The sequence below is a fragment of the Nomascus leucogenys genome, chromosome 11 (assembly GCF_006542625.1).
Source record: "Nomascus leucogenys isolate Asia chromosome 11, Asia_NLE_v1, whole genome shotgun sequence".
Taxonomy (NCBI): Eukaryota; Metazoa; Chordata; class Mammalia; order Primates; family Hylobatidae; genus Nomascus; species Nomascus leucogenys.
In genome coordinates this window covers 8,616,771-8,688,859 of record NC_044391.1, presented here as the reverse complement: position 1 = coordinate 8,688,859, position 72,089 = coordinate 8,616,771, and the positions used below count along the sequence as shown (strand labels likewise).

Here is a 72,089-nt window from a genome sequence, read left to right as displayed (position 1 = left end):
TGTATCATTAAATAAAATGTAGTGAAAAATAGAGGAACAAACTGCAGAATGTGATCTTCTAAAAGCAGGCATTCCTGAAATGCTTTTCTAAAAGAAAAGATGTCTGATTACAGCAATAACTAACAGTAATGAGGACTTTATAGCTTGCAACAGGATTTGATAACCATGATAATTCAGTTGCTCTCTCCAACAACCTAGCAATGCTGTCAGGGCAGCTGTTAATATCCTCAGGAGAGATGAAGTGACTCACTCAAGTTCTTTTTACAAACAGCAGTGCGGGTCAGACATCTCCCACATTCCAAACCCATTGGACTCAACTTCCAGATGCAAAGAAAGTTGAACAATGAACCTGAAATGTATCAATTTGCTGCCTACCTTCCCTTTCTGAGACATTTCTTGCCTTTAAAAAAAAATTACTTGTTTTTTAAATAAAAATTGTATATATTTATCATGTACAACATTATTCTTTAAAATATGTATACATTGTGGAATGGCTAAATTGAGCTAATTAACACATGTATTACCTCACACGCTGATTGTGTGGGTAGAATACGTAAAATCTATTCTCCTAGCGATTTTCAAGTATACGATAGATTGTTATTTAGCTATAGTCACCACACAGTACAATAGATCTCCTGAACTCATTCCTCATGCCTAACTGGAATTTTGTACCCCTTGAACCAACCTAGCCCCCAGCCCCACCCCCCACCGCCCTGTGCCCAGCAAGCCACCGGTAACCACAATTCTACTTTCTGCTTTTATGAATTCAACTTTTTAAGATTTCACATATAAGTAAGATCATGTGGTAGTCTTTTTGTATCTGGGTTGTTTCATTTAAGATAATGTTCTCCACGTTAATCCATGCTATTGCAAATGACAGTATGTTCATTTTTTTTTTCAAAGCTGAATAGTATTCTATTGTGTATATATTCCACATTTTCTTTACCCTATTTTTTTTTTTTTTTTTTTGAGACAGGGTCTCACTCTGTCACCCAGGCTAGAGTGCAATGGTGCAATCTCAGTTCACTGCAGCGTCAACCTCCCAGGCTCAAGTGATCCTCCCACCTCAGCACCCTGAGTAGCTGAGACTACAGGTGTGGGCCACCATGTCAGGCTAATGTTTGTAGAGATAGGTTTTACCATGTTGCCCAGGCTGGTCTCAAACTCCTGAACTCAAGCAATCCTGCCCCTTGACCTCCCAAAGTATTGGGATTACAAGTGTGAGCCACCATGCCCAGCCTTTGTTATCCATTTATCCATTGATGAATACTTAGGTTGATTCCATATCTTGGCTATTATGAACAATGACTATGCGAGTGCACATATCCCTTTGACACACTGATTTCATTTCCTTTGGATATATACCTAGTATTCGGATTGATGGATCATATGGTAGTTCTATTTTTAATATTTTGAGGAATCTCCATACTGTTTGTCATAATGGCTCTACTAATTTACATTCCCACCAAAAATGTGCATGAGTTCTCTTTGCTCCACATCCTCATCAACAATTGTTATCTTTTGTCTTTTTGGTAATAACCACCCTTAATTTTTGTATGTGAACTCTGAAAAAAATCCCCTACAGATAATTATTCATGATCTCGCAATCTAGGTGTTTTTTTGTTTGTTTGTTTGTTTGTTTGTTTCTGAGACAGAGTCTTGCTCTGTTGCCCAGGCTATAGTGCAGTGGTGTCATCTCAGCTCACTGCAACCTCTACCTTTTGGGCTCAAGTGATCCTCCCACCTCAATCTCCCAAGTAGCTGGGACTACAGGCATGCCCCACTATGCCTGGCTAACTTTTTTATTTTTTTGTAGAGATGAGGTCCCATTATGTTGCCCAAGCTGGTCTTGAACTCCTGGGCTCAAGTGATCCTCCTCCCGCCTCAGCTTCTTGAAGTGCTGAGATTACAGGCATAAGCCACCATGCCTGGCCTCACTGCAATTTTTAAAAAAACTTATCTGTGAAGCAATAAAGCACAATAAGTGAAAAGAGGTCAGCCAGGGTTTGAAACTTGAGTGCAACTCTGTGTGACCTTGGGCAAGTTTCTTAACCACTTTGTTCTGTAAAAGCAGGACAATGGTGGCCAAGCGCAGTGGCTCACGCCTGTAATCCCAGCACTTTGGGAGGTGGAGGCGGGTGGATCACGAGGTCAAGAGATCGAGACCATCCTGGCCAACATGGTGAAACCCTGTCTCTACCAAAAATACAAAAAATTAGCCAGGCGTGGTGGTGGGCACCTGTAGTCCCAGCTACTAGGGAAGCTGAGGCAGGAGAATCACTTGAACCAGGGAGGCAGAGGTTGCCGTGAGCTGAGATTGTGCCACTGCACTCCAGCCTGGTGACAGAGTGAGACTCCGTCTCAAAAAATAAAAAAATAAAAATAAAAAAGCAGGACAATGGTACTAACTACCTCCTAGGGGTGTTAAGAGAATTTCATGAGTTAATATAAGTGTTTAGGATAGAAACTGGAATATATATGTGTTCAATGAATAAAAATTATATTGAGCCCCAAATCTACCATTTTATAAACTGTCCCCAAGAATAAGTTAATCTACTTGAGAAGTTGCATTGACTCCTTTGGGTCACCAGAGTGACATTCAATCCACCATTTACTCCTGCATGCTTTATCCGATATATATGTAACAACAGTTGCCACTTAGAAGTAAACTAAATTGTTATAAAGTACTATTCCTTTTTGAAACTGACCCTTGACTTCCATATTTCATTCTCTTTTTGCCTCAAACCTTAAATGGTCTTTGCTTTTTAAAATGAACAATTTTCCCATTTGATGGGAAGACAGAGAAGAAATAAATTACAGTTGCAAAGACAAGTTGAATGTTTCAATGGACCAGGCCTTGGCATCTTTCAGAACAAGACATGCTTAATTCAAAGAGATGACTTTGTGTGAGATCAGTGGCAGCTCTAAAGTTTTTTGGGGAGGAGAGGCAAAACAGCTTCCTTGGCCATTTCTTGAAATCTTGAGAGCACTGCCTTATTTGCAAGTTTATTTGCATGAATTGTATCAATATCAAATGTAGTCAAAAATTTATTGTGTGCCTGTCCTTCTTGTCAGATGAATAGAAATTGCTCTCTGTTCAAGTTCACTAGCAGTAAAAGCCAGCAGCTGCTCATCAGTTGTTTGCAACCCAGAGTTCTAAGGAGAAGGCAGTGGGAATCACACTTCATAGTTTTATAGGCTGTATTTGGTGTCTAAGGTTTGCCCTGAGGAACTACTACATTTAAAATAGAAATATTTGTGAGTAGAATCTTTTTTTTCTTTCTTTTCTTTCATTCTAGAGGTCAGTGCTACTAGAAATATGACCAAACCAAGAAAGAAGGAGTGTAATAGATTTTTAAAATTCTACATAGAAATCTTACATTCATAGATTGTAGAATATCTAGATACAATGCAAAAAAAGTTGATCTTTTCATTTAAAACTTTTCATTATAGTAATGTTTTCAACATTGAAAAATATAGAAAATTTTCAAAAGAAATGAAAAGTCACTCATAATCTGCACGTAGTAAAAAGTCCTAAGATGGTTCTAATACATAGAATTGAGATTGCTGCTGTTAGTGGATAAGAAAGCAAAGCATATTATGTTATCTAAAAGGTCAGTAGACTGCTACAGCCAGCTATATTTCTCAAACATGGCTGAAACAATATTTTCCACTCATACTCTTTTTACGATGTGCCCAACACTCCTCACATAGACAGGGAAGTGTCTATTTTCCTGCCTCTTAAATCTGGATGGATTCATGACTATGATGGAAGTAGTACTCCATGAAGTAGTAGGATAAAGAAGTCACCCCTGCCTGTTTTGTTCAAGATGCTCACTTTCCAAATCCAGACATGCTGCCATAGGGAAACCTGGACAGTCCATGAAGAAGCCCACTTGGAGAAAATAGAGACCCCCATCACACAGCTCTGGCTGAGCTCCTAGCAGAAGCCAGTGCCAATTTGCCAGCCGTGTGTGAGGTCCCTTGAAAGTAGATCCTCCAGGCCAGGCATGGTGGCTCACGCCTGTAATCCCAGCACTTTGGGAGGCCAAGGTGGGCGGATCACCTGAAGTCAGGAGTTTGAGACCAGCCTGTCCAACATGGTGAAACCTCATCTCTACTAAAAATATAAAAACTAGCCAGGCATGGTAGCTCATGCTTGTAATCCCAGCCACTTGGGATTGAGGCAGGAGAAATGCTTGAACCCAGGAGGCAGAGGTTGCAGTGAGCCGAAATTGCACCACTGCACTCCATCCTGGGTGATAGAGCAAGACTCCATCTCAAAAAAAAAAAAAAAAAAGAAAGAAAGTAGATCCTCCAGTCCCCAGGTGAGCCATCTCAGTTGATGCCCTGTGGAGCAGAGATGAGCTATAACTATTGAGATTTATGGACTAAATAAGTTATTTCATGTAATTTTAGGGCACCAATTTTGGGGAGGTTTGTTATGAGGTAATAGATAGCTGATTAAACCACCGATAGTAAGACCTATTAAAACTTACTAAAAAAATAGTAAGAGGTTATTATGTGGGAACACTCTGCTGACAATTTTAAACATAATAATTCAGTTTATTCTCGTAAGAATCCCATGGCACAGAGAGTGTTATTATTCCCAATTCATATGTGGAAACACTGAAACACACACACAGAGACTAAGTAATTTACCCAAAACTTAATTCAGCTCACAAGTGGCAGAAGTAGGCTATCAACTAGAAACTCTGGCTACAAAACCAGCACCCTTAACCATGATACTAAGCAGTCTGGAGTGCATTCCACTAAATCAGGATCCAATGGTTGTTCTTGAAATCCAGCTGAGTTAGTATCTGCTGCCCCAGGCCCTGCTGGGTCACATTCCTCTCTTTCCATCGGGAAAGACACACTACCAAATGTACTACTCCCTCCCCAAAGAAATAAGAGACTTCATTTCATAAAAGGGCCCTCTCCACTCCCAATAATCTCAAGGCTGAAATGAAAAATAGCCAATCTTTACCAGACCTTTTTAATAACACTTGTATTAGTGAAAACAATATACATTTATCATAAAAAATTGGGAAGCTAATTTTTAAAATATGCATAACAATACTCAGAAATACCCACTATAAACATTTTGATAGTTTCTTTCCTTTTTTCCATTTCAAATTTGCTCTTAATATCATTAAAATCATAAGACATGTAGAGTTTTATATGCTGATTTTGTCAAAATTACATAGTATATTTCCGTGTCATCACAAAAAAACCTCTGAACACATAAATGGTTACAAAATAATTCTCTCCATAGATAAAACTTGATTCTGTATTTTATTGATGGATATCTGGTTGCTTCCACTTTTTTTATCTTTTAAATAATTCCACACTGAACATCTTTCTTTCAATTTCCTCAGGCTAGCTTCTAAAACAGAAATTACTGAGTTAAAAATACATGGATTAGTGGGGTCTTTGCAACATATTTCTAGAAAGTTACCTTCCTGGAACTTCTAGTCAGTGTCAGTGTCACAACTCACTCTGTCTTATATTAGTTATCATTTAAAACATTATTCTATAATTTGATAGGTTACAAGTGGTATCTCTTATGTTAATTTTGTTAATGACCTGTATATGCACTGTTGGGAATGTAAATTAGTTCAGCCACTGTGGAAAGCAGTTTGGAAGTTTCTCAAAGAACTTAGAACTACCCCGCAATCCCATTGCTGGGTATATATCTATAAGAAAACAAATCATTCACCAGTTTCTATTCTGCAACACTGTTCACAATAGAAAGACATGGAATCAACCTAGGTGCCTGTCACTAGTGGATTGGATAAAGAGAATGAGGTACATATACACCATAGAATACTACACAGCCATAAGAAAGAAATCGTATCTTTGCAGCAACGCAGTTGCAGCCAGAGGTCATTATCCTAAGTGAATTAATGCAGGAACAGAAAACCAAATACTGCATGTTCTCACCTAGATGTGGGAGCTAAACACTGGGTACTCACAGGCATAAAGCCAATAGCCATGAACAAAATAAAATACCTAGGAATACATAGAAACTGGGAACTACCAGAGAAGGAAGGGAAAAAGGGGAACAAGGGTTGAAAAACTAACTGTTGGGTACCGTGCTCAGTACCTATGTGATAAGATCATTTGTACCCCAAACCTCAGCATCATTCAATACATCCATGTAACAAACCTGCACATGTACCCATGAATCTAAAATAAAAGTTGAAAAAGATCCAATTCTATATATATGGGGGAAAGGGCAAATGACATCTTAATATCATTATAAAAATAGTGTTAGTCTTGCAGACACTTTGAAAGAGTCCATCCATCACTTTAAAAACTGCTAGGATACAGCAAGCAAAGACTGATATCCACCTAAAGTTCAATAAGAAATAGAATACTTTAAAAAAAAAACCTGTATGACTTTGGTATAAAAAATGGTTCTTGGAATAAGACACAAGAAACACAAATATTTAAGTTATAAACACATTTTTAATGCAAACAAATGTAAAAACACAAGCCATTCACTGATGGAAGAAACTTCCAACACAAGTATACATACAAATAATTATTATCCAGAATATGTAAAGAACTGCTACAAATCAATAAGAAAAATACAAATAACTTAGGAGAATATCAGGCAAAGAATATAGCTAAGGTACTTCAAAGAAAAGAAAATCCTAAGGGTCTATAAATATCTAAAAATGTGAACAACCCAATAGAAACAGAAAAATTCTAAGGAATACAACAACAAAGTGTTGATCATTAGATTGGTAAAACAAACAAGAATCCTAACAATTAATAACTCAAATACTAATGATGGGAATGCAGTAACCACTTTAGAGAGAGCAGACACTGCAGATTGCCGACTTGACACCCACCTTCCCCTTCTTCCTTCCTAAAGGTATACTTTGTTCAGGTATCTCCTTCCTCCTGATGATATTTTTTAAGCAAAACTAGCCTTGCCCCCCAGCCAATCATCATGGTCTTGTAGACCCTTATAAGTAATCAATTTAGGCATTGGCATGTGATTTAATTTTAGCCAATGAAACATGAAAGAATGTAGCTAACACAAATTTCTAAAGAAAGTTTCTTTGCCCTTCAAAAGAGACATAGAGTAATAAACGCCTCTGGCCATTGTTTTGTCTGCACCTGATTCCTCATGACCGCGAGGAAAGCTATTGAGTCAACGAATTACCCAAATCTACAGCAGTTCTACCTCTGGACTTCTTATTACATGAGGTGATAGGTTTCTTTATTTAAGCCACTTTAAATTCCATTGTCTGTTACCTGCAGTTAAAAATACTCTAACAGAGAAAGCTTAAAAATTTTGCAATATCTAGTATAGGTAAAAAATAGTCATCCCTTAAAACCCTGAAATTCCACTTCTAGGTATATTCGTCAAGAGAAACTCATACATGTGGAGTAGGAGATATGGAAAAGAATGTTCCTTGCAGTCTTATTTGTACAGGACACAACTAAATACAGTTTTGCAGTTAATGAATAAATTATCATTAAAATAATTATTGCTATTAATTATAACAGATGAGTAATTATTAATTCTAGTATATTTATAATCCCTTTTCTGTTCTTCCTGGAATAAGGCTGCTACTATTATGAGACCAAGACAACCCACTATAAAGCAACAAGTTGGAAGAAACATCGGTCGCTGACTGTGTGGAGGACCATACACACCCTAGACCCCCTATTTGGACTTTTACACAAGTGACAAATCAACATCCATATTGTTGAAGCCATTCGTAATTTGAATTTTTGAACAGTCACAGCTAACGCTAATTTTAATTAAACAAATATGAAAACATAAACTGGAAAATACCATCAAATTGATGATAGTAGATGCCTATGGATAAGGAAAGAGGTAAGTGGATGAGAGTGGAAACTAATAATATTTCAACTTTATTATCATATTATATCCCATTTTTAATGAAGAAGCTAAAGCAAAAATATTCAAATGTTAACCTTTGTTAATTCTGCGTGGTGCATTGTTGTTATATTAGTCTCTGTACTTCCATGCTTATCTTCTAAAAAAAAAAATGGATCACATAGAAAAAGTTTAGCCAAAAAGGGGAAATTAAGGAATGAGAAAAAGAAGAAAAAGAAAACGCCCTTTCCCAAAACAAGAAAATGTGCTCCTTCTATAAATACAAATTAAATCAATATTAACATACAATGTATCTCCTATTAAGTTAAAGATGAACACTACTCAATGTTACTGAAGGGGCAGAGGTTAGAAGGATGCATATATCCTTTCTGGAGGACAATCTTGTAATTACAGCAAATTCACTAAAAGAGTGTCATCCCTATAAACTGTAAGTTTTACCTCAAAGAAGTTATCCTAATAAATATACATAATAAGCATAAAGATTTAGTTAGGAGTATTTTTATCTTTGTTAAATATGGAATGCTTCACAAATTTGCATGTCATCCTTGTGCAGGGGCCATGCTAATCTTCTCTATATCCTTCCAATTTTAGTCTATGTGCTGCCGAAGCGAGACGAGTATTTTTATCATAATTTGCTCACAATCTTGAAAAACTGGAAAGCACACAAACGCCCAGCTAGAGAGGCTAGTTATGTAGGTCACTGTGCAAAGTCATAAAACAAATAAGTTAGACACACCAAAAACAAAACAAAAACTACAGGCCAATATCTCTGAAGAATATTGATGCAAAACCTCACCAAAATACCAGCAAATTGCATTAAACAACATATTGAAAAGATCATTCATTATGACAAACTGGGGTTTATCCCTGGGATGTAAGGATAGTTCAACATATGCAAATCAATTAGTGTGATACATCATATCTACAGAACAACAGACAAAAACTATCTGATCATTTCAATTGCTGCTGAAAAAGCATTCGATAAAGTTATACATCCTTTCATAATAAAAACCCTCAAATAACTGGATATAGAACAAATGAACCTCAACATAACAGCCATATATGACAGACCCACAGCTAGCATCATACTGAATGAAGAAAGCCTTTCCTTTTAGATCTGTAACATGACAAGGATGCCCACTCTCACCACTGTTATTCAACATAGAACTGAAAGTCCTAGCTAGAGCAATAAGACAAAAGAAAGAAATAAAGGACATCCAAATTGGAAAGGAAGAAGACAAAGTTTCCTTATTTGCAGATGATATGATCTTATGTTTGGAAAAACATAAACACTCCACCAAAAACTACTAGAACTGATAAATTCAGTAAAGTTGCAGGATACAAAATCAACATGCAAAAATCAGTAGCATTTCTATATGCCAACAGTGAACAACCTGAAAAGAAAATTAAAAAAGAAATCCCATTTACAATAGCCACAAATAAAATTAAATACCTAGGAATTAACCAAATAAGTGAAAGCTCTGTACAATTAAAAATATAAAACACTGATACAAGAAATTGAAGATGACACACAAAAATGGAATGATATTCCATGTTCATGGAGTGAAATAATCAATATTATTAAAATATCCATACCACCCACAGCAATCTATAGATTCAATGCAATCTCTATCAAAACACCAATGACAATCTTCACAGAAATTTAAAAAAAATTATGTGGAACCAAAAAAAAAAAAAAAAAAAAAAAAGCCAGAATAGCCAAAGCCACCCTGAGCAAAAAGAAAAGTAGTTGAAGGAACCACATTACCTGATGTCAGATTATACTACAGAGCTATAACAACCAAAACAGCATGGTACTGGCACAAAAACAGACACATAGCTCAATGGAACAGAATAGAGAACCCAGAAACAAATCCACACACCTACAGTGAACTCATTTTTGACAAAGGTGCCAAGAACACACCTTGGGGAAAAGACAGTCTCTTCAATAATTTATCCTGGGAAAACTGAATATCCATATGCAAAAGAATTAAACTTGATCCCTACCTCTCACCTTACACAAAAATCAAATCAAAATGGATTGAAGGTTGAAATCTAACACCTCAAGCTATGAGGAAACTCATAAGGGAAACTCTTCAGGACATAGGTCTGGGCAAAGATTTCTTGAGTAATACCCCACAAGCACAGGCAACCCAAGCCAAAATGAGCAAATGGGATCACATCAAGTTAAAAAGTTTCTGCACGGCAAAGGAAACAATCAACAAAGTGAAGAGACAACCCACAGAAAAGGAGAAAATATCTGTAAACTACCCATCTGACAAGGGATTAATAACCAGAATATACAAGGAGCTCAAGAACTCTATAGGAAAAAAATATTAATCCAATCAAAAAATGGGCAAAATAGTTGAATAGATATTTCTCAAAAGAAGACACACAAATAGCAAACAGGCATAGGAAAAAGTGATCAACACCACTAATCATCAGGGAAATGCAAAGCAAAACCACAAAGAGATATCATCTCACCCCAGTTAAAATATCAACTCACCCCATTTGTTATTGCCTGTCTTTTATCCAAAAGACAGGCAATAACAAATGCTGGTGAGGGTGTGGAGAAAAAGGGAACCATCGTACACTGTTGGTGGGAACATAAATTAGTACAACCACTACAGAGAACACTTTTGAGATTCCTCAAAAAACTAAAAATAGAGCTCTCATATGACCCAGCAATCCCACTGCTGGGTATATACCCAAAAGAAAAGAAATCAGCATATTGAATAAATATTTGCACTCTCATGTTTGTTCCAGAACTGCTCACAACAACCAAGATTTGGAAGCAACCTAAGAGTTCATCAGCAGATAAATGGATAAAGAAAATATGGTACTTATACACAATGGAGTACTATTCAGCCAAACAAAATAAAAAAGAATAAGATGACCAGGCACAGTGGCTCACGCCTGTAATCCTAGCACTTTGGGAGGCTGAGGTGGGTGGATCACCTGAGGTCAGGAGTTTGAGACCAGCCTGACCAACATGGTGAAACCCTGTCTCTACTAAAATACAAAAAATTAGCCAGGCATGGTGGTGCATGCCTGTAGTTCCAGCTACTTGGGAGGCTGAGGCAGACAATCGCATTGCACTCCAGCCTGGGCAACAACAACAAAAAAAAAAAAAAAAAAAAAAAGAATAAGATTCTGTCATTTGCAAAATAACATGGATGGAACTGGAGGTCATTATATTACATGAAACAAGCCAGGCACAGAAAGACAAACATCACATGTGCTCACTTATTTGTGGGATTTCAAAATAAAAACGATGGAATTCATGTAGACAGAGAATAAAAGATGGTTACCAGGGTCTGGGAAAAGTACTCAGGAGGCAGTGGGGAGGTGGGTGGGGATGGTTAATAGGTACAATATATATATATATAAAATGTTAATATATAATATATAATTAATTAACCATATATATACTATATATATGGTTAATAGATACTATATATATATATAAAAGAAGAATGAATAATACCTCATATTTGATAACATAACAGGGTGGCTATAGTCATTTTAAAATAACTAAGAGTATTAACTGAAGTATAACACAAAGGACAAATGCTTGAAGGGATGGGTACCCCATTTTCCATGAGGCGATTATTACACATTGCATTCTTGTATTAAAGTATCTCATGTACCTCATAAATATATATACCTAGTATGTACCCACAAAAATTAAAAATAAAAAACAAGTTATAAAACAAGTACACTATTTTCCTAATTTGTAAAAAAAAAAAAAAAGCTTGCATATAGGTACAAGTTGTAAACGTTTGAAACGCTTTATACCACCCAATGTTAATACTGGATAGTGGGAATTCAGATTATTTTTATTTTCCATTTATTTGTTTGTTTGTTTATTTATTTAGAGACAGGGCCTCATTCTGTCACCCAGGCTGGAATACAGTGGGGTGATCATGGCCCACCATAACCTCCACCTCCTAGGCTCAAGCAATCCTCCCACCTCAGCCTCCCAAGTAGCTGGGACCATAGGCATGTACCACCACGCCCAGCTAATTCTCGTATTTTTTGTAGAGACGGGACTTCGTCATGTTGCCCAAGCTAGTCCCGAACTCCTAGGCTCAAGTGATCTGCCTGCCTCAGCCTCCCAAAGTGCTGTTAATTGAAACAAGTCTGATGGAAATAGACAGTAGTGGTCAGTTCATTTCTTGTAGTTAAAAAATGCACACATGGTTCCTGATAGCATAATATTCCAAGTCATAAATATTCATTTATTTTTTAATGAATCTGTAAAGATACTGAGGAGAAAAAATAGAATTAGGGTACATTCCACCAAAAATCATTCCTTGAGATAACAGGACAATTGGTGGTTTTCCTAAATTGATAAGAAATTCTTTTTTTTTTTTTTTTGTCTACTAATAAAAGATGTTGTTCATAAAGGACAAGTTGAAGGAAGTAATAAGGTTCAGAAGAGCCAAATGTAAATAGAAATGCCTATTAGGATTCTGGCACATTATTTAGTAGATAACACATCCTGAACTGGTATACCTTCCTTGTTAATATTTTCTTTCATGTACATTCTAATACAAATTACCATGAACCCTTAATGTCACAGAATTTTTATTCCATGTTCTAATACCGATACACTTTTTTTCTTTTCTTTCTTTCTTTATTTTTATTTTATTTTTATTTTTTGAGACGGAATCTTGCTCTGACGCCTAGGCTGGAGTGCAATGGTACAATCTCAGCTCACTGCAACCTCCACCTCCTGGGCTCAAGCAATTCTCCTGCCTCAGCCTCCCAAGTAGCAGGGACTACGGGTGCGTACCACCATACCAGCTAATTTTTTTGTATTTTTAGTAGAGACAGGGACAGGGTTTCAACATGCTGGCCAGGCTGGTCTCAAACTCCTGACCTCAGATGATCCACCTGCCTCAGCCTCCCAAAGTGCTGGGATTACAGGTGTGAGCCACCGTGCCTGGCTTATACCTATACATTTGTTCCAGTTTCATATCTTGGATGACTCTGTTGCCTCCACTGACATGGCAATATTAGGCTAGATGTTAACCTGGATACACACCAGAAACCCCTGAAAGCTGCCCTATATTCCTAATGGATGTGTGGGTGATCTGGCTGGGACATGTTGGCCCCATGTCCCATATCCTCATTTTAATAGCCAAGGCTTAGTTCTGGCTCTCTTGGCAAGGGTCAGTTTTCATTCTCCTAAAGCAAATGGTAGAGGATACCCTTTCTTAGCCAAGGAATTGTATTTCTGAATGCAGAATAGATAACAACTTGGGAATCCCATGGATTCTCCTGTAAACTTAAAACTGGCAGCCTTTGGAAAGCCTCATCTGTCTTCCCTGGAAGAGTGTAAGATGGAAATCAGCAGGATTAGGTCACATTCCAGAGTAGTAACACATCTCCATAATTGTGTACCCTTACCATCCTGTACAATCAGATTTTACTATATTTTAGTCTATATTTAGCTGTCCACTACTCTTTTCATGCTATTATCATTATTAGAATACTGGTCTCATTACATCGGTATTATTATTTAGCCCAAATCTATGTACTTTCTTTTTCATAATTGGCCTCTATAATTCAGCAATTTCCTCTATCCATCCCCAAAACTCACTACGTGGATGGGTGACCTCTCATATGTGCATTATGAATGTTCCTAGAGAATTTCCTCTGTCTTCCTTGCTTGCGCTTACCACCATAGTAACTGATAAAGAGTCCAAAATCTACCTACTAATTAGGACTCTTTTCACCTCAAATTAACATGCTGTTGCTATCTTAGCACCTCTGATTCTCTCCTTACTATCTCTACAAAAACTTTTCCTCTAGCTGCTTTCAGTCTCATTTCAAATACGTTTTGTGATCTATAGCACATTCGTTAAATTGTTGCTGACCTTCTCACCCATAGACCACAAAAAAAGTTTCTTTGTCATTTCTTTGAGATTGCTCAAGAACCTATATATCTATGTCATGAGATGGTTTTGTCCAACCTATAATCTATGTATAAGTGGATAGACCAACTTTGGAAAGTTAGTTATAAAGTCTTTGAAAAACAGAGAATATAGTAAAAGAGATCAGACTTATGAGGCACACTTTGCTATTCAATAAGCATTTGTTGAAAAACTGACCAAGGGAAGACACGTGGCAAACAAGGCATTAAACTAGGGGTCCTCTTAGAGTACCTGTTCTACCTTCTCCTTCTTACTGCTTTTGTTCCGTCTGAGTTTCTGCTAAACACTCTCAAAGCAACAGATTACTTAGACATCACCACCCATTCCTCCTAATTAGCAAATTCTGAGACTTAGATGATAGTAAAATCAATCTAAACAAAACAAACAGAATGCTAGTAAGTTGGATAAAGTGCTTTAAAAAATTGTAAACTGTCTGAGTCTGAATACCACGTTTTTGTTAGAATACACGTAAATAGGTGCTTGAACGAGCATCTGCTATACAATTACTAGAAATCAGCTATATTAGAATGGAGATGGTAATATCTGTTCTTTGTTCAGGGGCTCTTCCTTAAGCAGAATCAGATAATGTAGGAGCAAAGAAGCCAAGGGAAAAGAAAGTTTAAAAAAACAATTGATAGAATGTGAGCCACATAGGAAGTCTACAGAACATAAGGCAAACAAAACAAAAACACTACATTCATACATCTTGTAGTGTTTATGTTTTTGCTATTCATATGGATTAAAAATTTATCTTTTTTCCCAAATATATTTGGGATCATTATTATTTTTGTGATAAAGTTAGATTACCTTAAACTTCAAACTTCAAGAAAATGCAAGCCTGATTTTCACAAGGGAATTGCTCTCTCTTTTTTTTTTTTTTTTTTTTTGAGACAGAATCTCATTCTGTGGCCCAAGCTAGAGTGCAGTGGTGCAATCTCGGCTCACTGCACGCTCCGCCTTCCAGGTTCACGCCATTCTCCTGCCTCAGCCTCCCAAGTAGCTGGGACTACAGGCGCCCACCACCACACCCAGCTAATTTTTTTGTATTTTTAGTAGTATTTTTTATATTTTTATTTTCACCATATTAGCCAGGATGGTCTCGATCTCTTGACCTCGTGATCAAAGTGCTGGGATAACAGGTGTGAGCCACCGTGCCCAGCCTGCTTTCTTCCTTTCTAAAGTTATTTCCTTCCTACTATCACAACTCTAAATAATGAACAACTTGTTGTGCTTATAGAAAAATCATCTTCAGGCCAGGTGTGGTGGCTCTCATCTGTAATCCCAGCACTTTGGGAGGCCAATGCAGGCAGATCATCTGACGTCAGGAGTTCGAGACCAGCCTGGCCAATATGGCAAAACCCATCTCTACTAAAAATACAAAAATTAGCCGGGCATGGTGGTGCATGCCTGTAGTCCCAGCTACTCCAGCCTGGGCGATAGAGCAAGACTCTATCTAAAAAAAAGACCTTCAAATAAAAATAACCAAGAAAACAAGACATAAATATGATTTAAAAGTTCCTTATAATTACCTAAATAATGTATTGTACTTTCTATCAGAAAAACATTTCTCCCTTTATTAGAAGGCTATTTATACTTTCTGTTAAAACACTTTAAACTGAAAACACATAGGATAAAATATAATTGTCTCTAACTTCTCTCAGATATAAGCTAGAAAGATTTGCTTGTAAGGAACAAATAATAACAACAATGACAATAATAATAATAGTGATAATTGTATTTAATTCATATATAAAATATAGGTAAAGCCATTAACTAATGCACTTAAAATCCTAGACAAAGTATAATTCAGGCAAATGTTTTAAAAGTATGTAAATCCTACTTTCAAAAAAGTTTAGTTACTTAAAACCACTGTCAAACTAGGATTTTTGGCGGCAAATCTTTGACATTTATATTTTGCTAGTCCTTTCCTACTCTGTGGTCAGTCAAAATCCTTTGTTCTTTGTTAATAAGATATGATCTGATAAGCTTATTTCTGATTTGCCTTGGGGAAGAAAGGGAGGACAGGATTACACGTGAGCACTTCAGAGTGACAAGTCTGTTCCCTGGGCCACTGAAGAAAACAAAGAGGAGTTACATCCAAAGCTGCTCAAACAGTTGTGTGTTGCTTCTATGTAAATATGAGAATTAAACAACTACCAAAAAGCTCCTCGAATTTCTCCAAACAAAAATTAATAACTTTAAAAAGTGACACATTTTTTTTACTCTTTTTCAAGTCTACCTTCAATTTTTAAAACAACTTTGAACATAAGAATGAATGCTCATTAAACTATAAATACATTTTGGCAATATTTATGTACTTTAAATAAACTTGTTAAGTCTAGATCTTAATTTTTAAACCCACATAGGAAACCTAGCAAAGTTTTGTGAATTTCCAGCATCAATACATTTCAAATGTCAAACAAAACAAAAAACAAACTTAACTAGTGAAAAAATTATAAAATGTTTTTAAATTCCTCAAATTTGAGGTTAATCATTTACAGAATGAACTAAGTGAGTCTAGTTAATATATAACATATTTATCATAAATCATGCTTAGAAAATTTAAGTACCTTTATATTTTACAGAAAATTTCCCAATGGTAAATGTGACTTAATTTTTAACTTATTTTATTTGGAATAGATTGTAAAACATTTACATAATCTGAATCTAATCAACTGATACTTGATCCCCGAAAATCTTGCAAATAATCAGTTCATACCAGTTCCCAAGGGGCAATAAATGCTAATTGTAGTAAATCTGCTTCCTGCAGACAGTGCCAATGAAGGGCAATTTCCATAGTCATTAACAAACAGATAAAATAGAAAACAGTCTTTGACTCTACTTTAAACATGTTTCTTTCAACATTAAGCATGTTAATGTACCCAAGTAGTCTAGACTGCAGAGAAATAGCAAAGAGATAATCTCCAATACAAGGAGAACTACAGAGCCAGTTTCCAGAAAAAAAAAATCTGACAATTTCAGAAAATCTTCCTTTCAGAAAGGCTATTTGTGTATCTAAAATTAGCACCAATACTCCAGAAATAGTGAAACAATAAGATGGTTTCAAAATGATGACCACTTTGGTCCAAACTGACAGCAGTAGCTGGCTACACAGAGAAAATCACGTGCTTCAGGGCAATCCACTTGTATAATATCTTGTTGATCCACATCTCAATAGTCAGACATATATTGATCTGTTCCTATTAACTGTTAGTCATTCCTCCAAAGCTGTATTTTATACTAATCATTGCCAAAGACAAGGAATTTGTCCTTTGATTTGTAATTAAGTCTCAGAACCAGCGTTAGATACGGTTATCTCAAAGTCTAGCATCCAGGAGAGAAGGCAAAAGCATTTCTCAAATTGTTTCATTCCCAAAGAGAAATTGTTAAAGCACACAGTTCAGTTTAACATTAGTGAATTGTTTCTTTTGAACTGATCCTGGCCCCACTCATCACTATGAAGATTAAAAGCAACTATCCCCAGGTTTCAACTCAGTCTTGGTATGTGCTTTCTTGGATTTAGTACTGAACTATTACATCCACCACTTTATTTGAAGTCCACAATAGGAAATTAGGTGGGTTCCACATACCTGTCTTCATAAATAAAGGAACTAAGGCTCAAAGAGCTCCAGTTATTTTCTCAGGGCCACATAGAAAGTATCATATAGAAATGATTGACTCAATCTGCTTCCTCCAAGTCTCTAATTTTTTCAAGGATCATTTTAAGTCTTTTTTTTTTTTTTTTAACATTTTAAAACAAGTGAAGGGGACAGGGCACTGGGGAATGGCAAGGGGTCAAGGACACAGCTTTGACCTATATCAGCTGGAGCTGTATATGCTCTATCTGCATGGCCATATATGGAGGTGCTGAAGAGGGAAGAAAGTAGGGATCAGCAGGCTTCTAGTCTTGCACCAGCTACTGCCACACCCCGTGACTTTTACTAGCTTATTCTGAATCACAATTCCTCCTTTCTTTCCTGGGAGGCCGAGGAGGTGCTTTTTCTCAGTTGTGATTTTTAATTGCATTTCTCCCAGTCCCCAAAGTGTAACAGTCCAACTTGAGTGTTGGGGAAAAGAAGGGTGTACCAGAGGGTGGGCAAGCAGGCAGGCAGGCAGGGAAATAACCACTCTGATTTTGCTTTGATATCTGTTTCAAGTCCTGTAATGACAGATCTCATTCCAGTGCAGAATGTTTTGGAAATATAGTTAAAAGGGTTATGTGATTGTTTTTAGGTACATTTTAAGTGTTGACTAATAAAAGGCAAATATCAGAACAAAAGAACAGTTTAATATAACATTTTTAAAATCTTTTGGTATTCTAAGGCATCCGTGACCTGCTAAAATCTAATTATTTCTCCAATACCCTTTGGAATTGTTCAGAAAGATGTGGTATAGTTTCAAACTAGTGTGTTAAGCATCTGGCCAGACTTCACAGAATTACAGATAGTTGAATGTGCACTCTCTATATATTTTATTAACATCCTATAGGCTTATGCTAAGATGTAATGCTGATGTGCCCTGACATGCATCACTACCTGTTGACAGAAAAATCTGGGCTAGACTTGAGAGGGTCTACAAATAGAGTATCTTTTAAAGATGTTTTGGCAATTTTAACAGAAACTCTGGCTTAAGAAAAAAAAAGACAAAGACAAAAAGAGCAGTTTCAAGTTTATAAATGTATAAAATATGCCCAAGTTTCAGCATGCTAAAACCTCTGAAAATGAGCTGATCCTTAGCATCCACTCCTTCCTTCTCAACCTAAGGGTACCCCATTTTCCTTTGGATCATACCCTGTCCTCCATTCTCAGTTGTGTGTCTGAGTAAGGCTGGGCTTATCTGCAGCTCCTGCAGTGGGCCTAAGCTCACAGCATATCTCCCTGCCCATGTAATAGGTTCAGGAATGAACCTGTGATCAAGTTTAAGCAAATGAGAAACAGTGACCCCCAGGGCTCTGTGCAGGGGCTTTTGGAGGACGCTTCTCTCCCTTGAACATTGTGTTATGGGACTGTGATATGTGAAACTGTTATTGCCTAAGAGGAAATCCCAGAGCTGCCAAAGGTCCACTGTATATAGCCTGAGGAGGCTGCCAACAATGAGAAAGGCAGGACAGAGAGCCAGAGAGAAACTGTATTCTTACTGACATATTTTAAGCCACTGTATCAAGCTTTACCTGAAGTTGTACTATACATTTTAACTTCTCGGTTACATGAACCAATGGATTCCAATTGTTGATTTTGCAGGTAAGGCTTAGATCTTCAATGACTTGTAAGCAAAAGTATCTTAACTGATAACAGTCCAAGACATTTAATATATCAAAAGTATGAACTATTTTTTCTTTTCTTTTCTTTTTGAGATGGAGTTTCGCTCGTATTGCCCAAGCTGGAGTGCAATGATACAATCTCAGCTCACTGCAACCTCCACCTCCTGGGTTCAAGTGCTTCTCTTGCCTCAGCCTCCCAAGTAGCTGGGATTACAGGCACGTGCCACCACGCCTGGCTAACTTTTTGTATTTTTACTAGAAACGGGGTTTCACCACGTTAACCAGGCTGGTCTCAAACTCCGGACCTCAGACGATCCTCCCGCCTTGGCCTCCCAAAGTGCTGGGATTACAGGCATGAGCCACGGCGCCCATCCAAACTGTGTTTTCTTTACACAATTTTGAAGATTTTATTCTCATGAAGAATGCTGAGGGAAAGGAAAATCATGAAGAATGTTTCTTAGACTTAAAAGAACCTTAATATCTTCTAAGATTAAATCTCAGAACTTCATAGTTGGAGGTAGTTTGGGGATCATCTAGTCCTACTAGTTTCTTTTACACAGGGAGTCAATAAATATGTATATGATGAATGAATGAATGTGAAGACTGAATGAATGAATGTGTGAATGAGGTAGCTTAACTCTAGACAGACCTGAATTGTATTGTTCCATGAAATGACTGTGTGTTTTAATCAGTTTCAGCTGGTAGTTGGTAACTAAGACACAGATTTGAGGCTTCTGTGTGTATGCTGTTTTTTCATTTTTTTGTCTGGATATACAAGTAAATGGCAGAACCTGGGAAACCCAATTCCAAATCCAATCTCCTTTCATGTCCACTAGGGAACATCCCACATCTTCTCATAAAAACAAACAAAGAACACCACAAAGTCCTTTGAGATGACAAGTTTAGATAGTCCTAGAGTTTTAAAACTGGGATATGTTATTGAAGTTCATTTCCAAGCCAGTTGCTTTCAACCTGAAATGCATTTCCTCATGTACAATGTTAGATTCACAGGCTAGCCAACAAAACAGAACAAAATGCAAAACAGCAAACATCTTTTCAACCCAAAATATCTACTAGAACCCAACTAAGTGTTAAGTTCTGGGAACATGAGGTCATGAGATGTGTAAGTACAAGAGAAAAAAAAATCAATGAAATGCTCTCCTATTCCTCTCTTTTTCACTTCCATTTACTGACTATAAAATTACTTCAAACGGAAATTTGAAAAATTTCAAAAATCTGTTATTGGCCCTGTACTACCTCCCTTTGTGCATTCTTCTCCCATTCTTAGTGTCCTTTTTGTTCCAGGTGCTTGGAACAAATCTTAAATAATGACAGCTATCGTTTTACTGAGCACTTACTATGAGTCAGGCACTGAGCTAATAAACTCAAAGAGATTAAGTAATTTGTCTACAGTCATGTGGCAAAGCCAATATGGAGCCCAGCTGCACTAGTCTCTGAAGCCCATGTTCTTAAACTACCTAGGTCTACTACACTGGTTGTCCTCTACCCTGAGCAGAGTCTTTCCTGATGTGAGAATCCACCTCCACCCTTCCTATTACAGCCAAAAGGGCTTCATGCTAAAGATTGCCAGCATCCCGTCCCCTTCAATCAAAACAGTCATCCCCTTATTGTAGCCAATGTGCCTTAGAAAACAAAAGAGGAGAGCAATCTGAAGTAACTCATGATAACTTCATGTTTCCAGAGACTGTACATACTATTCCAAAGGGGGCACACATTATTATAAGTTCACCTTCAACTAGTAGCATTTCAGGTAGCTGATAAGAGCGGGAAGTGAAAAAATATGTAGGCAGAAAAAGAGTATATATTTTTGGACAGAATAGGAGGCCAGAGATTCTACTAAGAGTTTGCCTCCAAAGTCAGTACCCCAGTATGAATATATTTTCACAATTTCTTTTCTTTTCCTATATTTTAATCCATAGCTTAAAAAGGGAAAAAAAGCAACAATAAATAATTGGCATTTAATAAATCCTTGCTGCCTTTATTTGTCATGTGATGAAACCAAAGCCTAGGGCAACAAATATGAAGTCATATAACAAATGGCAGCCCTGGGAAGGGAACCCTCTGAACTGCTAACTCCCAGGCCAGTACAATTTATTTTTGATACCTATAACCCAATTTGCCAATTGATCTTTCTTTTCTGTTTAAGGCCTGCCTGAATGAAGACGAAACTGATTAAATATGGATATAAACCCACAGGAATTTGACCAGGCAAAAATTTCCTTTTTTAAATAGAACCAACTCCCATCTAGAAATGGCTTCTAGAAATAATTATTTAATAAAATAATTTAATCCATGTGTTTGTTTCATAGTAACAGAAAAATATCCACCTCCCTTTCCTCCCAAAATTCAGCTGCTGCCTATCAGTTTAATTGTACTACCTAGCAGTTCAAAGAAATTGACTTTTCAATGGACATTAGAATCTAAAACTCCTAGATTTAATGGGTCTGTCCTCTGAGGCCCACAAAAGTGCAATCATAGAACAATAGAGTCAATACATTTCTTATCAAGGGTTCACCTACTTTGACATCACCCATTCTTGGAAGGGAACTGAGGTCAAACTGTTATCAAACAAACATATAAATAGATAAACTAAACGAAGCTAATGAAGAGACCACAATCAAATAGTCCTGGGAAAGACTATTAGCTGGCCTTCCTCAGAAATAAACGTGCAGGGAAAAATTGAGAAAGGACAAAGGAGAAAGTCATGCACCTCTAAGAACAGAGCAAATAAAGATATTAGTTTAAGGCAACGGTCCTCCAGGTAAATATAAAAGCTAAGTTCTTACCACCAACATGAACAAGTGAAATACACTTATTTGATGGAAAACTTATGGGCACAAAGCAATTGTTGACCAAATAATAGAAACCAGTCTACAAAAATCATAATTAAAAATAAAAGTATAATTGTGTTAATTAGGCATAGAAATTTATAATCTCCACGTCTTACAATTGTCCAGTGTTTATTCATGTACCTAAATTAAAATAAAATAATTTCAATCCAGGCAAACCACCCTGGAAGATTTTTTTCTTAAGATGTTTATATCTAAACCCATGCTCAGATCAGCAAAAACATTTAGAAAGGAAAATATTCTATTAAATTTTTTTAAAACATTTTATTGGGGGATCGTTAAATATAAATAATCCATTTTAAATAATATAAACACGTAGTAGAAGTACATAAAACATACTTTCATTTTCTAAAACATAGAGAACAGTAACTTCTTCGCCTCCAAAAGAACAGACAATTTACTACCATTTAAAAAATCTTTTGGCATTCCTATTACCCTTCTCATAACTAAATCAATCAGTGACACGTGTATATATATATATATTGGAGACAGAGTTTCATTCTTGTTGCCCAGGCTGGAGTGCAATGGTGCAATCTTGGCTCACTGCAACCTCTGCCTCCCGGGTTCAAGTGATTCTCCTGCTTCAGCCTCCCAAGCAGCTGAGATTACAGGCGCCCAGCTAATTTTTACTACATGTTGGTCAAGCTGGTCTCGAACTCCTGACCTCAGGTGATCCTCCCACCTCAGCCTCCCAAAGTGCCAGAATTACAGACGTGAGCCACCACACCCAGCCCTGATGTATATATTTGAATCTGCTTTTTATTCATATGTTGAATAAATATTCACAGTTGGGATTATTGGCCTACATCTTCCACAATTATAACATTATTTTAGCTAGTGAATAATAAAACTAATTTGATTTTGGTTAACTTATTTTCAATACAGATGGTTTAAAAATAAGACAAAGCCTGTCTTTTTCTATTGTGATCTTAAAAATATCTTTCTAACATGCTTTAAAAAAAAAACACATAAGTATGCTACCACTGCCTTGTAGTAAACTTTAGAAAATGTTGAGATTCCAAAGGGCTGCCTACAAACCAAATGGCAACCTAGCTTTGGCAGGCTGATGCTTCATTTCGGCTGCTCTCGCCCCCTCTAGCGTTTGCAAAGCTCATCTGTCTGATTATACAGTTACCTCACTGAACAAGATCTTGGCTAAGTCCTGCCCATCTATGACATCACCCCCGTCTTCAGCCACTGCGAGGTGAAGCTTTAAACTTCAGACTTGGAGGTGGGCTGTGTGCAGTAAACTGGAATGCTCTCCCTCACTCACTCCTCAGTGTAGGAGTGATCTGAAGCAGGACAAGCTCAGCCTGCAGCTGCCGTGGGCTTTGTGTGGACTGGACGCAGAGCTTGGGAGACGGGGGAGGGCTATTACTCCAATTCACAGTCAATGGAATTACAGCTATAGCGGCAGTGTATATAGGATTGCTTTTTCTCGTCTTCCTGGTAAGTGTTTTCCATGTTTTTTCTTATGATTGTCCCAGAAAGTTTGCTTGGTTTTAGTCTCTAGAAAGAAAGAAACGACTTGATACTATGAAAAATCCAAACAGGAACGCTTGCTCTGTCACCAGAACAAGCAATATATGTGCGTGCAAGCCAGCAATGAAAAATTTCACTATAATGGCTAAATGTAAGAAGTTTCTTAGAAACTTCTTTCATTTATAAAAGATAGTAAGTGGCTATTTTCTGTCTTGAGTAATTGCTATGTGAAAAGAGCCTTATGGAAAACAGCAAGTTGGAAAGTTCAATGTTAAATATTAAAGAATACAAGGAGATTCTTCACAGATAGAAAAGCAACTTGGTGTGTACTGTATGTGTGGTATGATCACCAATTGCTGTTTTTACAACTGTGAAAGAAAATCAATAATCCCTCAGCCCATAAGTACGCAGTACATGAAAAGCATACATCTTGCTCACAGCTAGCCGAGCTACTCCTGGAGACTTATGTGCCTCTGTAAAGGATTAACAGCTACACCTAGATTTTAAAGCTTGCACTGCTATCATGCCTGAGCTGCTTCAAGCATTTCAGGCTTGCAAATCTCAACTAGTAAATTGAACTCAGAGGAGGGAGAGACACTCTTCCAAACCATATTCCCTCTTCAATAGAACGCCAAAATCCATTGCTTAGGCAAGTGAAGTATGTGACTAGCATGGTAAATGGCTAAGTCTACTCAGAAAAACTAACAAAGCTCACCCTGGAAGCTATGCCTGATGTATGCAGTGAGTTTGGGGTAGCAGGAAAGAAAAATAAATGAGTAGAGCCCTCATCAAGTGGGTTTTGCAGAGGATCCATTCTTTGCAACTTATAATAGGAAAATCTTATATTGGAAGAAATGCATTTATACGACAAAGCTTGAAAAAGTAGTTAAATGTATCTTCTCAAAATATTTTGTTCACTGAATTAGGTCTGAAACAAAATGGTTGCATATAGGTAAAGAGTGCAACAGGCCCATCCATGTCTTCTCAACATCTGGGGGGTTCATTTTTATTATTTTATTTAGAATTTAAAAGAAAAAAATTGATTTTTTTCTATTGCTAGTCCAAAATCTCTAATGGTTTTACTAATAAGGCTATTTTAAATATTCTTAATAAATCTATTAATAAATCTGCCTAAAATGCTCATCTATGTTATTTTATTATCTAGAAACAACATAAATAAAGCCACTAGAAAAGTCCTTCAGCTGTAGCAATGCCTTTCATTGATCTCTAACTGCATAAAAATATCCTGACCAGCCTAAACATAAAGAATAAATTTGTCTATATTCAGGGAGAATCACTTATACCTGACCCAAAGTGACAGATGACAAATATTCATCTCTTCCGAAATGAGTAAAGAAAAATTAATCCTTTAAAAGTACCACAATCAATAATATCAACACTACCAACTACTACAAATATTAATGATAATATGCCAGGTTTTTCCATGGGAAAATTAAATCAGAGATATGCCCCTTAGTTTGGACACATATATATACACAGACAAACGTACATCTATTTATTACCCTGAAATAAAAACAGGGTTATAAAAACGCATAGATTTACTAAGAAAACTAAAATTTGATTTTTTGAAGAGCACAGCCAAACCACATCAAGTCCAAGGTTCAGCAAAATATTAGTGAATGAATTCATTACTATTGTGGTTCTGTATAACTGTCTACCAGTTATTAATTGGGTTTTTCATTTCGCTGCACCCCACCCTTTAAAATCAATTATGACTGGGTTCAAAATGCACAATTAAACACTTCCCAAACATAACGTTTATGAAATATATAATTGGATAGCAAATAAAGTTTTTACAAAAAGAAGAAAAACAGTAAGAAAATTTGTCATAACTAAATGTGGCAGCAAAATAGAAGGTATGTTTCTTTTGCTTTCAAGTGTTAATTAAGGAGCCTACAATTCTATCAAAACTTTTTCAGAGCTAAATGAAGCAGTGTGAAATAAATTTGGTTGAAATCTTGTGGCTGTCAGACTTTGTTAGCAAGCTATTAATTATCTTTACCCCAGCTTCTTCTCTAGACTATATTGCCCAATCAAATAGAAACTCCAATTATGCTCAGCATCTCCTGCCTAGGGACACAAGACCCTAATGAACACTCAGTCTCTCTAGACAAAAAAATACAATAATCAGCTTTAAACATGCAAGTGCACTGCAGAGAGATTTTTCTGTGCTTTTCTTGGCCACACACCCTAAGGCTTCCTCCTTTTTCTGGATTATTTTGAACAGTTTTAAGCCCTACAAAAATCAGTGCAGGGAATTTGCCTTGTCTTAATAATATATTAATGTTTCTTCTCTCTTGCTTTTCACTTTTGATATGCCAATGTTCATATCAACATTAAATCTGGTCAATGAAAAACATATTTGGTTTATAGTTGCCATTTCAGTCATTTCTTAACTTTTATGCCTCTTTTTAAGGTGGGTGGGCTATATAACAAAGAATGTGATTAATTAATGGCAAAATCCAGAGCTAACTTAAAAATTCTGAATAGATCTTCTTACATATTCTTTTATTCAAACCCATTTATTTTAAAAAAAAGCATTAGAAATAACTGTTTAAATCAAATGAAGACTACCATAAATAAAGTCAACAATGGAAATAAGATTCAGTAAATTTTTCAAAGGCCATAATTTCTCCCCTCCATCTTTCCTCCTTCCCCCTTCCCTCCCACCCCCCACCTTTTGCCCCAGAGGCCTTCACTGTTCTTCTCAACGGGAGGCTTTGTTGTAATTAAACCAGAGAAAAACTGGCCAGCAGCAGCCAACATCTGACTTGCGGCTTCTGAAAGCAGTGTTCTAGTAGAGTGTACCACCCCCCAGTGGGCAAAAACTCTACAGTAAAAATCTCTCAGCAATATTAATCCTCAAAACTGCATTTTCTCTTCAGAGCATAAAAAGGGATGTTTCTCAGCTCCTAACATTCCACCATTTCAAAAATTTACTGAAAGTCAACAAATAAATTTCCAACAAAGAGTTGGTCTTCTGAAACAGTATTCTTCCTCTTAAGAAAATAGGTATACACATTTCAGAAAGTATTTTCTAGTTTCAAAATACAGATCGACATAACGAAATTTGGTTAAACATCACACTAAAAGACAGTTTTCAAAGCTATGTTTATGTTGTGTAAGAAAGAACTTTGAGTTATCTATTTACGAAAACCCCAGAGAAAACAGATTTTAAGTAGAAAGCAATAGAATATAATTTAAGCAAAAGCTAAAATTTCATTTGTTTTGCATACGCATAATCTCTTTCCTACCCTAAAATCAAGTGTCAGGGATGTATAAAAAGCTTTCTGCAGGTATTATTCTGTTTAAATCAAAGGAGGGAGAAATTGCTCTCACTTGATGAGACAATGACAGCTTTTGTTCTTTATTCTTTCACTTTACATGTGCACAAGTTACCGAGGCAACTTTGAAGAGAAAACCCACAGACCACATTTGGTTAAAAACCATTTTTAAAGTGTGCCACTGGACTGTGGATTGATCAGTTTATGTGTTGTTGATTTTCTTCCTCTTCATCTGGTTTAAGTAATACCCTGCTTGGACATGAAAAACAATGTATTTTATGATTTCAGGCGGTCTCACCGACCAGTATAGTGCTTGCCACACAGTAGACTAAAGTAAATCTATTTGCTGAACTACTGTATGGAAACTTAAATGTTGGAAATTTAAAGCACATCAACCAAGTTGTATCCACACAGTTAAAAAGGAATTTAAAGTCTGCAATGGTAAAATGTGGCTTAACACAAGTAGGCGTACTTTTAATTGCATTTGCTCAAAAGTCAGCACAAATTTAAAGCATGCCCCCACCCCAAACTCTATACCACTTACCTTCACCACTCTCTAAATTAATATCTTACTCGTTCTTACAACTCTTGTTCTCTAATTCATTTACTTTGGGTTTAATATTATAAAAGGAAGCAGCATTCACTATGCTGAAGGATAATATCCCAGTTTGCCTTTTTGTTTTAAGGATGCTTGATTTAACTTTACAAGTCAAAATAAATGAAGCAGAATTCGATTCATTTGTCACAAACATACCGGGGAAAATAACCAGTAACAGAAAAAGAAAAAGTAAAAATACTTAGCATTGGAAATTTTATCCCCTATTTTCCATAAATGAAACAAGGACTTTGTTCAGGCTAGAAAATAGTCTGGATAAAACCAAGTATGAAAAGGCACACTTGCTTTTCTGCCTCTCAGCAAACCCTTCAGACTTCATGACTCTCAAGAGGAGAGTGAGAGGTCCTTCTGCTTGCCTGGCATTAAACAAAAGAATTGGAACTTTCCTGAAATCTGATGATCATGGAAAATTTAACTACCAGACAGGCTGCTTAGAAAGCATTTTGCTGTCACTATCAACTAACCTGATGTACTCCAGTTTTTCAGTTTAATCATATATGTAGTTTATTTGAAATACCGTTTGTTGTTGCAAAGACTTAGCATTCACAGGTTGAGCTTTTTTGGCAGCAATTTAAGCCTTCATAAATAAATTACCTTCCTAATACTCTAAATTATGATTGTATAAATTCCAGTTTACCTAGAAATATTCACAAAGTTGGATACATTTGTTTAGGCATGTGTTTTCTTTAGTCTCAAGGTTTTACTTAAAACAATGCAACTAACTTGGATTAAAAGTTCTACATGCCATTAGATTTTAGATTGAATATTTTTAAAAGTCTCCAGCATGAAGAAATCATTCTGTGAGAGAAATCATTAAAAATAAACTAAAATCTCAAAACCTTATACTTGAATTAATATTTTTCAATAATGAGTAACGATCAAACAGGTCAAATCAAAATCAATTTAAATCTAAGGCATTAAATAAGAAGTTAGCACTACTATTATATAGCTTCATCTTAATCTAAGTAATATTCTCAAAACATAAGAAATACCTTTTCATAACACTCCCACCTCCAAAATATTGTAGTAGCAGGGAAGAAATCATATAAACATGTAGATTGCCGCAAGTTCTTGATTTTATTTAAATACCAGTTTTCTATTCAGATACAACTTCTTATATTAGTTTTCCTAAAATAGTATCCTTATCTATTTACATGTTTTATTGGGTGTATCATGGAAATAAATTGGAAGCTTTTCAGATTTGATGATTACCTTATAAATGCAAAAAAAAATCCTAATTTTTATTTGTAAAAATAAACTGAATATGAATATAAGGATCACTATTAAAAATTGGATTCATCAGTGAGGTGATTATGTTTTTCTTCTTTTTACTACAGTTTTAAGTGTTTTATAGTTAAATAATGATTCCATTAAAAAAGTTTTTTAAACATTCCATTAAGTTACCAGGGCTTCATTTATGTTTCCCCCCCAAGTTACCCCATTAACAGTATTTTTCTAAAAGATTGATTCATTTTGTTCAGAAGTAATGGCCTCTTTCAAGCCTAGGCAGACAGAAAGGCTCTGAAGTCAGTGTTGTGGAAACCTGGCCACAGTGTCCATGCCAGTGGGGATCATTTTTCTTTTCATCATCGACATTTGACTACAGTATTTCTAGGTGCGCAAATATGTAGATCCAGCTCAGAAAGGGGAAAGTCTAAGCATAGGAGAGGATCGTTCATTTTTGATGAAGAGATCCTTGCAGCCTTTAATATGCCAAAACCAAAACCCAAAAATCTGTTTAGCACTATAGTTTCAAACATAAATGGGAAAGAGAAGATATAAAACGTAGTCAAACATGAACTGTTTTGAGCCTAAGGGAGTAGGAGCATATGAGAGTAGCTCTGAACGTAATCTTCATTTCTGAAAGAGTATCCTTCTCTCCTAAGAAACCTGTTTTATGTTTTTGCCTTTTATTTTAATACAATGTGGGGAGAAGAGAATGACATTTTCCAAGAACTTAATGAGATTTAAGGCTTTCTGTTAATCCCACATTATTACCACTATTGTATGAATGGCAAATGTGAGTTTGCATATCAAACAGAATAGAGGAAGCAGCTTCACAAATGTAAAACAGGTAAAATAAACAAATTAATCTTCCGTCTTTTCACACCAATTTATAACTCTTTCATTCTCTGGGTTAAAAATGTGAAAATCAATACATATTGTTAGAGCCTTATTTGGTGAAATATATATATAATTCAGGTACAAGATAAAAGACATTTATTTTATGTCTAGTTAGCATTATGATCATCACCTTGGACACACTGTGGTCTGACCTGACTCAGGGAACAATCAGTTTTTAAATCCCAATCAGCAGATTCATCATCTCAAGTATATATTGCCTCACCATCATCCCTGGAATATCAGAAATGCTTGACTCTCGGCAACATTTTAAGAGGTTCTCACTTGTTATTTTTATAATGGTTTTTAATTAGTTTCTAATGCAATTTAACATAAGCAATTGTTTTCTAAACTTAACCACATTATTTTATATGTTGAATAATTTTGAAGTTTAAAAAACTTTTACAGAAGATACTTTAAAAAGTAACTTTGTAATTATAATTTCAACAGCTTGGTTTTCCATTTTCACACACTGAGAAAGCAACAGTTTTCAAGAAAAGATACTATTGGAGTTTGACAATAATGAGCAAAGCCCTAAAGGCATCACAGTAAAACCTCACATTAAACAATAAATCATTTAAACTTTCCTCTGTGGGCACTTTGCAATGTTCACTAGAGACTGTTTGATCCATCTGCTAACTGCTATTTTTGTTTCAAGTTGCCTAAATAATAAATTATATGTATCTGTAATTTTTTTCACTTTTCTTCTGTTAATATAGCCTATGACCATGTTGGTATGTAGTTAGCAAACTAAAAGAAACTGAATTTTTGCAGAGAACCAGAAACACAAATTGTGGCCTTATTTAACATACTCGTTCAGCAGAGTATTTGAATTATGGAACAGATGCTATCCTTGTTGGATGTTAGGTAGCAACTGTGGGAGAAGCAAATTGCTACTACTTTAGTCCTTACTTTCAGGGTCACATATTTACAGGATACTCAAATGTTCCCTACATATATACAAAGTATCAGAGTGGATGACCCTGCATAACCAATTCAAATATTACTCACCTCCTCTAAACTCTTAAAAATCTTCATGCATATTGATAATGGGCAAAGCAGTCAACATTAAATTCAATGATCTCTTTAGTCAAGCCAAAAGTCTTATTTTGGAAATGAAAAATACACTTATTAAAAACTGGCAATATTCATGTATGAACCTAGAAAGAAATGCCCCATCTGGTTTTGATGTGCTTTCCTAATGGTCACTACAAGGAGACTGAAATAATAGTGTCCCTTCTGTTTCAAATACAAATTTTTTTTTCATACTCGGTATGCTAAAAGAAAATTAGAACACTATTCTCCAGAAAAACTAAATACGACTTGAACTTCTATGTCACCTTTTGGGCAAGAATACCTGAGTGCTTAGAGTTTCAAGATCACTAAGTACTCCTCAGATACACCCCTAAAGAGAAAGGAGATGATGTCTACATTCTGCAGTTGGGAAAATTGAGACCTGCAGGAAGAATCAAACAGAACACTAAGCAAATCAAAAGAAAAGCTTTTAAAATAGTCTTTTCAACTCTAAATTGTGAATTGTGTGACTTTGTTAAATCATGTTCAGAAATGCCTAAAAAGTTACCTTGGCATTTCTGTCAAAAATATTTGTTAATGTATTTGCTCACCTCTTTGACATGTACTTGTTCTCTTCTTTTTAAACATTTTATCATTTTATGCATATGATTTAAAAGTAAATTTTTAAAGACTGGCTTGAATTTGAAAGCCATGGTGTTTAATTCAAAGTGACACAATCAGATAACAGAAATTATCTGTTTGATGACAATCTCAACTTTGGCTCCTACTTTATTTGTATAAGAAAATGACAAGTCTAAAAACAAAGAGGTCAACCTATCCCTTTTGACTAACCACTACGATGAAAGATGTGTTATTTTAAGACATTGAAATTAAATGTCTAGGAAATTTCTCTAGTATGTTAAAGTTCATTATTAATAGTTCATTAAAACCTTTTACTTTCACAGGAGATGCTCAGTCCCAGTATATTTTAAAGAAGAGAAATATAAAGGAAATTTAGTATGCCTCCTTTTCTTTCAATGAAGAATTTAGTTTCCTTTACTTCCTAAAAGAGAATACCTGTTCTTGTGTAATGTGACTGCACCAGACATTCCGAAAAATCAGCAAGAAGCAAAAGCTGGAAATAGCTATTTCACAGCAGGTAATCATACCTCAGGATGTAGCTACTGTACAAAGTTTATACTTGGATAATCCTGGATGGGAATAAAGGTAGGGGGTAACTGCCTGAAAAACCTATTACTATACAGGCCTTAGCATCATGAATGACTTTCTTCATGAGGATCTGAAGTTACTATCTCTGACCACATTGCACAGAAGAGCCAATAAGAATTTCAAAGAGGGCAATTTCCACTAAGGGAATTAAGCTACACAAAAGGAACCTTCACACAGAAACTCTATCAGAAAGAAAAAAAAAATACATAGGAAGCCATGTGTCCTACATAGTAACAGGAAGCAGAATTGTTTCTGCCCCCACTTTAATGAGCTTGCCCACCATGCTGAACTGCAGCTGGAATGTTCATTGACAACAGCAAGCCTGATCTGGAGGTGTGTGCGACATAGGATTACTTGAATAAACGGTGAAGAACATTTCCAAGGACTTAACAAAAGTTTATAAGTCCCAGTCCCTCACCAGGAAAATAATATATGTGCATTGGATATTCACCCCCGCAAAATTTACTCACATCGTTCAATAAGGTAGGAAAAACAAAGTATTTTATTTTCATGCCTAAAATTACAAAGGCTAATTAATACTTAAAAGGACAGAAGAGATTATATTACACAATACATCAGTATAAATCTATACTTTGCCAGCCATAGAAAAAGTTGATTTATGTTCTAAGGTTAGAATTTAAAGAAATATAAATGCACTGTGAAAACACGTTATGAGATAGAAAATAATGAAAAATGTGGACAAAGTCATTAAAACCTGCAGTATAACAAAATGCAAACAGAAGAAAGACAGAGTTTAATATGAAGTGAAATTTTCCACTTAGGTTAGCTGGATGTATTAGCTTTGTAATTCTTTCCCAAAAATAAATGAAGGAATCATTCTTATTTTCTTATAGAAATCCATCCGTTTAAAATAATGCTTAAAATGAATAACCAAAGAAAACGAAATGACATTAATAATCAAAACAAACTATGGGTTTAATTGAGATTGAGGATCTCAAGATGTGTGTAACTATTCCTAAGTATGAAGAGAATAGGTATTTTTATGACATTTTTCTACACCTGTATAGTTTTTGCCTAATAAAAAGTAAATATAAAAATGTGTGGTTTTTTGATAACAGTAAAATGATTACCTTTAAATATAACAAATAATATTCCAAGGTGTTACTTATTATGAATATTAAGTAAGAAATGGATATTCAATCAGCTTGATCAGTGACTGTCTAAAGGTTGATATAAAGTATAATTAAAAGGCTTTAGATTATTCAATAAAACTTCAGTTATATTTAACATTTCAAAATCAAATGGATTTAGGACAGATACTTTTTAATTTATAAAGAAATTAAGAAACCATTAAGGTAAAGAGATTATATGACAGTGTCTATTGTTAGCTAGCAATAAACCCTATTATGCCCCCTCCCAAAACAAATTAAAATATTAAAAGTGATTATGGATATTTTAGTTTCCACATTCGTTTTAAATATTATATTCAGTATGCTGGCCTTATTGTTTTCTGTCTTTTTTTACTCACTTCATTTTAGGGTTCTGAAGTAACGGAAGCTACCTTGTATAAAGACCTCAACACTGCTGACCATGATCAGCCCAGCTTGGAGCATCTTCCTCATTTGGACTAAAATTGGGCTGTTCCTTCAATTAGCACCTCTATCAGTTATGGCTAAATCCTGTCCATCTGTGTGTCGCTGCGATGCGGGTTTCATTTACTGTAATGATCGCTTTCTGACATCCATTCCAACAGGAATACCAGAGGATGCTACAACTCTCTACCTTCAAAACAACCAAATAAATAATGCCGGGATTCCTTCAGATTTGAAAAACTTGCTGAAGGTAGAAAGAATATACCTATACCACAACAGTTTAGATGAATTTCCTACCAACCTCCCCAAGTATGTAAAGGAGTTACATTTGCAAGAAAATAACATAAGGACTATCACTTACGATTCACTTTCAAAAATTCCCTATCTGGAAGAATTACATTTAGATGACAACTCTGTCTCTGCAGTTAGCATTGAAGAGGGAGCATTCCGAGACAGCAATTATCTCCGACTGCTTTTCCTGTCCCGTAACCACCTTAGCACAATTCCCTGGGGTTTGCCGAGGACTATAGAAGAACTACGCTTGGATGATAATCGCATATCCACTATTTCATCACCATCTCTTCAAGGTCTCACTAGTCTAAAACGCCTGGTTCTAGACGGAAACCTGTTGAACAATCACGGTTTAGGTGACAAAGTTTTCTTCAACTTAGTTAATTTAACAGAGCTGTCCCTGGTGCGGAATTCCCTGACTGCTGCACCAGTAAACCTTCCAGGCACAAACCTGAGGAAGCTTTATCTTCAAGATAACCACATCAATCGGGTGCCCCCAAATGCTTTTTCTTATCTAAGGCAGCTCTATCGACTGGATATGTCCAATAATAACCTAAGTAATTTACCTCAGGGTATCTTTGATGATTTGGACAATATAACACAACTGATTCTTCGCAACAATCCCTGGTACTGTGGGTGCAAGATGAAATGGGTACGTGACTGGTTACAATCACTACCTGTGAAGGTCAACGTGCGTGGGCTCATGTGCCAAGCCCCAGAAAAGGTTCGTGGGATGGCTATTAAGGATCTCAATGCAGAACTGTTTGATTGTAAGGACAGTGGGATTGTAAGCACCATTCAGATAACCACTGCAATACCCAACACAGTGTTTCCTGCCCAAGGACAGTGGCCAGCTCCAGTGACCAAACAGCCAGATATTAAGAACCCCAAGCTCACTAAGGATCACCAAACCACAGGGAGTCCCTCAAGAAAAACAATTACAATTACTGTGAAGTCTGTCACCTCTGATACAATTCATATCTCTTGGAAGCTTGCTCTACCTATGACTGCTTTGAGACTCAGCTGGCTTAAACTGGGCCATAGCCCGGCATTTGGATCTATAACAGAAACAATTGTAACAGGGGAACGCAGTGAGTACTTGGTCACAGCCCTGGAGCCTGATTCACCCTATAAAGTATGCATGGTTCCCATGGAAACCAGCAACCTCTACCTATTTGATGAAACTCCTGTTTGTATTGAGACTGAAACTGCACCCCTTCGAATGTACAACCCTACAACCACCCTCAATCGAGAGCAAGAGAAAGAACCTTACAAAAACCCCAATTTACCTTTGGCTGCCATCATTGGTGGGGCTGTGGCCCTGGTTACCATTGCCCTTCTCGCTTTAGTGTGTTGGTATGTTCATAGGAATGGATCGCTCTTCTCAAGGAACTGTGCATATAGCAAAGGGAGGAGGAGAAAGGATGACTATGCAGAAGCTGGCACTAAGAAGGACAACTCTATCCTGGAAATCAGGGAAACTTCTTTTCAGATGTTACCAATAAGCAATGAACCCATCTCGAAGGAGGAGTTTGTAATACACACCATATTTCCTCCTAATGGAATGAATCTGTACAAAAACAATCACAGTGAAAGCAGTAGTAACCGAAGCTACAGAGACAGTGGTATTCCAGACTCAGATCACTCACACTCATGATGCTGAAGGACTTGCAGCAGACTTGTGTTTTGGGTTTTTTTAAACCTAAGGGAGGTGATGGTAGGAACCCTGTTCTACTGCAAAACACTGGAAAAAGAGACTGAAAAAAAGCAATGTACTGTACATTTGCCATATAATTTATATTTAAGAACTTTTTATTAAAAGTTTCAAATTTCAGGTTACTGCTGCGATTGATGTAGTGGAGATGCCTGAACACAATTCTATATTTTAGTATTTTTTAGTAATTTGTACTGTATTCTCCTTGCAAATATTGGAGTTCTAAACCATTTACTTTGTGTTCTACTGAGTAAGATGACTTGTTGACTGTGAAAGTGAATTTTCTTGCTGTGTTGAACAATCAGGACTGCATTCACATGAGATCCTTGTAGTATAAGCACAGGCCATTTTTCACTTTGGTATTAATAAAATGTAAAAACAAAACTGGCTGAATGGCTGAATGAGATAAAATTTAATTTTAAAAAATGGTTATGAAATAATGTTCCAATTATTAAATTTGTATTATCCCAGTCATATTCAATAAATCAAAATGTGTGAAGTAATGGGCAATATCAAACTTCCTGCATATCTCCATTTTTGCTCTAGGCAAATTAATTATCCTTAAAAAAGTTAAGCATATCTTCTGAACTGAATACATCAGCTGGCATAAAAGGAGCGTGAAGTCTGTTAAAGCCATTGTCAGCAAAGCTTTGAAAATAAAGGACTTCACAAAAATAGTAATGTAAATGTGCTTCCAAGTTGGGGAGGAAATGTGTACTTAGGAAAACATGAAAACTTAGACTTGTCTGTAATGAACACAAATACCAAAACTGTATTTTGGTTTTGCCTATACCATCCTGATTTTTGAAAAGTGAATTATAAATACAAAATTGTTAGTGTTTATGATGTTTTTATTATAAAGGATGTCAGAGAAACTTTATGCATCTTAAAAATGTAATTATAAGCGATTCCCCTCAACAATCCAGAGAAAGTAGTTCTTTAAATAAGAGATAATTTAAAGAAAAATAAATACTAGACATCAAATTTAGATCTGGTTTATGTCAAAGGTTTAACACTGTACATAAATGTTCGATTTACTTTTACAAAGATCAAGATTACTGCCCATTACTGTCACAATTTTCCAGATATTACATAATGAACTTGTAATGTAACATTTCCTTCTAGCTTCCTACTGAATTGTGAGCTATTACTTGTTGAAAAACCATATCACTTTTCTTTTGCCATGATTTTTTTTTTTTTTCAACAAAAAACCAAAGTGCATTGTACGCCCTTTGGCCAGTCTTGTATGTGCCTTGATCCAACGCTACATGTATTCAGCTTTTAAAACTCGACAAATTTTTCATACTCCTTAAATATGAAAAATTATGGTCTTATTGCTGAATAAAACTTTTAAAAAGTACAGAATAATTGTGCTTGCTTTTTCAGGATTGTGTTACTATCACTAAGTAGCAAATTGCCCAGCACATTAGTCCTAAACGTCCCATGTATTTTTCTAGGCATAAAAATAAAAGTTGGCTAAAAATTTTAAAAAATCAACATCTTGAGGTTGTGTATCATTTTACTTCAAAGAGTTCAGTGTTTCATGTATAAATGTATTTCCTCTTACTTATTCACTGTATAGATGGAAAATTTAAGAAATGGTTTCAAAGCCTTTCTCTTAGGCGCACTGCTGCCACTGTCCTGATACTTTTTAAGGTGGTCTTTGAAAAACTGTTTTTTTAAAATAGCCTTTTAGTAGAGTGAGTTGGCATTTGTGATACTGTGAAATATACACTTTCTCTTTGTCCCTGTTTCTGGCATACAACTCCTAAAATCCTTGCAATCTTCAAAGTGATATATTTTCATATGCTAATGAGTTCACTGATAGCTGGCAGGTCCTAGGTAGCTTCAAGATAAAGTCTGGTCATTGAAAAGACCAAGACATGATTATAGGGTTGGAGATTTACAACCTCAAACCCTAACCTCCAGAGAGGGGGAAGGGGATGAAGATTAAGTTGATCACCAGTGACCAATGGTTTAATCAAGCATGCCTATGTAATCACGCCTTCATAAAAAAACAAAAGGCCAAGATTTGGAGAGCTTCCAGATTGCTGAACATGTGGCGGTTCCTACAGGATGGCATGCCTGGAGAGGGCATGGAAGCTCTGTGCCCACCTAGACCTCACCTTATGTTTCCTGCCATCTGGATCCTTTGTAACATCCTTTATAATACATCAGTAAATCTGTTTCCTTGCATTTTGTGAGCTGTTGTAGCAAATTAATAGAACACAAAAAGGGGATCCTGGGAAACCAAACTTTAAGCTGACTAGTCTTGCAACTGGTGTCTGAAGAGGGGGCAGTCTTGCGGGAATAAGCCCTCAACCGGCGGGATATGACACAATTTCCAAGTAGACAGTGTCACGATTAAACTGAATTGGAGGACACCCAGCTGGTATCTGCTGAAGAACTGATTGCTTGCTTGGTGTATGGGGCAAAACTTGGTAAGGCAAGTCTTCTACGTTGATTATTGTTGAATGAGAGAATTAAACACACACACACACACAAACTTTGAGTTTGTGTTTTCCACACAGAGTATCAGAAGACTTGAAATCTCAGATCTACCACTTAGGTATGCAATTAAAAACAAACCACTTACCCTTCCTAGCTATGTTTCCACATCTGTAAAAGGGTGTTATTAGTACCCTCATTTTTGTGAGGATTAAATGACATGATGTGCATGGAAACTGTACAATCTTCTACAAAATATAAGTTACTACTATTATTATGGTCAACAAATGTTTGCCATCTGTTCCCAAGTTTTACTAGATACTGCTCCTTTTACTCCTCTACTGACAAGGACATATCTCCAAGTGACTATGAAATCTTATTAATTATTTGTTTGCTGTCTTCAAAATGTTTCCCAACACTCTGTCTTTTGGCTTCCCATTATGGCTGTTTTTGAGGGACAACTTAAAGATGAATGTGATTAACATTAAACATAGGGAATGTTTCTGAAGGAAGTTTGACTTTTCTTCTAGAGGTTTTGAGTAGTTTAAGCTATAGCTCTGCTAGAAGTCAGGGAAAGGACTGGATGTCTCCATAAAGTCTCTATAAACCTGTAGTTTATAAAAAGCAAAAAAAAAAAAAAAAGAGAGAGAGATTATACTGATATTTTCCAATCAGTATACCTTTCATGAGCATAGAAAAGTTTGTGTATGTTCTAAAATATACCTTTTGATTATGTTGCCTGGAATAAATCAGAAACATGTTTTATACTAGCAAATACACAGAGCACCAAGAGGATACAAGTTTTTTCTTTACCTACACCTGCTATAAAATCCAGTTGCTTTGCAAAATACAAAATATATATATATATATATATATATATATATATATGTATTTCAATAGAATATCAAGATACAAGTCTCCACCTTAAAGGGCACTCAATAATTATACACACATTTCCATGCATCCCAAACTAAATGATTATTAATAAGACTAAATTCCAAATCAGGTACTAAACAATTTATAGAGAAAATAATCCAATTCTGAATATATAGCATATAGATTTAAAAAAAAAACTGGGAAAGCTACAAAAAACTAGAGGAAAAAAATTACTCCCTTGCTAAATGTTTGACAAAAAACAAAAATTGTTTTTAGATGCAGCCATTTGTAACTGCGTTTAATCACTGTACTTATTCTTGCTCCCTATTAAAAATGACACTGTGCTCTATCTTACAGCAAGGCCGATTTATTAAAAGTATTATTCCCCTATTCCAAACAAACTAGTGAAAAGAACTTGGCTTTAGTAACTACAGTTTCTGATTAATGCATATTTTATAGCTACATGCCAATATGACAATTTTCATGAGGAATCCAAAGAGAGCTACATGCCCTAAAGCACCTGAAGCATGGGTATTAACGGAATCAATCCACCAATGAATGTACTATTAGTTCATTGCTGCTGAAAATGGTAGCAGCATTTAAAATTCTAATTCCTTTTTCCTTCTTAGCATGATTAGCAAATCTTAATTTAGCACAGTCTTAGAATTACAAACACCGTACTTTTTGTTTTGGGACTTTTTGTTAAATTAGCAAAAAATAACTCATGCTTATCAATCACTTTTCAAGAACTTCAAAGTTCTCTACAAATATTCTTAACTAGTCAAGACTTTTACTGACTGGCTTTTTTTTTTTTTTTTTTTTTGAGATGGAGTATCGCTCTGTTATCCAGGCTGGAGTGCAGGGCGCAATCTCGGCTCACTGCAATCTCTGCCTCCCAGATTCAAGTGATTCTCCTGCCTCAGCCTCCCGAGTAGTGGGATTACAGACGTGCGTCACCATGCCCAGCTAATTTTTGTATTTTTAGTAGAGATGGGGTTTCACCATGTTGGCCAGGCCGCTGTTGAACTTCCAACCTCAAGTGATCCACCCGCCTCAGACTCCCAAAGTGCTGGGATTACAAGCGTGAGCCATCACACCCAGCTGGCTTCTTTTTTATAAGTAGCAGATGGCTTGCCTTCAAGAAGTGTGCTGTCTACCGATTATTAGGCATAAACAGCAGTGACAGTTCACTGCTCTGCAGTAAAGAGGAAGAAACAACTACAACTATTTGAATAGCTCAAGGAAGACCTCATGAAGGAGATAGGACAGGTGTTGAGGGGTAAGAAGGAGTTTAAAGAAAAGCAGATACTGGTTATGAAGAAAAAATAGTGACCAAAATTATCAAGAAATAAAAATGGGCAATGTTTCTCAACCCCAGCCTTGGTCAGAATCACTTGAGGGAGGTTTTTATTAAGAGGTTTTACTGGGGCCTGATTAGGCCCCAATAAAGACTTACTAAATTAAAAGCTCCCAGATGAAGGCTAGGCATGTACATTTCAAAAAACTTCCAAAGGTGATTCTGATGTGGTCAGGGACCACTGATTTAGGAGGTGTTTGGATAAAGGCCAATAGTCCAACTGAAATACAGGGTCCATGAAGGAGGTACGACTGGAAAGGTTTTTTCTATTAGGCTTTGTAGTGTGTTGAATTCCAAGCTGAGAAGTCTGCATTGATACTCTTTGGCAATGACTCTTAAGCAGGTATATAAATCATCAGTGCACTTCAGGCAACATTTTATAAAAATAAAAAATATTGCTTAAAGATGAATGGGAGAAACTGGGAACAAGAAGACAAGTTAGACGGCTATGCAGTATTTCAGGCAAGGGGAAATAAGGGCCTGAACAGCGCACTGCCAGTGGAATGGGGTCAAAAAAGAAATAAAGAAAAGAAAGCTTTAATTAAAAAGATACAGTAAAAAAAGTAGAATATTGAAGATGATGAAGATTTTCAGCACAGGTAAATAGAATGTTGGTAAGGCAATTAATAAAGATGGAAAACAACTGAGAAGAAACAGATTTCAGAGTATTTTGTAAATGTTGGCTTTGAACAGGTGACTATGTGCACAGTACGGGTTTACATCTGCTAATTATTAATAGTGCCCTCTTCAACCCTCCACAGTGACCCAGTTTAGATAATAAATTAACATAACCTTAAGTTTACATTATCCCTCTGGACATGTCTACAGAAGGTTACAAAGGAGGATGTGGGGACATATCCTCAGCATCAGGAAGGGAAACCACATCTAAGGGGTGAGTATTAAAATTGAGAGGGCGGATGAGATAGTCAACAGAAAATAAGCAGAGAGAAAAGAGGTGCCAAAGGAGTACCTACCCTTTGTAGCAGGGGAATAGGGAGAAGAATCCACATCAAAGAAACAACAAACAAAAGGGGGAGGGGGGTTGCAGAGAAGGAAAAATAATCACAGAAAGAAAATATTATGGAGTCAAGGAAGGAAAGTATTAAAAAAGGAGGATGTCAAAAATGTTATCAGGGTAAAGACATACAAGAGGTCACCACTGAATATGAAAAATGAGGCGACCCTTGGGGATTATGAAAGCAGTGTCTGCAGAGTAATGAGGGAAAAGCCTCTAGGATGCTGATAGGATAATGGCAGATAAAGAAAACAGAAACAATGATTAAGACTACTCTTTCAAGAAGTTAAGAGGGTGAAGGGGTCTTGTTGGGTCATGCGGAGGAACAAGATAGAAAAAAAGGAAGTGAACACCAGGAGGGAGATATATCAACCTGAGGAAGAAGATGGGAGTATAGTGAGAGGAATCTACAATGAAGACAGGAAGCATATTTAATAGGAGAAAAGAAAGTTGAGATGCCCAGGAGGTGCAGCCCAAGCCATGACTGTGGCTCTAGGATGCCTGAAATAAAGACTGAGAAGCTACAGTTTTACAACAATCACTAGCTAGGAGAACAAAGTCACTGAGAGAGATGGAATGAGTTGGTATGAAGGTAAGGTTTATAGTCCAGGCCCTAAGGAAGATGGGGAAATGTCCCAGAGATGAAGAGGATGGAGAAGATGATGGGATTAGGTGATACAGATATAAAATACAGACTTCAGAATAAAGGTTTTTGAATAATGATGACAGAAGCATAGTCACATCTTTCAGGTTTGGAGAAAACATTTTTGAGACTACCTACCTACATCCCACACCTCTCCCCTACCCTACTTTCATCAAATATTGGTAGTTTCTACAGACAGAGCAGATAACAGGAAAGGTCATCCTCAAGGAAAAACGTCAATTAATTCAATACTGTGGGAAGAATGCTAAGAAAAATGCCAATCACATGGGAAACTGGAACCCAAAAGAAGAAGACTGCAGTGGGCCTAGTAAAAGCAGTTAGAAAACGATCCAGAGAGGAGATAACATTCTCAGAAAGAAAGAGACATGAAACAGGAAAGTAGAGTGGGAAGGGCATTGCACCTAGGACTCTTAACAGATAATCAGTTACACAGGCTGCTGGTCATGAGAGGTGGGTGGAATCTCTTATTCTAAATAGTATAGACATTAAGAACAGATTAAAAGAAGAACAAGAACAACCAAATTAACCTTGCTCTATTCTTTACACTTCAAAACAGAATTAAACCCAACTTTATCTCAAAATACACACTGAAGAAGTATTTTTACTCATGTAAACTTTCACTGGGCTTACCTACTGGGCTTACCTGCAAGTATCATAAGATTCCAGGCAAAGAGGTAAGCAAATCACATTATGAACCCCTCCCACTCCCTACCCCTGTCTCATTTTTATGTTATATGGCTAGAATGAGATTAGAAATAAACTTCAAGGCTGCCTTCAAAGTTTTTCTTTTTTAAGAGGCTTCAAAAGGAAGCATGCAGCCATGGGGGTGTGGAAGTTGGGGATAATGGGATTTTACAGATTGATTATGTGCACACATAAAAGCAGTGCTTCTTTTTCAGTGCCAGCTGGCTGGAGTGGAGGGAGGATAGTCTATGCAATTACTACGCAAAGTAATTACCCTGTTGAATGTACGTTGGGGGCTCTGATAATTGTGACAACACAAAACTGAGGCTAGTTTATATCAATTTTCCATTAAAAAAGCACAGAATCACTGCTGGAATCTCGCATTTTAATTTCCTTAATATGGGGATCAATGTTAATGAATACACCCAGAAAAGGCTAGGTTAAACAAAAGTCTAAAAAAAGTTTCTCTTTCTAAAATATGTTCTATAAATATTAGCAACGTCTTACACATACAGTGGGCTTAATAAGTGCCTGCTGATTATGTTGTTGCTGCTACAGACCCTACCATTTGTTGAAGACTTTGTCAAGTCCAGCATTAAGTATTTTAGATCTTTTAATCTCATTTAATTCACACAATAACTTTAGAGATAGGAATTATGATCCTTATTTTTCAGAAAAGCAAATTAAGACTTTGAAAGGACATACAGATTTGTTATCCATTCAACCTTAACAATGACGTACTGAGTATCTGTTCAATAACTGTGGCTGGAGTTGGGTGTACAGCAGTAGACCAAAAAGACATGAAGATTATGGTTGGGGGAGGACAGGAATCCAGATTTTTTTTTTTTTTTTTTGAAACAGAGTATCGCTCTGTCATCAGACTGGAGTGCAGTGGCGCAATCTTGGCTCACTCACTGCAACCTCCACCTCCCAGGTTCAAGCGACTCTCCTGCCTCAGCCTCCCAAGTAGCTGGGACTACCGGTGCGTGCCACCACGCCCGGCTAATTTTTTGTGTTTTTAGTAGAGGGGTTTCACCATGTTGGCCAGGATGGTCTTGATCTCTTGACCTCATGATCCACCCGCCTTGGCCTCCCAAAGTGCTGGGATTACAAGCATGAGCCACCGTGCCTGGCCAGGAATCCAGATATTAAACAAAACTTAAAGGAATATAAAGTGAAAAACTATGATAGGTACCATGAAGGAGAAAAACATGGTGCTATGAATGAGCATAACAAGAGAACCTATTTAGATTGGGTGGTAAGAGAAAGCCTAAGACCTGAGAGATAAAGAGTCAGCCATGTAAAGAGTAAAATGAACTGTTCTGAGCACAGGAAACAGGCTGTGTTAAAGTTGCAAATAGGAAATCAGCTTAATGTGTTTAAGGATTAGAAGAATTCAGGTAACTCACACTCAGTGATCAAGACATAGGTGAGATCAGCAAGGTAGGCCTGAATAAGGAGTCTGAACTTCATTCTAGCATAAAAGAAAGACAATGGACAGTTTTTAAGAGGGCAGGGAGGAATAAGGGGAAGATAGGGGGTGGAGAGCAGGAGAAGTGAGTAAAAGAGGAGGAGAAGGTGTGGGGATCAGACTGTCAGATTTCAACTGTAATAAGGTCACTCTAGCTACTATATGGAGAAACACTGTGTGGAACAGAATAGTGGTGGTGAGTAGAGAGGTGGAAAGATGCTCAAAATATTTTGAAGCTATAATGGATTTCTTCTTAAAGTTAAATAGTAAGTAGTAGAACAAGAATTCTGTTACTGAAGCTTGGGCTCTTAACTTCTTCATCAGGGGTGTTCAATCTTTTGGCTTTCCTGGACCACATTGGAAGAAGGAGAATTGTCTGGACCCACATATAAAGTACACTAACACTAGTGATAGCTGAAGAGCTAAAAATAAAACATAAATCACAAAAAAAATCTCATGTTTTAAAAAAGTTTACAAATTTGTGTTGGGCCACATTCAAAGCCATCCTGGGCTGCCTGTGGCCCATGGGCTACGAGTTGGACAAGCTTGTCTTAAATACTGATCAGAAACACTTCGTCAGTAAATTTTTTAAAGTTTGAGTCAAGAAAAAAAGATTATTTCCTTTTACTGAGATAACTAGAAAGCATTTTCAGGATTAAATCTCAAAACATTTAATGGGGAGATGTGACTTTTTCTTCCAATACTTATAGACCTCTGCCCCATGATGCTGAATGATGACTTGGAGTCGTCAATAGTCAATGGCTGTCAACTACCCTAAAAGTAACACTTGTTTTTCTTGTAGATTTCAGTGAATTTAAACTCAGAGTTGACAGAAATAACCTTAATGTCTGGGTTCCCTACAAGATCTTTTCATGATCCCATCGCATCTTCTTAAGAGCCATAGTACAAAAGAATGGAAGTTTCAGATCACTGGAGCTTTTTCCTAGCTTTGTGCTGAAGTTGAGACATACAATTCAAGAGAATACTGACTAGCTTACAAAGTTAACAAATGCCAAGATTATTTAGTGTTTTTCAATAATCTTAAAAAAAATCTTTGAATTATTGTTATGTTATATTCAGACTACACTTGCCAGACCTACATAAAGACAGACAGGTATAAGAGGTCCATATTTACTCCATGCTTTTAGCCAATATATCACAGAATGTTAAAGCTAGAAGATATTTCATCAATTTTGGTGATGTGTACCAACATTTAATTGTTTTAAATCCCCTAATTGTTTTAAAACAATACAATTTTTTTAAGTTTGTAGTTGAACTGTAAGTACTTTACAGGTTTCGTTTGTCTGTAATGGAAAATCATGTAGCTAATCTATGAATCGCAATATGCTTCTAGCTACTAAGCTAACTACTAGCTCATAGTACTTACCATATAAGAGTTAAATGCTACCTTTGTTGTTATTATCTAATATATTTAATATTTTGCTTATGTGTTATTATCTATATGCCTCATTAAAATGCAAACTCCATGAAAACAAGAGTTTTTTTTTCCCCTGTTGTTTCACTGCTAAATCTTTCCAACTTGCAAAACAATGCTTGAAACCTAATGGACACTTATAAAATATTTGTTGGATGAATGAATAAAAGAATGAATGAGCTTCAAACACTTATATCACTAAGTATTACCTGAGACAATCTTGGTGAAAGCTCTTTGTAAACTGTAAGCCACTCTGCAAATGTAGAGTATTAGCATAGACCATTTATTAAGCATTTCACATCCATTATCTCCCTTACTTCCCAGTTCACAAAAGAAACTAAAGTTCAGACAGTTAAAGCAACTTGCCCAATATAACACAGTATAAGTGGTAGAATTAGAATTCCAACAAACAAGCTGATTCCAAATCCAAGTATCTTGACTCCAGATCTCCTGCCTTTTCTATCTTGCTCTTCATTGTGACATGCTGACTCCAAGTACATAAAACAAAATACACCAGAACACTATTAAATTACATATACAATTCATATTTGAGATAACGACTAAGAGCATTATCTTTGAATTAGACAGACCTAGGTTTGCATTCCAGTTTTTGCTGCTTATTTGTGATATGGCCTTGGTCAACTTTTCTAAGCCTCAGTTTCACCTTCTGTAAAATAAGGCAGTAATAATGCCTCTCTAAATGTGTGGAAAAAATTATGTATTTCAAGTAGAGGACTTAACTCACAGGTATGGGTTAATGGCTCAAAGTGCCTAAAAAATTTTATTTGTTTGTTTATTTATTTATTTATTTTGAGACGAAGTCTCGCTCTTGTTGCCCAGGCAGGAGTGCAATGGCATGATCTCAGCTCACCGCAACCTCCGCCTCCCAGGTTCAAGCAATTTTCCTGCCTCAGCCTCCCAAGTAGCTGGGATTACAGGCATGTACCACCTTGCCCAGCTTTTTTTGCATTTTTAGTGGAGATGGGGTTTCTCCATGTTGGTCAGGCTGGTCTTTCACTCCCAACCTCAGGTGATCCACCTACCTCGGCCTCCCAAAGTGTTGGGATTACAGGCATGAGCCACCGCGCCTGGCCAAAAAATTTTGTTTTTCTCTTTGATGATAAAAAAACATTTTCCTGGTATCTTATAATACAACCGGTACTTGAATGTGGAATGACAAAAAGAGGGAAGTGTAGAAACAAATCAACAGACTTTGTTTCCATTTCTATTTTCCCATTGTACTCTGAACTGATTTTACAGAAGCAAATGCTAACAAAGCCATATTTTTCTCTCTCTCCCCCAACACAGAACTGGGCTCATTACATTACTCTGCTGCCTTCTGGTAAAGGTACAAGTGGAAATGTCAACTGCTAAAATGCAGAAGGAATAATAATTTTTTTTAAAAGATTAGTTATCTTAAAGCTGTTAAAATGGTAAAGAAGTCTTCTTTGAGCTTTCCAGAATCCCAGTACATTTTTTCGTTAAATAAGAACACCTATCTAGATGGTCACCTATTAAATCAAAGGCACAGAGTTACTAAAATGTATCAGTGTATCAGCACCAGGAACAGTGTTTCAGATGAATTAGCCACTCCTGGTATTAGAATCACTTTTATTGGGAAAAAGCGTTAACAGCCAGGTACATGTCTCAGGCAACTATAGTCTTGTATTTAACTATAACAGCATGTTGCAAAATCCAGGCTGCTCCTTTCTAGTTCTGAATCCAAATTAGCATGCCCTTGTTCTGGAGAGACAGTCTATTCACTGGTTGTCCATGTATGTTTACACAAGACATTCTTATTTCATAGTCTATCAATGGCTGATCTTTTCCAGCTACAGAAACTTAGTTAACATATTTCTTCAGAAAATTCTTCTATGAATGTCTACTAATATATTTAAAGGATTAGGTCTAAGAGTGAGAATTCCATTTCAATATTTATTATGGTGCAATAGTCTTACCTAGAAGAAGTGCACTAATTCACAAGCACATTAAAGTTTTTCACCTCCCCAAACAAATTTCACACATTTTTCTGCCAATTCTTCACTTTTCCTTAGAAGTCCCAGACAAAGAGGTAGCCATAGATGCCATTAAAACCAATTAACACTTCACCTTCATTTTGGGACAAAAAAAAAAAGGAGGGGGAAAGCAGCAGTTTAAAGTAAATCTTTAATAATTGTGTGAAAGTAAATCTATAAGTCGTTTCAAAGTAAAGGAGAATAGTTTACTTGGGACAGAACAAATATGGAATATTTAATGTTCAAGTGAAGGAAATTAAGTGCAACTGCTTACCAAATGTTCACAAAATACGCAAGTATTCACCAACTATACTATCCTTAAATGATAAAAATTAGAGGGTTAAGAATTCCTTGAAAGTATGTTAATCCTTATCTCTCCTTCAGCCAACCTATGACAGATAACAGAGTGACCAATATATTATATTCAAATCTTTCTCAGTCAGAATTCTATAGTATACTGTAGAATCTCTTTAAAAATTAATGTACACACCAAAGTGTCTTAATGTAGATGTTAAATGTAGACATTTTTAAATGTAGACAATAAAGTGTTATATAATTAGCTTACAGAAAACCCCTCAGGTGCTAATACTATTTATATAAAATACTGAAGGGATGACAAGTATGAGTGTTTTCAAACATGCCACTCTGGCATACAGGATAATGGTTGTGAAAAGAGTTCTGGAGTTGAGCTACTCCAATTTGAAACCACACTGCTTCTACCACTTACTAGCAGGGCAACTCTGGGCAAAATACTTAATCTCTCTGAATTTGCCTTTCTTAATCCCACTTTACAGAATTGGTAAATGAATTAAAAGTACTAAAAGTATATGAAGTACTTAGTATAGTAGTGCCTGACACATCAGTACATACTTAGATTTGGTGGCTATAGGCAATATATTGCAGGGGTTAATTGTGTAGATTCTGAAATCTGATTTCTCAGGTTCAAGTCCAAGTTTTCCCATATGTTACTTATTTGGCTCTGGGCAAATTATTTCATCTCTCTATATTAATAGTAATAGATACATGAAAAACATTAGAACAGTGCTTTGTACATGGTAGTGCTCAAAAATAATTTTTATATTACCTCAACTAAGTCTCATAGAAGCTAAAATTTAAAGAAAGGAGGAGAGCAGTTTTCTTTTCTGATGTTTGATTTGACTAGTGATAAAAGTAAATGAACACTATCAATTCAATCCACATCCATAAATCTTACACCAATATGCAATTATGCATTGATCAAATTCCCAGTGCAGCCTCACTAGTTTCAAGTTTCTCAGACTTCTCTGATGATACAAATTACCCAGAGATTGTGACTGAGCAGGTCTGGGGTGGAGGGGTGGGGCCTGGAATCTGTATGCATAATCAGTTTCCAGGGGAGTTCTATGGCTAGGCAGGCTCAGAATCCCTGAGTCAGTTGAAGCTGTGCCCAAACACAGAACTGGAGAAGAATATCGAGCAATCACATCCACCTAAGAGAATTATTGTATTATAAATATTATGTAATGAAAATGAGAATTTTGAAAATGATTTGTTATTCAGCAAATATTTTATTATTTATCAGTACCAAATATTGATTGAGGGCCACTTTAGCATATTTTATAGTATAATTCACAAAACAGTGCACAAAGGTTAATTGGAAAAGAAACCTACTCTTAAAAATTGAAATCATTTGGGTGGTAGCAGTGGTAAACAGAAAGGAAGAACATCGTCAACAAAGATATGCATACAGGCCGGGTGCGGTGGCTCACGCCTGTAATCCCAGCACTTTGGGAGGCTGTGGCGGGTGGATCATTTGAGGTCAGGAGTTCAACATCAGCCTGGCCAACATGGTGAAACCCCGTCTCTACTAAAAATACAAAAATTAGCCAGCCATGGTGGCGGGCATCTGTAATCCCAGCTACTTGGGAGGCTGAGGCATGATAATCAATTGAACCCAGGAGGCAGAGGTTGCAGTGAGCCAAGATCACGCCACTGCACTCCAGCCTGGGCGATAGAGTGAACTCAGTCTCAAAAACAAACAAAAAAAGATATGCATACAGTTATGTGTTACTTAACCACAGGATATATTCAAAAAATGCACTGCTAGGCCATTTCATTGTTGTGTAAACACCAGAGAGTGCACTTACACAAGCCTAGATAGTATAGCCTACTACACACCTAGGCTATATGGTATGCTCTACTTCTCCTAGGCTGCAAACCTGTACCCCATGTTACTATATTGAATACTGTAAGCAACTGTAACACAATGGTATTTGTGTGTCTAAACATAACATAGAAAAGGTACATTAAAAATATGACATAAAGGATTTTTTAAATGGTACACCTGTATAGGGCACTTACCACAAATGGAGCTTGCAGGACTGGAAGTTGCTCTGGGTGAGTCAGTAAGTGGTGAGTGAATGTGAAGGCCTAGAACATTACTAAACATAACTGTAGGCTGTATAAACACTATACACTTAAGCTACACTAAACGTATTTTTAAAATATTTTTCTTTCTTCAATAATAAATTAACCTTAGCTCACTGTAACTTTTTTATTTTATAAACTTTTAAATTTTTTCAACATTTTGACTCTTTTATACTAACACTTAGCTTAAAACACAAACACATTGCACAGCGGCACAAAAATATTTCCTTTCTTCCTACCTTTAGTCTATAAGCTTTTTTCTATTTAAAAAAATTAACTCTTTTTTTTATTTTTTAAACTTTTTTCTTGAAGACTAAGTCACAAACATCTTAGCCTAGGCCTAAAAAGGGTCAGGATCACCAATATCACTTTATTCCACCTCCACATCTTGTCCCACTAAATAACATGCATGAAGCTGTCATCTCCTATGACAACAATGCCTTCTTCTGGAATACCTCCTGAAGGACCTGCCTGAGGCTGTTTTACAGTTAACTTAAAAAAAAAAAAACAATAAAAAGTATAGTAAATACATAAACTGGTAAGATAGTCATTTTTTCTTATCAAGGATGATGTACTGTACATAACTGTATGTGCTATACTTTTATACACCTGGCAGCATGGTAGGTTTCTTTACACCAGCATCACCACAAATACGTGAGTACTGCGTTGCACTATGACCTTATGACGGCGATAGGAATTTTTCAGCTCCATTATAATCTTATGGGACTATGATTGTATATGTATGTAGTCCATCATTGGTCAAAATGTCCTCATGCAGCACATGACTGTAATTTTATGGTACCTTTTGTCCTGAGGAGTTCATTAACTGTAGGATCAAGGGTCCTGTTAATCAAGAGGTCTGGTTCTTCAAGAGCTCTGTTACAGTTATTAACAATACTGCTGTCATTGCTAATGGACTAAAAATGCTAACAATTTTAGAACATTCAAATAAATTAACTACAAAAATTAAAGGGTATAATCATTATTTTTCCTTGATCCTTCTGAACATTAGTCTTTAGAAACAAATTATAGTTTGAGTAAAATTAGCACATGCATGGATCTGAATTTTTTCAAGAAAAGATAAGAGGAAATAATTTCCTTTCCAGCAAGCCCCCATGCTCACACCACACACATACCCCATACATGCTCAAACTTCTAAAACTGAAGAGTCTGGAATCTATATGCTAGTAGAAACACAAGCAAAACAATTGTGTAGGAAATACTAGCACAATAACATAAAAATAGCACTGATATTCTACTAAATGGAGAACACTTGTAAACTATAGCATATCAAATGTTTACAGTTTTCAACATAGTTCATTATTAATTTCATTAGCCAATGTGGTCAAGAAGTTATGTATCTGTCTATTTTTTTGTTTATTTAGTCATTACTGTTTAAGATACAAGTTAACATAGTGAAATCATTAGGTAAAATAGTGAAATCATTAGGCAATTCTCTCTATTCTCCTGGTCAGAGAATTTCTGGCTACATGCATGAATTTGGAATAAAATAGACTTAAACATTGTCATTATAGCTATTCAAATATTACTGTCCATAGACACATGAGTTAAACTAAAACATATAACAGGTATTACTTAGAATATCACCCAAGGGAACAGGCACAAAACTTCAGGTTTTTCAGTTATCCACTGCCCCAAGAATTTAGAAAATAAAGAGGCACTTTAGGACTATTATATCTAATCCTGACTGGTTATTTCTGAGTGGTGAGATTATAGGTGCACTTTTTTCTTTTTACTTTTCTGACTTTCCCAGTCTTCTAGAAAGAAAGTACTGTATTCTTTTCATAACTAGGGACTAAATTCCTCCACTTAAGGAAATTACGTGAAGGGTCTAAGTTATTCGAAAATCATAGTAAGGCCATTTAAAAACTTTTTCTTTGAAGAGGTTGAAACATACTGTCCCTCAGTCTTGGGTAATCCTCATTTTATTCATTAAAAAATAATGTAAGAAATAAACTATAAAAGAGCTGAAATTCCATGTGCCATTTCCAAATGTAGATCTCCAAAAGGATTGTCCACAGCAGCAAGGCTAAGTGATGATAATAACAGCTTCACTGGTAGTCATGAAGAATTCCTGCTAATCTGGTATATGATCCAAAGATACACAGGAAACCCAGTGAAGGGTGGCATATGCATATGAAAAATGCATATCCTTTCTCAGCAAGAGGAAAGCCAACTCTTCCATTGGATTGTTATTAAGAGACAGGACATAACCACTGCTACTCATCCTTTACCCTTTCCATCTCCAATTGCCCACTCCCTCTATCTTTATTTTTTCTTTCCTATTCTCTCTTTAGCTTTGGCCTATCTCCACAACTGTTCCTTAATAGGCACTCAGAGGCATTGCTATTTCCAGTGATGGTTCTATGAATTCAAAAAGGGACAATTTTGTGAACAGACACTGTAATATGTAGCAGAGACCTATGTGGCCTCCCATGTATACAAACATGGCCACTTCCTAGAGCTAATCCACAATTGATTTGTTAAAACACACTGCATGTATAAGACGGGTTCAGTAATTTTCCTTTAACTGTTTTCAAATTTTCTTAAGTACCATGCTAATAAGTCCAATTTGCCTGATTTCATGCTATTTTAGGAGGCAATACGCATCCAAAGGGCCAGGAACTCACTATGAGTCTTTAAAAATAGTAACACCCTCATAGAAAGGCATCTATCAAAGTGAGTTCAAGAAAATGATCTGGACAAAGTCAGAAGATGGAAGCTGTTTTAATCTAGCACCTTCAGCTGCGTAAAATTCATATTCTACTGCTCACTGCAAGACTTCAGCTGACATATTCTTCAAAGAATTGACATAAGGAAACTCAGCCATACCTAATGACAGACCTTTCTGAGGTTCTCAAACTGAGAGCTGTTTGCTTGGGTTTATAAAGTGCAGGAGGCAAATAACATAAATGCCATCACTATGTTCCAATCCAGAAGTTTTTATTACAGCAAGTTTAGCTCTGGGCAAGCTGCCGCAATCAGCACATTGTGATAGCAAATACACTGACTCTGTATTTTCTTTCTAAGCAGTATATAGCACTCAGGCTGTTCCTGAGAAAGATTCATGAAACAGCTCTAATCAACACATTATAGTTGGAACAGCTATATGTAACACTCACAATTTTTATGCCTTAATTGTCAAAATTGTTTGCGTTGCAGATGAACACAATCAACTTTAGCTTTCAGTAAGATCATCCAAACTAATTATCAACTGACATGACAAATAACCCCTATACTTCCACTATCAAGGACATCCTCTGAGATTATAATTCAAATGCTAGAAAAGAAAAATCTAGAAATGGAGGCAAATAATAATTTACCAAAATGAATTACAAAAGTAAAGCTAAATTAGAAAAAATTTGCCTGATTTTTTTTTCTAAAAAATTTCAAAGACCATTCGTAATATTAAAAGTTCTTTCTCACTGAGAAATACAGGCAACATCTGACAACATAGGGCTTACAAAATGGAGTGTCTTCTGAGAGTTGGAAAATCTTACTTTTCTTCCCAGCTTACTGTTTTATGACCTCCTGAAACATTAACTTATTAACCTCAAATTTCATAGCTCTAAAAGGAGATCTACAATTGTTATTTTAGACTTTGCCCCAAAGCAATAGTTTCTCAAACCAATTAAAAAAACTGAATATTTACCAAAATTTTTCTTGAAGAAAAAGTGAATGAAGTCCATAACATCCTCTAATGTAGTAAAAAAAAACTTCAAAATTTCTTTATCAAATCCATAGTGAAGAAAAAATGAAAGGTAAAGAAGTGACTGTCTCTCACCTATCCATGTTATCAGTTTAGGTCAACATTCAGATTCCTTTTCCATTCCCCAACCAAAATTCAGAACCACACATACAGAAGTCCCTTTTGGTTTTGAATAAATATTTCAAGTTTAATGTCAACTTTATAAAATTAATATGGAGGCCATCTCATTCTCAGATTATGCTGAAGTTTTCAAATTTATGGTAAGCAATTATCAGTAAGTCATCCATAACTTTTATACTTGTACTTTACCTCCCTCTCTGATTAATAAAATTCATTTTTCTTCTCAATAGTCAATTTGTGTGTGTGTGTGTGTGTGTGTGTGTGTGTGTGTGTGTGTGTTTATATTTAGTCCATGGTCCACACTTTGAGGAGTACAGAATACCTACATTCTAGCTGCAGCAATCAACACCCAACTCAAGTCCAACTATGGTTTGGTATCAAATAGTGGCATTTGCTCCTCTAGCTTAATTAAACAACAAGACAATGCTGGGTCATGGCGAACTGGCACTCCTGGGATAGCTGCAGCAATTTAATGGCCTCATATACAATTGATCTTTGCTTTGTCAACCAATCTGGGGACACTGAAAAGAGAAAATATTAGGATCTTATTTGCTCTCAGCCTCTCTGTTGTTTAAGATCCTAGCTGTCTGATGTTTTGCTACCCTCTACAATTTGTCCTCTCTCCCTAGAAGATAGGAATTTTAGCTTATCCTTGTTTGAGAATGAGGTGTTGGCTTGAAGACCCCCTCAATATCAATTGCCAATTGCCTTATGTTAAAATTTGTGTTACTGTGAGGTATAATCCTGTATGATTTATATTTTATCATAATTTCAGTAAAACATTTAACAATGTTTAATTATATCCTCCAGGACTAGATGGAGATCCACAGACTGTATAATCATGTTATTCAGTGGACTGAATAACAGACCCCTAAAATTGATCAGCAACAACCTAGACGTGGGTCTCTAACAGCACAACACAGAACCTGTCCTCAAGCCTGAATTTTTTCAAGCTTTTTATCAATAACTTGAATAATGACACATATGACTTTCTTACCAAGGATTGTACCTTAAAGGTAGAATCTGAATTAAGAGAGAGGGATATCACAGAAACCAAGAAAGAACAGAATTTTCAAAAGGGAGAAGTTAACAACATTCCCAACTTATAGAGGGAAAGTCAAGAAAGATGAATAATGAACAGTGCCGATTGGATTTGGAAAAAAATAGATCATTATTGACTTCAGAGCACTTTTGATGAAGCATCAGGGGTAGAAATGAGAGGATAGAGAGGTTTAAAAACGAAAAGAGATAAGACAAATGAGAGGATTTAGCATGGAGAGAGAGAAAGAGCAAGAGAGACAGAAGAGAGAGTGTTAGTTTTAAATGGGAGAAACACAAGTAGACTCATGTTGAAGAAAGGCACCAATAAAGGAGAGAGAGTGAAGAGATCAAAGTCTTAAGATAAAGAGAATGGAACAGGATCCAAAATAAAGGATTTCAAAGCAAAAAAAAAAATTATGTAACAAAATCTTACCCCCAAACACCAGAAGAATCAATTTTCTGAGATACGAAAAAAAAGATACATGGGCACTTTATAAGCTTGGTCAAAGGGATTAGAATGTCAAATAATTTTCATTAGACAGTTTTTATTTTTTTCTGCTATTTAAAAATATTCTAAGAGTGAAAAAGAAAATTTATTTGGGAGGTTGAGGAAAATGGTGAAGTACTGGGAAATTCCTTTCAACAACTTTGTTGAATAGTATGCCAGGCTCTATTATAGATGGTGGACTATGGCAGTGAACTAAACCAATCAAGAAATAGGGTAACCATCACATGGGCTCCCAAAATGTTGTAGTTCCTTGGGGTTCTATTCTAGGCCCTCTTCTCTCTATATATACTGTTCCAAGTCAGTCTCTTCCGCTCTTCTGTGCTTTTGGTTCTAATTACCATTGATAATACATTACATAATGTGTATATTATTATATATATGTACACACTCATGAAGGTTATATTCTGTGAGAAGAAGGCAGACACATGAAATGAATAAGCAACAATAGCTTACCTGGTAAATAAATGATATGTCCTGTGAAGAAAAATAAGGCAGAAGAAGGGAATAGAAAGTGAAAGAGGTCTATATTTTAGATAAACAGGAAAATCCTCCTTAAAGTGGTGATCATTTGAGCTTAAAACCAATTAAAGTGAGAAGGCAAAGCATGCGTCTTTATAGGGCAGTGACTTTTAACCTTAGTGCACAGTAGCATCACCTGGGAATCTTTTAAAACAAAACTAATTCCTGGGTCCCACCCTTCAGAAATTCTGAGTTAATTGGTCTGGAGTGTGGCTGAGCATCAGAGCTGTTTTAAAGTCCCCATTGATTCTAATATACAGTCAAGACTGAAAATTACTCAACTAGTGGAAGAGCATTAGACAGAGGTAATCACAAGCGCAAAGTCCCAGAGCAAGGAACATGCTTACAATCTAGGAGGAAAATATGGGGCAGCTAATCAAGTTTAAATCAAAATTTTAAATCACGGTGCTGACTAGCAAAAGTAATCAATCTTATTTTATACAGACCAAAAAAAAAAAACATAAAAAAGACAAAGACAAAAATAAGGTGTGTGATTTTTCAACAGCAGTTCTCAGCAGCCTGAGGTTAGGTGTGGAGTAGATGGCTGGACTGACCCAGTACTACGAGTTCAGAGATAAGAGTACTTAAAAAGGCTAACAGAGAACTTTTGAAATAATAACCTGTTGGATATAACCTGAAGCAAGAAGGAATTAAAGCTGAAAGTTGTGGAGAAGTGGAATGCATCAATGTATAATGATCTAAATAAACAAACCAAAGAAAATGAGTGTGGGGGAGTTTAGTCAACCACAATTTCAGTCTGAACCAGAGGCATAGTATGTCTACTAAATACTCTAAGGCAATCTTAGACTTCTTTTTAAAAATACTGGTTGGCTTTCATTAGATGTTCATTAACTTGTCTTCTGGCGACAGAATGGATACTACTTGAACTTGGGAAAGTATAATCCACACATCAAGGCAGGAAGCAGTCTCGACTGCTCTGGGCTGGGCAGAACACGTTTGGAATATTATGTTCCGTTCAGATGAGCCTTTTAAAGAGAGCTCTGATAAACATAAAGTGTCCAAGGATAGGTAGCCATGATTAAAATAATCTAGACATCAATTCTATTAGAAATAATGGAAATTTTCTTACCTGAAAAGTATGATGACATGAAAGTTTGCATTCATAAGTAGTAAGAGAATGGAAAGTTCTCAGACATAAAGAAGGGGTTCTCATTTCTTTATCATGGAAATAAAGTGGTTCAGAATAATAAAGACACTCAAAATGTGTTCATTCTGGTAAATGATAAAAGACTAGACTTGTAGAGCTAAGAGGTCATGGTATTTCAAGGGAGCACTAATGTAGATGTTGAATTTGACACAAAAGAATCATAGAAGATACCATGACACAAGTGCCCTCTACCCTTCATTAGAAGACCCCCAGTGTGCACTGTGAATATGCCACTGTATGACTCTATTGGGAAATTTTGTTCTGCTGAATGTACCTTTAAATGCATTGGGGGCTGTGGGATGGAAGACACAGGGAGCGGTGTCAGGGAGGCTTGATTCACTAAAGAGACATATTTGGAACTATGCAGAACTGGAAGACTATAAAACTTAAAAAGGCACAAATTTGATGCATATTAAGTACTAGTTACAAAGGAAATAGGGGTCAGTTGAAGGGCTTCTCACATGGTGGAGTCAGAAAGAGGGTAATCAGTAATTAGAAAGTACTTGCAAGATGCACTTCCTGTTCAAAATCTGTCTCTTCAATGAACGAAAGCCAAATAAAGTAGAGATGAGCTGTGGTGGCTGTGAGGTCATATACCCTGAGAATAACTGCTCTTCTCGACATTTATCACCATTGTGGCTTCCCAGAGAGAGGATCTAAGGGATGTGAACACTGTGGATGTGGCCCTTCTAACACCTCAGAAAACAAGCTCTCTGGGGCATGGTGGATGCCTGTAAGGACTCTGTGGCCAGCGTCAGGCAGATTAAAAGATCCGCTGATCCCCTCAGCTGTTGCTTGTTGCCTGAGGCCTTGTGCATTTCCAATAAGAAATGGCTGGTGGTCAGCTTCATTGAAAAAATGTCCCATAGCAAAGCTACATGACCCTAAAGCAAGAAAATTGAAAAGATAAGTTCTCTGTGAAATTCAGTTCATTCTCAACATGTTCTGCCTTTACCATAAATATAAGCCATAGTAAGTGGCTCCACCTCTCCACTGACATCAGAGGAAGGAACTTTGGAATCAGGGTTAGAAGACCACCTTCTTTACCGAATGTTTAACAATCTTTCAGTGAATGCAAAATAATTCTATACTTTCACCACTTTAAAAATAACTTCCAGCCAGGCACAGTGGCTCACACCTGTAGTCCCAGCACTTGGGGAGGCCGAGGCGGGTGGGTCACGAGGTTAGGAGTTTGAGACCAGCCTGGCCAACGTGGTGAAACCCCATCTCTACTAAAGATACAAAAAATTGGCCAGGCATGGTGGCGCACGCCTGTAATCCCAGCTTCTCAAGAGGCTGAAGCAGGAGAATCATTTGAACCTGGCAGGTGGAGGGTGCACTGAGCCAAGATCGTGCCACTGCTCTGCAGCCCCGTGACAGAGTGAAACTCCGTCTAAAAAAAAAAAAAAAAAAAAAAACAACAACAACAACAAAAACACTTCCAAGTCTGAATTCTAACATAAGCAAGAATAATAATAAATTTAAAAGTGCTGTACTCCCTTTGAAAAATCAATAGGTATAAGGATATTAAAATCACTCATGTAAAGCAAGTCGCCTATTTCAGGCTTTGTCAATATCAAATCTCAAGGAAGTACCAAACTCATAAATACTTTGCTTACCTCTCTGGTAGGCAGAATTCTAAGAATGACTTCCAATGATTTTCACTCTCTTATAACATCCTCCCCTTTGAATGTGAGTGAAAGTGAAGTCAGAGAATATCCAAGCCTAAAAAGGATTTAATAAGTCATTGCTGCCTTTGAAGATGCAGAGGGCTGCATGAAGCTAAAAGGGGCTCTCTGCTGACAGTCAGCAAGAAAACAGAGTACAGTCCAACAACCACTAGGAACTCAATTCTGCCAATAATCTGAATGCTCTTGGAAGCAGATTTTTCCCCAGAGACTCCAGATAAAAGCCCAGCAGGATGACATCTAGATTTTAGTCTTGTGAAACTCTGAGCAGAGAAGCCAGCTACACTTCTGATCTATAGAACTTTGAGATAATAAATGCATGTTGTTTTAAGACAGTAACTCTGTAGTAATTATATAGCAACAGAAAACTATATACCTGTACTTTCTGTACATAGTTCTATCTATCCTAATAAAGGTAAAATTTGTTTTCTACATTGTTATAAGAAAAAGATTTAATCTAAAGAAAGGAAATCAAGAGAACTTACAGATTTCACAGTAGTTATGCACAAAAGATCTGAATTAAAATAGAATTCATATTTTATAAGTATATATGAATTGCTTTCCAGAAATCTATGTTGTATACATTAAGAGGACTACACAGCTATTTCAAAAGAGGGAAACAGGTTAAATCAATAACATCAAGACATTTTAGTTAAAAAAATATATGTAATGCTCTAAGGGGACAGCAATAATAATTTTCCAGTTTAAATCATTGGTAGAATAAAAACACTCTATTTTCAAAAGAAAAGTGAGAATCAATAGATATGAAGGTCATTATTTGATCAAGGAATGACAAGGAACCAACACAACTATTCACCATTCATTTCAATATGTTCTTGCTTTAGGGAAATTCAAAAGAACATTTTTTCGTACTTGATCTTTGTTGTTCAGTGGTTCATAGATATGAAAGGAGTTTGGAAAATGCTTGGCAGTCTTATAAACTTACAGAATGAGGTTTATTGTCTTATAACCTATAAGGCAACCAAACTATAAGTGTCTTTCTACCACTGCAGATAGTTCATGTTGAAATAAATCAAAGGATTCAATATGCCACCAACACTTGATATCCTTTCATTTTTTATTTTTTCTTTATTTTTTTCCCACCTGAGATGCCATGGCACCTTTCATTTTTTAAAAAATATAAAGCATATTCACATGCAAATCTTTCTTCGACTCAAGAAGCGGCAGCATGACATAGTGGTTAAATGTGTGGGTTCTAGAATTAGCCTTCCTGAGTAACTCCTAAGTCTACCACCTACTAGGTGTGTGATCTCAAGCAAATTAGGAACTGCTCTGTGCTTCCAACTCCCTTTCTGAAAATGAGGAGAATTAAGAATACATACCTGATAGGATCGTGGCGAGTGTTAACTACATTAATAGGTAAAAAGTCTTGTAACAGTTCTTGGAACATACTAAGTGCTCAATATGCCTTAGCTATTATTAAGATGGCCACAGCTTTTCCTTATAACTGTCCCCTAACTTTAGGTAAAAGTAGAAATCTTTTTTTTTTTTTTTTTTTTTTTGAGACGGAGTCTTGCTCTCTCACCCAGGCTGGAGTGCAGTGGCATGATCTCGGCTTGCTGCAAGCTCCGCCTCCCGGGTTCACGCCGTTCTCTTGCCTCAGCCTCTCCCAGTAGCTGAGACTACAGGCGCCCGCCACTGCGCCTGGCTAATTTTTTGGTATTTTTAGTAGAGACGGGGTTTCACCGTGGTCTCGATCTCCTGACCTCGTGATCCGCCCGCCTCGGCCTCCCAAAATGCTGGGATTACAAGCGTGAGCCACCGCGCCCGGCCAAAAGTAGAAATCTTAACAATGGATACATTTTTTAAACAAAGGTCTGATGTGACAATGATGGCTCACTACAAACTTTCAACTAATTCCTCTGCTTGCCCCATTCTCTTGCATTACATCCAAGGTCTTTTATTCGATGGCTGCTTGTAAGTATATATCAAAAGCAAGTCCTTCACTATGTAAGAAATCAGATGTGGAAAACACAGGATGGACTCTGAGCCTGGCCCAGCTGAGTCTTAAACATTAGTCCAAAAATGTAGTCCGAAGCTGAATCAGCCTTTAAGGTAGGTGGTGTGACCACCTCTGATTCTGAATCCTACTTAAAAACCTAAGTGACTGTCCAAGGAAGACTCAAAGGCACATGGAAGACATCAGTGAGACATGAATGAAAAGCTTGTCAATTTTCTAGTTTCCACTTGAAATAAATGTACCATTAACGACAACAACAACAACAACAAAAACCTGAGAGTTTTGTTTCTTTTGCCACCTTGAACTAAATGAAAGCATTATAAAGTATCCCAGCAATAAAGAGCACGGGCTTTGGAGTCAAACACATCTATTTTCAAGGCACTCCTCTGGGTCTCAGTTTCCTCACTACTAAAATAGAAATAATACTTGTGAGTAGTTGTGAGATTCACATGAGCTAATTGCAAGTATGCACATAAAAGAATGTGCGATACATAATAAACTCTCTGAGGTAGCAATGTTGTAACACATTAGCTGTTATCATTATCAGTAAACGAAAGTTTTACTTCTAGGTAAATCCATCTCTTCCATGTAAAAAGCTATAGGATTTGATAAGCCTCACTCAAACTGTCAGTAGCCTCATCTTTATGATTTAGAAAACCTTAAAAACAGGTAAAAAGCTATGGATGGGGGTGGGGAAAAGTTGTACTGTCAGCTCCAAGGCATGACTCAGAAATGTCACATTGTACCTGCATATGACATTACAATCCTAAATTATTCTATCGAGCTTCTTGGAATAAATACAGGAGTCTAACACAGAAAAAAAAATGTGAAATTTAGAATATGAGAATCTCAACTAACTGGTCTTTCTCTGTATATATCAAAAAGAAGTCCTTCACTATGTAAGAAATTAAATCTTGGGTCAGATGCCTCTTCTTTCTGTTCAGAGGATTCCACAAGTAATCTTATCCCTTCTACACTGAAAGGTACTTTGCAAATATTAATACTCAGAAAATTTCCAGGTTAAGTAGTTATGTTCAGGGTTTGTTTTAAAGTTTTATTTAAAAAATAATTCCCATGTACAGGCATACCTCAGAGACATTGCAGGTTCGGTTCTAGACCACCAAAAGTCCTCTCAAACCCTACCACTGTTTTATCAACTAAGTGTATATAATATTCTAAATATTTTGTTGTTATTTCAACAATGTTCACAGCATCTTCACCAGGAGTAGATTCTATCTCAAGAAACTACCCTTTTTTGCTCATCCATAAGAAGCAACTCCTCACCCATAAAGAGAATATGCCAATAAAGTGGGTCACGTTTCTGGTTTCCCAGTACATATAAAAGTTATGTTTATACTACATTGAGGTCTATTAGGCATGCAATATGCCTTATGCCTTTAAAATATGTATATATCTCAATTAAAAAATACTTTATTGCTAAAAATGCCAATGATTGTCTCAGACTTCGGCAACTCATAATCTTATTGCAGGTGGAGGGTCTTGCATCAATTGCAGGCTGGGGTGGCTGTGGCAATTTCTTAAAATAAGACAACAATGAAATTTTCTATATTAATTGACTCATCCTTTCACAGAAGATTTCTCTGTAGTATGTGATGCTGTTTGATAGCATTTCACCCACAGTAAAACTTCTTTCAAAACTAGAGTCCTCTCAAATCCTGCCACTGTTTTATCAAATAAGTTTATACAATATTCTAAATACTTTATTGTTATTTCAACAATGTTCACAGCATCTTCACCACGAGTAGATTCTATCTCAAGAAACCACTTTCTTCACTTATCCATAAGGAGCAACTCTTCATCCATGTAAGTTTTATCATAATATTACAGCAATTCAGTCACATCTTCAGGATACACTTCTAGTTCTAGTTCTCCTGCTATTTCCACTGTATCTTCAGTGACTTTCTCCCCTGAAATCTTGAACTCTTCAAAGTCATCCATAAGGGCTGGAATCAATGTCTTCCAAATTCCTGTTCATGTTGATACTCAGACCTCCTCCCATGAATCACAAATGTTCTTATCTAGAATGGTGACTCCTTTCTCTACAAAGTTTTCAATTGACTGCTCAGATCCATCAGAGGAAACACTATCTACGGCAGCAGTAGTCTTAAGAAAAATTCACTTCTTCTTCTTCTTCTTTTTTATTTTTTATTTTTTTGAGGTGGAGTTTTGCTCTTGTCACCCAGGCTGGAGTGCAATGGCGCAGTCTGGGCTCACTGCAACCTCCGCCTCCCGGGTTCAAGTGATTCTCCTGCCTCAGCCTCCCGAGTAGCTAGGATTACAGACACCCACCACCACGCCCAGCTAATTTTTGTATTTTTAGTAGAGATGGTGTTTCACCATGTTGGCCAGGCTGGTCTCGAACTCCTGACCTCAGGTGATCCAGCCACCTCAGCCTCCCAAAGTGCTGGGATTACAGGTGTGAGCCACCACACTCAGCCAGAAAAATGCACTTCTTATATACGAAGACTAGAAATTACTCCTTGATACATAGACTGCAGAATGGATGTTGTATTAGCAGGTGTGAAAACAGCATTAATCTTCTTGCACATCTCCATCAAAGTTCTTGGGTGACTAGGTGCATTGTCAATGAGCAATAATATTTTGAAAATAATCTTTCTTTCTCAGCAGTAGGTCTCAATAGAGGACTTAAAATATGCAGAAAACCTGCTGTAAATAGAGGTGCTATCACCCAGGCTTCATTCTTCCATTTAGAGCACAGGAAGGGCAGAGTAAGCATAATTCTTATTAGCACTAGGATATTCAGAATGGTAAATGAGCACTGGCTTAAACTGAAAGTTACCCACTGCATTAGCCCCTAACAAGAAAGTCAGCCTGTCCTTTGAAGCTTTGAAGGCAGGCATTGACTTCTCCTCTCTATCTATGAAAGTCCTAGATGGCAGCTTCTTCCAGTAGAAGGCCAGCTCATCTTCACTGAAAACCTGTTGTTTAGTATTAGCAGGCTTCATTAGTGATCTTAGCTAGATCTTCTTGATAACTTGCAGCAGTTTCCACATCGACACCAACTGCTTTACCTTGTGCTTTTATGTTATGGAAATGGCTTCTTTCCATAAACCTCAGGAACCAACCTCTGCTAGCTTCCAACTTTTCTTCTGCAACTTCCTCACCTCTCTCTGCCTTTCTAGAACTGAAGAGTCGTAGCTTTATACTGTATCAGGCTTCAGCTTAAGGGAATGTTGTGGCTAGTGGTCTTCTTTCCAGACCACTCAAACTTTCTCCACATTAGCAGTAAAGCTGTTTTCCTTTCTTATCATTCATGTGTTCACTGGAGTAGCACATTTAATTTCCTTCAAGAAATTTTCTTTTGCATTCCCAACTTGGCTAACTGTATGGCACAAGAGGCCTCACTTTCGGCCTATCTTGGCTTTTGACATGCCTTTCTCACTAAGGTTAATCATGTCTAGCTTTTGATTTTAAGTGAGAGACATAGGACTCTTCCTTTTACTTGAACACCTAGAGGCCATTGTGGGGTTATTAATTGGCCTAATTTTAATATTGTTTTGTCTCAGGGAAGAGGGAAGCCAGAGGAAAGGGACAGAGATGGGGAAACAGCCAGTCAGTGAAGCAGTAAGAAGGAACACACACATTTATTGATTAAGTTTGCCATCTCATGTGCTCAGTTCACGGCAATTTGTAACAGTTACAATAGTAACATTAAAGATCACTAACCACAGATCATCATAAGAGATATAATAATAATGAAAAAGTTTGAAATATTGTGAGAATTACCAAAATGTGATAGAAAGACACAAGGAAAGACATACTGTTCAGAAAATGGCACCAATAGACTTACTTGATGCAGGGTTGCCATCAGCCTTGAATTTGCAAAAAGTACAATAACTGTGAAGTATAATAAAGTGAAGGACAATAAAATGAAATATGTGTATAGGTATATAAAACAATCAATTATTTTAGAATGAATACTTTTACACCACCACCCAGGTGAAGGCAAAGAACACTGCAAGCACTCCCGGAAGTGCAGCACACACTCCTTTGTAATTACAATCCTTGACCAAAAGTAATTCCAATCCCCATTTTTATGGTAATTATTTACTTGCTTTGCTTAATAGTTTACCTAAATTTGCATCTCTTCATGCTATACTTTAATGTTGCCTGTATTTGAACTTTACTCAAATGGAATCACCCACCATGCATATTTTCGTGTCTGGCTTCTTTCACGCAAACATTACATTTGTGTGATTCACATAAGTTATGTATACACATAGTTTCTTCATTTTCACTGCTGTGTACTGTTCCATTACATGATTTACCAAAATATATTTATCTATTTGTTGCTGATGGACACTTGGATTGTTTTAAGTTTTGAGCTATTATGAATAATGCAGCCATGAACTTCTTGTGTATGTCTCTAAATGCACACGCACACATATAAATATGTTGGGTATACATCTAGGGATAGAATTGCTGAATCTTTAGATATTCATATCTTCACATGTAGCAGATATCAAAATTTCCCAAAGTCATTGTATCCTAAGTATTAATTATAGCAAGCTTATAAATATGATAATTTGTTCAAACTGACTCATAGTCTATGGGCACGGCTGCAAAATAGTTCTGTAACTGAAACTATAATAAGCATGGTCCTGGCTTTATGATGAGAAAATGCACGGTTATTTACATGTCCTTCTAGCTAGCTTTCCATATAGATAGATGATTCCAACAGATTGAATCAGAGTAGATTATGAAACTACTCTATTGCTGTGCAAGTAGAATCAGCCTGAGTAATTGACAGGCCAAGAATAGTACCTCAAAATTCTGTTCTGACTTGGGACCAGAGATCAGCATATCTAATGAGTTTCTACAATTCTTGAATGTTGAAATCTAATGTTCTAAGAGACAGTAACATGTGCCATAAAACTTTTATCCTCTACAGAGTAAACTTAGTACTAGACTCAGTCCCATCGTGTCTTCCTACTTGGACTGAAATCTGGAACTACTGCTTGTGATATGACAATACATCAGAAGGCAGGCTGCATCCACAACATCTAGAACAGGGTGGGCACATATTGGAAACTCTACAAATAACATTTACATGATAAATAAATACATTGTTAAGTTAAAAAGAGCAAGGTACAGAATGGTAGCACCGGGTATTACCACTCCCCCAGCCCCCCCACACAGTCCCCTCCTAATGATATTCTATCTTGCAAATCCCGGTGGGTTTCAACTCCAATCTCTGCCTCCTCAATTCAGTGAGTTGGCTGGGCTCTGTTTCTCCTTCCAGCCCCTTGGCCTGGAATCAGCCTCAGAGAGGAAGCTGGGACAATCGTTGGGCCGGCCTTATTGATTTCCCTCCTCTCAGGTCTCACAGTCCTACATTGCCTGTTGTCTGCTATCTGAAAACAGTTGTTACGTATTTTGTGTTTGATTTTCTAGTTTTTTATTACAGGAAAGAAATTCTGGCAGCAGTTAAACCTTCATGGAAAGAAGTACAAGTTGTTTTCCTAACTTCCCCAAGAGTAATAAAGAGTGTTTCCAAGCTGAATTTAAATGGTATTATGATAGTAAAACCACACACGTGCACACACAAACCCAATTCTTATCTTTTAGAGGTTCTATTAATTTATGAACTAAGTGATATAATTTCTGGGATTTGCTGCAAAAATATAGGTAAGGGTGAAATTGCATGGGTATATACATTGGCCAAGAATTGATAATTACTAAGTTGGATGATGAGTCAGTGGGAAGCCACTGACTGGCTGTTTCTGACACAGAAGTAGAGTTTCTGACACTTCTGTGTCAGAAACAGCTACTATTGAGTTTACAGTTAGGTAAGACATTAATAAAATTGCCAGGGTATGGTAAAAGAGAAAACTTGCTTACTCATTTTTATTCATCAGTGGACATTTACAGCAATTAGAAATCCTGCTAAACATATGGTTCACTTTAAAAATCAACTTAAAAGAGCTCCATCTTTGCCAAATTTATAATTTATGAGCTCTGAAAATACTTCTTAAAAAAGGATTCTATCAAAACAGCATCTCAATGCCTCCTCTTTACTAGTGGAATAATGTTGTTTGTTTCTATGATATATACATGCTATGCCGTAGCTAATTTTTAAATAAATTACTTGCCTACATAATATTCAAGCTCCTCTGGGCTTCTGGCAAGCTTCCTATTAATGTATCAAAAATGTCATTAGCTACTAACACATAAAAGAATACTAACACACAAAATAATCCATTTTATATGCTGCTCTCTGTGAACAGCAGAATAAACAACAGTACCATTCAAACTCAAGTCAAGCCTATCCTCACGCTTACTGCTCGCTAAAGGTCTGTCAGAAGATTGTAATTAGGCCGTAAACCCTGGGTTCAAAGAAGCTCTCAAAAATCATTCTACAAACTATTCATCTAGCAGCCATTTTAATTATCCCCTAACAGAAATTCAATCCTCTAGTCACTGTGCTATACACACATGCATAAACACACACACATGCATACACCCAAACTAACTAGAAATACATTATTCAATGATTGTTCAGCCTATGCTGCTACATCTGTCAAAGTGAGGACTTACATACATTAAAAGGTTAAAAGTGATTTGGTTTGGTTGAAACACTATACCAAATACAGTTTAGGTACCTAACATCTAACTTTCCTCATTAATCTGATGGGCTTCCTCTTTCTAGTGATGTGTCCAGATTTGGGACTTGGGCATAACAAATGATTCACTGCCCTTTCAAGCTCAAACCTAATAATTCATTCACCTTTTTTGAAATAATGCAATGCTGCTGGAAAAGGTGTAATGTTAAATTTATCTCTATATTTTCATACTCTTCCAATGGCAGATATTTTACCTAGGAAAGTGAATTATGAAATAAAAGGGAAAGACACTCTATAATGCACTTTTGGAAGGGTTGAAGACTCAGCTGGCAGGCACATAATGTCCTTCTTGGTGATCATTTTCCTCCGTCGGATCTCTTTGCTAGACTATCACACATCTGCCAAAATGCTGCCTTAAAAACCTCCAATGGCTTCCCATTGCAATAAGAATAAAGTCCACACTCTTTACAGTGGTCTAGTAGGCTTCCATGATGCGGTCCCTGCTCACCTCTCTGACATCTTACCACTCCCCAGCCCGCACATCTAGCAACAGTTTTGGTTTCTCCATGAAGCCAAGCATCTTCTTGAAATAGATCTTTTTCCCCCAGATCTTCACATGGCTAACTCCTTCTCGTCATTAAGGTCTCACCTGAACTGTCATCTCTTTAAAGAGGCTTTTTCTGATCATTCTTACTAATATAAGGCACCCACAGCCCCTGCCTCAATTCACTCTCTATTCTACTTTTTTCTTCTGAGTTCTTCAAAGCATTTATCTTTACCTAAATTGTTATTACATATTTATTTGAGTGTTTATTAGCCGTTTCTCCCATTGGATTATATACTACTTGATGGCAAAGACTTTTTCCATATTGTTCACTGCTATATCTCCAGTGCCTAGAGTAGCATTGGTATCTAGTAGGTGCTCAATAATATTTGTTGGGTAAATGATTGAATATTTATGTTTCAGTTTGTATGAAATGTGTTAATATATATTCTCTCTTTTAAACTTGACAAAGTCACTGGGTTATGATGTCTCTTAGTTCTTAATTTTGTAGCTTCCCAAGAGCAGATACTATCTCCCTGTATCCCCACTGCTTAGCCTAGTGCCTGGCACATAGCAGGTGTTCTGTAATTACTTAATGAAACATCTCCTGAATAAATGCATGAATGAGGCCGGGCGCGGTGGCTCATGCCTGTAATCTCAGCACTTTGGGAGGCCAAGGTGGGCGGATCACCTGAGGTCAGGAGTTCAAGACCAGCCTCGCTAACATGGCAAAACCCCATCTCTACTAAAAGTACAAAAATTAGCCGGGCATGGTGGCAGGTGCCTGTAATCCTAGCTACTCAAGAGGCTAAGGCAGGAGAATCATTTGAACCTGGGAGGCGGAGGTTGCAGTGAGCCGAGATCACGCCTCTGCACTCCAGCCTGGGCGACAAAAGTGAGACTCTGTCTCAAAAAAAAAAAAAAAAAAAAAAAAAAGCATGAATGAATAAATGAGCTTTTAATTTTTTTCACCTGATCTGGTCAAGATTTAAGAATGGCTCCCGCTACTGCAGTTTACAAATATAGCCCAGGGCATACATAAAAAGAAAGGTGCAGCAGTCACTTTTGATGTCCTACTCAGACTCCCTTTACCCAGGGTTTCTCAACCTTAGCACTACTGACATTTTGGACTGCATAATTCTTTGTTGTAGAAAAGTTCTTCTGCATATTGCAGGATATGTTCAGCAGCATTCTTGGCCTCTGCCCACTAGCTGCCAGTGGCAACACCACCTCCACCCGTCCCCGAGTCACATTAATTAAAAATATCTTCAGACATTGCCAAGTGTCTCCCAAGGACAATATTACCCCTAGGTGAGAACCACTGCCCTTTACCTGTAGTGCATCATCTTCTAGCTGTGTGAGAATTGGCAACTAAGAGCTGTACCCTTCTACAGAGAATTGTCTTCAGCTGCCTTTCTGGGAAAAGTCGGGAGGTTATGCCCTCCCTCCAAGGATAGCTTTAGGCAATGAATGAATGATAAAAGGGAAGAATACAATATGCCTGCAGGTCCTACAATTCTGAGATGCTATTCACGCTTCACAGCTCCCAGTGGAATCAGATGAAGGCTAGACTTCAGGGAAAACTACACCTTTGCTTAGCTTTCCTCCCTGTGCTATTCTGCTTTCCTCACTGTCTTGCAGGACACTCTTGAGAGCACTCCTTTAGTGAACCACTTGCCTAAAAATTGCCATTTTAGGGTCTATTTCTAGGGAATCCAACCTAAGATATGTAATAGGTAAGGAGAAAAATAAAGTAATTCTTAAGCATTAATAGTACATTCTCAAAATGTGAGAGACAAGCTTTATTCAGGGTATTAAGTGGTGCTTTCTGCAGAAACAGTCAGTGCAGCACTTTTTCAGTACTTACATGTGGAATGTTAACAGGGTGTGGACAAATGTGAAAGTGTATAAAGGTGGCAGCTCACTGCTGCTACTACTTTCTGCCCTTCAAGATTTTCAACTTGTTGATCATGAAAACATGAGCCACAGTTTTGACTTTTTTATGGCAAATACATAATACTCATCAAATTTGCAAACTCATATCACTCTCACTCACCACACATCTTGCGCTTAAGGCAAAACAAAGAGCACAACTTCCTCTATTCGGAAGCCATGGATTTCCCACGCAGAGGCTTTTGTTAACACTGTATCTTCTGTCTGGAACATCTTTTACCTGTGTCCAAATACTCAAATTTTACACACATTTATGTCCAAATCTCAAGCTCAAAATGTTTCGAAAAGGATTCTCAAATTCCCACAGCTAAAAGTAATCCCTTCCTTCTCTGGCACTTTTCCTTACATTAATTTGTGTTTAATTCACATAATCTCTACTAAAATTCCCTAGGACTGGATGAATGTCCTGTTCTAATTTCTATCCTTTTTGACTCTAGTCTTATCTAATATTTGTTAGAGGAGTAAACAAATAAATGGATGAATGAATCAATCAATGATAAAAAGGTTATTTCTGTGGACTCTTGTTTTCCTTTTTGGTACAACTTGTACAACTAAGTGATTCCAAAGAATCTTAAGAAGAATTAAGAGAATAGCAACTCATGTACAAAACCATGTCTTTAAGGAATAACAAATATATCAACTAATATGAATATGACCATTTGTTTGATTTTTCGGAAAGACTTTTAGTCATAAATTATGTTCCCAAACTAATTTTCAAGCAGCTGTACTTATTTAATAACAAGACACACCTGCTTTAGAAACTCCTAAATGCGTCTTCAGAACAAATTATCTAAAGAGCATGTTAAAAATACAGCTACCGGCTGGGCACAGTGGCTCATGCCTGTAATCCCAGCACTCTGGGAGGCTGAGGCGGGTGGATCAACTGAGGTCGGGAGTTCGAGACCAGCCTGACCAACATGGAGAAACCCCGTCTATATTAAAATACAAAATTAGCCAGGCGTGGTGGCACATGCCTCTAATCCCAGTTACTTGGGAGGCTGAGGCAGCAGAATTGCTTGAACCCAGGAGGCAGAGGTTGTGGTGAGCTGAAATTGCGCCACTGCACTCCAGCCTGGGCAACAAAAGTGAAACCCCATCTCAAAAAAAAACACAGCTACCTTGGTCAGTCTCCTGAGATTCCGTCCCTTTTGATCTGAGGTGGGCTGTGGCCTGGGTGCTCAGGCAGGTCTGAGGACAGCTGCTCTGTTTTGGGCCAAGATTCTTAAAGCAGCCCCAATTCTCTCTGTCCTCCCTTGTTCGGTTTAAGACCCAACTTCAGTCCCATCTCTCCTTTAAGAAACTTCTTTTTTTATATTATATAACTATCTTTTAATTTTTTTTAACTTTCATTTTAGGTTGGGAAGTATATGTGCAGATTTGCTGTATAGGTAAACTGCACATCACAGGGTGTACAGATTATCTGTTACCCAGGTAATGACCATTCCAAATCATTGCCTTCTCTTTTTATACATATAGCACTAGAAAACAGCTGTGGTGGTAACTGCCAAACCAAAAACAGATGGACTTTCCTCTTCACTTTCTTTAGTGCATGATTAGCACCATCTTCCTCACTGTTTGACTTATTTAATGTTTCATGCCCTAACTTAGCTGTAAGTTCCTACTTGGGAAAAACTAGTGAATCCTTACTTTGATTTTATCTCCATAATGCTGACAACTTTATCTATTTTGGAATTAATAAATTATTATTTGTTTAGGTCAAAAATATTTGAAAACCCTGTAATCACTGAAATATAGAACAGGAAAAGCAGAGTCAGGCATGGTGGCACATACCTGTAATCCCACCACTTTGGGAGGCCAAGGCTGGTAGATCACTTGAGCCCAGGAGTTCAAGACCAGACTGGGCAACATAGTGAGACCCTGTCTCTACCAAAAATGCAGAAATTAGCCAGGCATAGTGGCATGCGCCTATAGTCCCAGCTACCTGGGAGGCTGAGGTGGGAGGTTCACCTTAGCCCAGGAGATCGAGGCTGTAGTAAGCTGTGATCATGCCACTGTATCCCAGCAGCCTGGGTGACAGAGCAAGACTCTGTCTCAAAAACAAAAACAAACAGACTATGAGAAGCATTGAATCAATGCTGGTTTTTAAAAAGTAAACATTTTATCAATGTAAGGCTAAAAGGAGTATGTGAAAGGAACACTGAAGGGCAGAAGACTTCCTGAGAAAGCAAGCATCTGTTTTACACAGAGGCCACACCTTTGTATCATTCAATTTACTACAGTGAGCAAGGGTTACTTTTGTAATTTTTAAAAGTAATAATAAATTCAAGATTATAGGTGTGGAGACTGATAGACAATTTAAGAAAGATCTGTTACTTGAATGTGATGAATCACTTTAGCATTCCAATATCCTGCGACATGTGCATGAATCCACAAGCACAGGGATACCAAATCTTAGTACTCACACAATGGTCTCTGAGATCTGTACTGAATAGTCCCCCAGTTCCACCTGAGTCAGCCATGACTAATCCTGTTGCAGTCAAGGAGACAGAGCAATTCTCTGAGTCCTCCCTTATATGCTATTTCTAACCTCAGGGCTGGTGTGGAAGCTTCCCCTAGACTA

The 72,089-nt window shown here is 36.8% G+C and overlaps 1 protein-coding gene and 1 non-coding gene across 5 annotated transcripts; one reads left to right on the top strand and one right to left on the bottom strand.

The window, feature by feature from the left end:
• Positions 1 to 8,390: 8,390 nt before the first annotated feature.
• LOC115837474 lies at positions 8,391 to 8,496 on the bottom strand. The gene has a single exon (XR_004032506.1). It is a non-coding gene; the product is annotated as a U6 spliceosomal RNA (small nuclear RNA).
• Positions 8,497 to 22,963: 14,467 nt separating this feature from the next.
• On the top strand, positions 22,964 to 36,777 carry FLRT3 (fibronectin leucine rich transmembrane protein 3). Of its 4 annotated transcripts, none has more exons than XM_003252098.3 (3): positions 22,964 to 23,403; positions 31,458 to 31,651; positions 33,222 to 36,777. In XM_003252098.3, exon 3 carries the CDS (start codon positions 33,274 to 33,276, stop codon positions 35,221 to 35,223), a length of 1,950 nt encoding a protein of 649 aa, XP_003252146.1. In that variant the 5' UTR covers positions 22,964 to 23,403; positions 31,458 to 31,651; positions 33,222 to 33,273; the 3' UTR covers positions 35,224 to 36,777. The 4 variants fall into 4 exon arrangements, with proteins under 4 accessions (XP_003252146.1, XP_030677859.1, XP_003252145.1 ...); XM_030821999.1 differs by having other exon boundaries at positions 31,458 to 32,205; XM_003252097.3 differs by lacking the exon at positions 31,458 to 31,651.
• Positions 36,778 to 72,089: the final 35,312 nt, after the last annotated feature.

Coding starts and splice junctions, on each gene's coding strand:
- FLRT3 (XM_003252097.3), top strand. CDS start 33,274: ATGATCAGCCCAGCTTGGAGCATCTTCCTCATTTGGACTAAAATTGGG.